Here is a 72,089-nt window from a genome sequence, read left to right on the forward strand (position 1 = left end):
CCCAAAGAGAAGTGGTTTAAATATCATCCCCCTTTAGAAGTCAATGTAGTTAAACCCACTCCAGTTGAAGAGAAAGTCATTGCCTATAGTGATCCTGTGGTTCCCAGTGCTTACATTGAAAAACCACCTTTCCCTGTTAGGATAAAGGATCATTCTAAAGCTTCAACTGTGATACGTAGAGGCTATATTAGAACACCTACACCCCATGAGCAAATTAGAGTTGAACCTAGCATTGATATTATCAAAGATCTTGTGTCTGAAGAAGTTGAGGGACATAATATTCACTTATGTGAAGATGCTGCTAGAATTGCTAAACCTCACGCTAGAGACAAACATAGGCCTGTTGTTAGCATGCCTGTGGTTTCTGTTAAGATAGGAGATCATTGTTACCATGGTTTATGTGACGTGGGTGCTAGTGTTAGTGCAATACCTCAATCCTTATATGATAAAATCAAAGATGAGATTGCACCTGTAGAGATAGAACCTATAGATGTCACTATCAGCTTGCCAATAGAGATACTATCTGCCCTCTGGGAATTGTTAGGGATGTTGAAGTATTGTGTGGTAAAACAAAGTATCCTGCTGATTTCCTCGTTCTTGCTACCACACAAGATAGCTTCTGTCCTATCATATTTGGTAGACCTTTTCTCAATACTGTCAATGCTCATATTGATTGTGAGAAGCAAACTGTCACTGTTGGCTTTGAAGGTGTGTCACATGAGTTCAATTTCTCTAAGTTTGGTAGACAACCTCATGAAAAGGAGTTGCCTAGTAGGGATGAAACTATTGCCTTAGCTTCTATTGCCGTGCCTCCTACTGATCCCTTAGAGCAATACTTGCTTGAGCATGAAAATGATATGCATATGGATGAAAGGGATGAGATAGATAGAGTTGTCTTAGAACAATATCCTATCCTTAAGAATAACTTGCCTGTTGAACTGCTTGGGGATCCACCCCCACCAAAGGGTGATCCTGTGTTCGAGCTTAAACAGTTGCCTGATACTCTTAAGTATGCTTATCTTGATGAAAAGGAGATATATCATGTTATTATTAGTGCTAGCCTCTCAGAGCATGAAGAAAAGAAGTTACTAAAAACTCTGAGGAAGCACCGTGTTTCTATTGGATATACTCTTGATGATCTTAAGGGCATTAGTCCTACCCTATGCCAGCACAAGATTAAAACCGATCCTGATTTCAAACGAGTTGCTGATCATCAAAGGAGATTAAATCCTAAGATGAAAGAAGTAGTAAGAAAAGAAATACTAAAGCTCCTGGACGCAGGTATCATCTATCCTGTTGCTCATATCGATTGGGTGAGTCTGGTGCATTGCGTCCCTAAGAAGGGAGGCATTACCGTTGTCCCTAATGATAAGGATGAATTGATCCCACAAAGGATTATTACTTGCTAGGATGGTGATCGATTTTAGGAAATTGAATAAAGCCACTAGGAAAGATCATTACCCTTTGCCGTTTATCGACCAAATGCTAGAAAGGCTGTCTAAACACACACACTTTTGCTTTCTAGACGGTTATTCTGGTTTCTCCCAAATACCAGTTGCACAATCTAATCAGGAGAAAACCACTTTCACCTCCCTTTCGGTACCTTTGCTTATGGACGTATGCCTTTTGGCTTATGCAATGCACCTTCCACCTTTCAAAGATGTATGATGCCTATATTCTCTGACTTTTATGAAAAGATTGTTGAGGTTTTCATGGATGACTTCTCTATTTACGGGTCTTCCTTTGATGATTGCCTCAGCAACCTTGATCGAGTCTTGCAGAGATGTAAAGACACCAATCTTGTCTTGAATTGGGAGAAGTGCCACTTTATGGTTAATGAAGGCATCGTCTTAGGACATAAAATTTCTGAAAGAGGTATTGAAGTCGATAAGGCTAAGGTTGATGAAATCGAGAAAATGCCATACCCCACAAATATCAAAGGTATAAGAAGTTTCCTTGGTCATGCTGGTTTCTATAGAAGGTTGATTAAAGACTTTTCTAAGATTTCTAGGCCTCTTACCAATCTCTTGCAAAAGGATATTCCTTTTGTTTTTGACGATGATTGTGAGGAAGCCTTCGAGATACTTAAGAGGGCTTTGATAACTGCACCTATTGTTCAACCACCTGATTGGAACTTGCCTTTTGAAATCATGTGTGATGCTAGTGATTATGTTGTTGGTGTTGTTCTAGGGCAAAGAGTCGATAAGAAGTTGAATGTTATTAACTACGCTAGTAAAACTCTAGACAGTGCCCAGAGAAACTATGCTACTACGGAGAAGGAGTTTTTAGCAGTCGTGTTTGCATGTGAAAAGTTCAGGTCTTACATAGTTGATTCCGAAGTCACTATTCACAGTGATCACGCTGCTATTAAGTACCTCATGGAGAAGAAGGATGCTAAACCTAGACTTATCAGATGGGTTCTCTTGCTACAAGAATTTGATTTGCACGTTGTCGACACGAAGGGTGCTGATAACCCCGTAGCAGATAACTTGTCTAGGTTGGAGAACGTTCTTAATGACCCACAACCTATTGATGATAGCTTTCTCGATGAGCAACTGAATGTCATCAATGCTTCACGTAGTGCACCGTGGTATGTTGATTATGCAGACTATATTGTTGCCAAATACATACCACCTAGTTTCACGTACCAGCAAAAGAAGAAATTCTTCTTTGACTTGAGACATTACTTTTGGGATGATCCTCACCTTTATAAGGAAGAAGTAGATGGTGTTATTAGACGTTGTGTACCTGAACATGAATAGGGACATATCCTATAGAAGTGTCACTCCGAGGCCTATGGGGGACACCATGCGGGAGATAGAACTGCACACAAGGTATTGCAATCAGGTTTCTATTGGCCCACTCTCTTCAAGGATGCCCGTAAGTTTGTCTTGTCTTGTGACGAATGTCAAAGAATAGGTAATATTAGCAAACGTCAGGAAATGCCTATGAACTATTCACTTGTCATTGAACCATTTGATGTCTGGGGCTTTGATTACATGGGACCTTTTCCAAAATCCAATGGGTATACTCACATCTTAGTTGCTCTTGATTATGTCACTGAGTGGGTAGAAGCTATCCCCGCTAGTAGTGCTGATCACAACACCTCTATCAAGATGCTGAAAGAAGTTATCTTCCCTAGATTTGGAGTCCCTAGATATTTAATGACCGATGGCGGTTCACACTTCATTCATGGTGCTTTCCGTAAAACGCTTGCTAAGTACGATGTCAACCATAGAATTGCGTCTCCCTACCACCCTTAGTCCAGTGGTCAAGTAGAGCTAAGTAATAGAGAGATTAAACTGATTCTGCAAAAGACTATCAACAGGTCTAGAAAGAATTGGTCTAAGAAGCTCGATGATGCACTGTGGGCTTATAGAACTGCCTATAAGAATCCCATAGGCATGTCTCCGTACAAAATGGTACACGGTAAAGCATGTCACTTACCTCTTGAGCTAGAGCATAAAGCTTATTGGGCAATCAAAGAGCTCAACTTTGATTTCAAACTTGCCGGTGAGAAGAGGTTATTTAATATTAGCTCACTTGATGAGTGGAGAACTCAGGCATACGAGAATGCCAAGCTGTTTAAAGAGAAGGTTAAGAGGTGGCATGATAAGAGGATACAAAAGCGTGAGTTCAATGTAGGTGATTATGTCTTGCTATATAACTCTCGTTTAAGATTCTTTGTAGGCAAGCTTCTCTCTGAATGGGAAGGTCCCTATGTTGTTGAGGAAGTATATCGTTCCGGTGCTATCAAGATCAACAACACAGAAGGTAATTGTCCGAGAGTGGTAAATGGGCAGAGAAGCATTATATCTCAGGTACTCCCATTAATGTTGAAAGCAATATCATCAATACCATAACTCCGGAAGAATACCTAAGGGATATTTATCAGCCTGCTTCAGACTCCGAAAACGAAGAGGTATGTGATTCGGTAAGAAAACACAGTCCAAAACTTTTCCAGTAGGAAATTTTCTCCGTTTTGGAATATTTGAAAAATAAAAAAAATGGAAGTAGTTCGGAAAGTGCGCGAGGAGGCGACAAGCCTGCACGGCGCGGGCCCACCCCCTAGCCGTGCCGTGAGGGCTTGTGGCCACCTCGTGCGCCTCCCGGACTTTGTTTTAGTGCGGGGTACTCCTTCTGGTCTGAGAAAAAATTCATTATATATACTTCCGTTTGGTCTGACCCCTGCATCACACAGATTTCCTCTGTTTTTCGTTTCGAGCCTGTTTCTGTTGCAGATCTAGATCACCATGACTTCCCCAAAAGCTCCGAAGGACAAGATCTTCGAGAAGGTCATCAATCCCTACCTCACAGGAGTGCTGCAACACCCTCAATCTATCGAGATGCGTGAGGGGATGTTGCACATCCGTGATGTTGAGGGACCTAAGAAGACCGGAAGCGTGGAGACGAGGCTCGAAGCAATGGAGCAACAAGTCTTCAAGTGCCAAGGGATGGTGGAGCGTGGACTCAACGCCAACCACATGATGATCACGGAGTTCACCAACAAGCACAGGATTGATGCCAATGACATTGGGAAGCATCTCTCCAAGCTCTATGACAGGATTGATCAACTCCAGGGCCAGATCTATGACCTGCAGAACCAAAACTGTGAGTATGAGTATAGATTTAAATCAATACGGTTGGCTGCAGATTTGAGGATTCCGGAGACTCGTTCATCTTTCCATGATGGAGCACCTATGCCTTGGAAGACGGAGGGTCAAACTCATGTTGCAACAACTCCACCATCACCGCCAAAGGAAGACAACTGAGCATTGGTATGGGCAATCCCCTTGGCTTGTGCCAAGCTTGGGGGAGTTGCCCCGGTATCGTATCACCATCACATCTTTTGCCTTTACCTTTGTTTTAGTTTTCCTTTTCAGTTTTCTCTTTCTCTAGTAGTCTTAAAAGTCTTAGTGTTTTAGTCTTGAGTTTTGCTTTGTGTCATCCCCGATGTATTCGAGCTCGTGAGCCATATAATAAAGAGTGTCTTAGTTGAAGGGCTTTGCCTCTTGCCATGATCAAAAGAGTGAGAATAGAACAAAAGCATGAAAGATCATGTAATGATCTTATGGGAAGTGAAGGCTTCACATATAAAAAGAATGAGGATTGAAACTTGTTGAGGGTAGGCAAACGTAGACCTTGGTCATTGTTGCAATTAATAGGAAGTGATAAAGAAGGAGAGGTTCACATATAAATATATCATCTGTGACACCATCTATGATTGTGAACACTCACTAAACTATTACATGCCTAGAAGTAGATGTTGGACAAGGAAGACAACATAATGAATTGTGTTTGCTTGGCTCTGAACAATGTTATATGATTAGAGATCCCTTAGCATGTGACGATTGCTTCCACCTCATATTAGCCAAAACTCCCGCACCAAGTAGAGATACTACTTGTGCATCCATAAACCATCAACCCAGTTTTGCCATGTGAGTCCATGATACCTACCTATGGATTGAATAAGATCCCTCAAGTAAGTTGTCATCGGAGCAAGCAATAAAAATTGCTCTCTAATATGTATGATCTATTAGTGTGTGGAAAATAAGCTTTATACGAACCTGTGATGAGGAAGACATAAAAGCGACATACTGCATAATAAAGTTCTTTATCATAGGAGGCAATATAAAGTGACGTTCCTCCGCACTAAGAGGACACACATCTAAACCTCAAAAGCGCATGACAACCTCTTCTTCCCTCTGCGAAGGGCCTATCTCGTACCTTTACTTTTTGCCCTTGAAAGAGTCATGGTGATCTTCACCAATTCCTTATTTTGCCTTTGTCTTGGCTACCGTCACGTGCTTGGGAAAGATCTATATTCATATGTCAACTTGGAGGTAAGTATTCGTGAATTATTATTGTTGACATTACCCTTGAGGTAAGCAGTTGGGAGGCAAAACTGTAAGCCCCTATCTTTCTCTGTGTCCAGCTGAAACTTTGATCTCATGAGTACCACGTGAGTTGTAGCAATTGTAGAGAACGAAAGAATGATTGAGTATGTGGATTTGCTTTACAAGCTCTTATTTGACTCTTTCTGATGTTGTGATAAATTGCAATTGCTTCAATGACTAAAGGCTATCGGTTGTTATTTCTCGGTAAGGTTCTTGATCCATGCCTTACTTTGTGAAGGAATTATCACTTTAGCATGAGAGATTATATGTTGGAATTGTTGTTCTGATCTTGATCATGATACATGCATGTTCGTATCTTGTTTTGTCGACACCTCTCTCCCTAAACATGTGGACATATTTATTGAGCTCAACTTTCGCTTGAGGACAAGCGAGGTCTAAGCTTGGGGGAGTTGATACGTCCATTTTGCATCATGTTTTCATGTTGATATTTATCGCTTCTTGGGCTATTATTTCACTTCACGGTACTATTATTACGCCTTTTCTCTCTTATTTTGCAAGGTTTACATGAAGAGGGAGAATGCCGACAACTGGAATTCTGGCCTGAAAGTGGAGCAAAGTTGAGATCCCTATTCTGCACAACTCCAAACGCCGTAAAAATCAACGAGGATTTTTTTCCTGATTTATCAAAAATACTAGGCCGAAGAAGTGCCAGAGGGGCGCCAGGGGGTGGCCACAAGCCCGCATGGCGCGACCACCCCCAGGTCGCGCCATGGGGGCTTGTGGGCACTCTGCTGGCCCACTTCCCCCTCTTTTGCTATATGAAGGGTTTCGTCCAGGAAAAAATCAAGGAGGAGCTTTTTCGTGGATTCGCCGCCGCCACGAGGCGGAATTTGAGCAGAACCAATCTAGAGCTCCGACAAGATGATCCTGTCGGGGAAACTTCCCTCCCGGAGGGAGAAATCGTCGCCATCGTCATCACCAACACTCCTCTCATCGGAGGGGACTCGTCACCATCAACATCTTCATCAGCACCATCTCATCTCCAAACCCTAGTTCATCACTTGTAACCAATCTCCGTCTCGCGACTCCGATTGGTACTTGTAAGGTTGCTAGTAGTGTTGATTACTCTTTGTAGTTGATGCTAGTTGGATTACTTGGTGGAAGAGTTTATGTTCAGATCCTTGATGCTACTCATTACCTCTCTGATCATGAATATGATTATGCTTTGTGAGTAGTTACTTTTGTTCCTGAGGACATGGGATAAGTCATGCTAATAGTAGTCATGTGAATTTGGTATTCGTTCGGTAATTAGATGTGTAGTATGTTGTTTTTCCTCTAGTGGTGTTATGTGAACGTCGACTACATAACACTTCACCATTATTTGGGACTAGAGGAAGGCATTGTGAAGTAGTAAGTAGATGATGGGTTGCTAGAGTGACAGAAGCTTAAACCCTAGTTTATGCGTTGCTTCGTAAGGGGCTGATTTGGATCTACTAGTTTAATGCTATGGTTAGACTTTGTCTTAATTCTTCTTTTGTAGTTGCGGATGCTTGCGAGGGGGGTTAATCATAAGTGGGATGCTTGTTCAAGTAAGGGCAGTACCCAAGCGTCGGTCCACCCACATATCAAACTATCAAAGTAACGAACGTGAATCATATGAACATGATGAAACTAGCATGACAGAAATTCCCGTGTGTCCTCGGGAGCGTTTTTCCTCCTATAAGACTTTGTCCAGGCTTGTCCCTTGCTATAAAAGGGATTGGGCTACTTTGCTGCACCGTTGCTACTTTTGTTACTTGTTGCTTGCTACGAACCATCTCACCACACAATCACTTGTTACCGACAATTTCAGTGCGTGCAGATTTTACCTTGCTGAAAACCACTTGTCAGATCCTTCTGCTCCTCGTTGGGTTCGACACTCTTACTTATAGAAAGGACTACGATTAATCCCGTATACTTGTGGGTCATCAAGACTCTTTTCTGGCGCCGTTGTCGGGGAGTGAAGCGCCTTTGGTAAGTGGAACTTGGTAAGAAAAAATTCATATAATGTGCTGAAATTTATTGTCACTTGTCATTATGGATACTAATCCTTTGAGGGCCTTGTTCGGGGTATCTTCACCTCGAATGGAAGCACAAATAGTTGCTCCTCAACCTGCTGCACCTACTGAAAAAATTTACTTTGAAAGGACTACGATTGATCCCTATACTTGTGGGTCATCAGCTGGCGGGACCGTCCGGCATCACCGTAGTGCACGTCGATCAATAAGCGACAAAATTTCATGTTTTCATCATTTTTTCAACTTTTTTTTGCGGGAAATCATTTTTTCAAAGTTGATCGATATCTGACCTTGATTTGTAATTTTTTTAAGATCTCAATTTTTTATTATCGGGGTTCATAACGGTAGAGTATACCAACCTATCATCAAGTTTTTTTACGGTAGGAAATTTATTCATGTCAGTGTGACGCACGTCTACTGTTAAATATACTAACGGTAGCTTGCACAACCCTAACGTCACGGTGCCCGACGGTAAATGCGAACACACACTATATTCGATAATTAGGAATTTTTTACTATAGGACGTGCATCCTTAACGTCAGGGTCCTCGACGATAGATTGTTATATCCTGTCATCATGAATCCCGACGGTAGTAAAAAAGTTAGATCCCGAAATTGCTATAAACTAGATTCAGATATGGATCAACTTTTATAAAAGATCATTAGCAAAAGAGCCCGTGCATTGCAACGGGAGCAAACCATACAACACGTCCTAACCTAATAATCATGACTTGAGACCTTTATTGAAACTCACATCTTCGTTGTCTCTTTTTTGTGAATACATCTATGCTCTCTCTTTGTAACTCTCTCTCTAACTCTCTCTCTCTAAGATGAGCATCAACTTTTCTGTTTTCATGTAATTTTTTGCTGAGGCATGCATGTACGATTATTGATAGTTTTTTTGTCTTCAATCTCATTTTGATGAGGTGTTCATTTGCAACACGAATCGGCCTCAGTACGAAAAAATGGATTGTGCGCTATTGATTAAAATGACATCATAAATAGAATTTTAAAATTGTTAAATAGGTAAAATAACATCATATTTAGATTGTACGCATCACTATAGATCCAAATTATATTATAAATAGATTTTTTTTATAAAATAAGTAAACTAACATTATATTTTGATTCAACACATTTTTTGAATCAAAGTTCATATATAATAATTTAAAATTAAAGTTAGAGTTTAAAAGATATAATTTTTAAAGTATTTGTCAATTATAATTAAACCACAGATTAATTAATAACACATATCGGCTTTGGTATGAAAAAATGATTGTGCACTATTGATTAAAATTACAACATAAATATACTTTTAAAATTATTAAATAGGTAAAATAACATCATATTTATATTGTGCGCATCACTATTGATTAAAATTATATTATAAATAGATAAACTAGCATTATATTCAGATTCTACATATGTTTCTAATAAAATTTCATATATAATAATTTAAAATTGAAGTTACCGTTTAAAAGATATGATTTTTTAAAGTATTTGTCACTTATAATTGAACTACAGATTAATTAATATAAAACTGCAGGGTGTTTCTTAAAACATAGGGTTCGTTTTTTACTTAAATATGTATTGCGGGTTTATTTTATGGAAACTGAAGGATGTTTCTATAAAAATAATAAAAAAACGATTTGTTCTTTCACTTAAATCCTAACTATGGGTTGATTTCGAAAACCGTAGGGGGTTTCCTGTAAAAATAGAAAAACGATTCGTTTTCTTACTTAAGTCCGGACTGCGGGTTGATTTTGAAAAACTCTAGAAGGTTTTCTGCGAAACGACCAAAAACAGTGGCCGCTTTATTATTAAAAAAAGAAAACACGAAATTTAACCTCAACATGAATCAGCGGTAGGGGAGTGGTAGGGGCGTACGTGGCCAGCCGGCCAGGCATGACTGCAGCTTTTCGTTGTTCCGCTGCTGGCTGCTGCAGGCCAGGCCAGAGGGTCTGTAAAAAGGGATGTTTAACGCATTCTTTTGGTGCTACCGGACCTGCCCTTTTCTTGTTTCAAGAGAGAAGCTCGAGTGGAAGAGCATTGGCATTTGGCAGGACGATCAATAACTAGGCAGGCGTGCATGATGATAGTAGTGCATTTTAAGTTCAGACAGGATGTTCACTTGCTCAGACGACCACGCCTGCTTTGTAAACCGGGCTCTGTATTTTTTGTTTCTTGAGATGAATCGGGCTCTGGATTTCACTCGGACGTCCACGCAGCACGGGCCCTAATCTGGCTCGGCTCCCGCGCAACTGGGCTCAGTAGCCCAGAGAGCTCACTCCGCTCCACTGGATTGGATCGAGATGGATGGACCGACCACGGGCCCGCGACGCGGCGGAATCATTCGTTTCGTTCACTCGGTAACTCGTCGTAACGGACGGACGGACGCCGTCGTCCTCCTCTCTACTTTCACTTCGAGTACACTCTACGCCTCCTCTCTCGGTTAACCCCTCTTTACTCCACCGTCCGTCCCCACGGCGTACGTCGTCAGTCGTCACAGCTCAGCCCACGGTACGATACGAGTTGGTGCATCTCCTCTCCCCTCCCACTCCGCCCGCCACCTCGCTCCCACCCACTCCGGCCCACCGCCGCGCACCCCCTTCCCCCGTCCTCGCCCGCCGGCGGCGCGGCGCCATGGCCATCCCCGTCGAGGAGGCCATCGCCGCCCTCTCCACCTTCTCCCTCGAGGTAAAGTAAAACCCCCCTTCCCCACTCCTCGTTCTCCCCTGTTCCCCGCTCGCGCCCGATCTGCTCCCTGGGCCCGGACTAGGGGAAGCGCTGCGCGGGGAAATGCGCTGCCCGCGCGCCTCCCTTGGACCCCTGGAGGGTCTCCGCCAGCCGCGCTGCCCGATTGGGGATGCGAATTTGGCGCCCGTAGCCGGAGAGTGCTCGCGTTCGAAGCTCAGTGCGAATGTAGGGTTGTCGGCGTAGCCCAGTTGGATTCCACAGGGCCAATGGCTCTCAGGTTTTGGTCGTTACGCTTGATTTCAATTGAACCCACTCGGAGGAGTGTGCAACTTTAGGGAGTCGGGCCGTGGAGGTGTCCAGTGGGTGGTCTGCTGTCGCGTGCCCTCTAATTTTGGCTAGGTGTTGTTGTTGAAATGCGGGACACGTGTGTTCTCCTTCCAGTGCCCTGTTAAGTTGAAATGTTGGAGGACGTGACTGCTATTCTTCGTATGAGCTGCTTTATATATGGGTCAACTATTGTTCTTATCGAGCTCATTGTCAGTCAGGTTCAGATAATCTAATGGCAGTTGTTTTCCTTGGTTTGGACGGTACAAAAATATGGATCTTCAAGTTTGCAGATGGCTTTAATTGTGATATGTAGAAGTTCAGTTTGATGGGTAATTGGGAGCTGTTGTGTACCGGGTATAACCATGTTGACTTAGGTTAGGCAGTCTCCTACATGTGGCTATTCACTTTACATAGGTAGGTGTGTGTTGTTGCACGGTGCGGACTTCAGATCCTTGCATGATCAATTACGATCTCTTGTGTAGTAATATTTGCCCTGTTCTGCTTGACCCCAAGTTTCTATTAATTATTTGCATTTTAAATTTCAGGATGAGCAGCCAGATGTGCAGGGATTAGCTGTGCTCCTGTCAAGTGAAAGATATGCAACTAATAGTCCTATTGGTATGTGAACGTGATAAATATCTTTCATCTCGTTGATGCTTTGAAGTACATTGTTATGCACAATTGTTGTGCTGATGCCTGATGGGCGGATGGCACTCACAGCCGCAACCACAATACATGAATCTACCCATCCCATCGCATTCATCGTGGTTAATTTTCCATATTTTTGCTGCTCTTAGAACAATCGTTGAACTATCCAAGAAAAAACTTCAGAATTTCAATTAATGTTGAGTGAACTATTGTAATAGAAAATTGCACTTTTCCTTTCAGAGTACAGCGATGTTGCTGCATATCGTCTATCATTAGGAGAAGATACAAAAGCAATCAACCAGCTGGTATGTAATTCGTAGTTTCTTTGCTGTTGCATCATGCATGATCTTTTCTTTCTGATCAATAGATATTTGGTCCCTTTTGGTTGTCAATATTTTTTTTTTTGACAATTGGCTGCCAATATTTTCTCTTCAAGTGACGTCCCATGCAAATAATTAATAACCATGCCACCTTTTGATCTATAGGTATTTAGTTCCATTTTTTTGGGGCAAATTATTGTCTGAGCAACAGTATATCACCACAAGTCCCCAATCACTATCTTATCTATTACCACTATTATGAACAATAACTGCACTTTCTTTTGTTCCTATTTATGACTGAAAATAATAATAATCAAGTAGCCAAGATTCCTGAGTTAAATTGGTCTCAGTTCTGTACTTAGTTCTACCAACGGTTTTGTAGTAATGGTTTAGTAGAAAGTATCCTTTGAGGTAATATAACTCACGAGAAAAAAACTATCAGTTTCAAGGAGCAAAATGGATCTGAAAAAGGATTGTATCTTTTGGTATATCGTAGTTTATTTTTTTCTAATCGCATTTTCCCTTTAGATCCTTTCTTCTATCTATCTTCTTATTGTAAATACGTTTCTTCATGTTGCCTTAACTGGAAAATGCTTACTTACTTTCTCTCTTCTGCTGTCTTGTGGATGAACATGAACCGCAGAATACTCTGATTCAAGAGGGAAAGGAAATGGCCTCTTTGCTGTACACATACCGCAGCTGTGTTAAGGCGCTACCTCAGGTTAACTTCTGCTTGCTCTGTCTATCCATTTATTTCCATCTAAACAATCACCACATTTTACCATAACACTGCTGGTATATCTGTAAAAGAAGTTTTGCATTACTCCTTTTCCCTTCTAATTCCACAGCACACGGATACTAAAACACTTCTAATTCTACAATCTTATTGACAATGAAAGTAACTAATCTTTCTCCTTTGAATCACTGGTAGTTCTGTCATGAACATGTAAATTTAATCTGCTAGCACACAGCTACTCCCTTTTCCCACTTTCCACGATGGCCAATCAAGATATGTGCAAACTTCTGTTAGTTATTATGTTGATGGAACCACATCTTCTCTGGCCCTGGCTCTGATTTGGGCTGATTAGTTTTCTGTAGTCCCATCTTGTGGATTCTGAACCCAAATATTCTCACTTTTTGATTAACTTATCTATTACTTGTGCATTGAGTCTTTTCTCTATTGATGATATCAGATCGTTCATAGTGCATAATTCTCCTTGTGCTGTATAAATTCTTCACCATGAAGTACATAATTCTCTACTGTAGTATTGACCGAGTATCATGGATTATTGAACATTGAATGCAGCTGCCAGATTCAATGAAGCATAGCCAGGCAGATTTGTACCTAGAAACATATCAAGTTCTTGACTTGGAAATGAGCCGTTTACGCGAAATTCAGAGGTGGCAAGCATCTGCTGCTTCAAAGGTAGGACCTCCATTGTATTCTGTAATTTAGTTCTTTCATCATACTTGTCTCTTATAGAGTACTTGCTTCTATATGGCACTGATGGCTACTTTTCACCAAAGATTCTTATATGTTACTGTTAAAGCAAAAGTGAGTAAAACCTGTCCGACAACTCCTGAAACTTTCTTGAAATTGAAGTATATATGATGATTTACATTAGGACAAGTGTCCTGTCATCTTTAGCTTCTAATCAACTAGGGTTTGGACCTGTGTCATTCTCATACCATAGTAATGTTTAGCAGTTGCCAGCAGTGCAAGACCTTAAGAAATATTTCAGCATCATTGCAGGTTTTAACATCATTTTGTTACCTGGTGCAGCTGGCAGCTGATATGCAGAGGTTCTCTAGGCCCGAGAGACTGGTCAATGGACCCACAATCACTCATTTTTGGTTTGTTCTTTTGCCCTGGTGTCTGTTCTTTAGCTTTCTCTTCGCTTAGAGAAATAATATGATGTCTGATTTCACAAATTAAATATCAACTGGGCATTTGTTTACTGTTTGAAATAGTAAAACTAGCTGCTTTGAATTGCCAGCCAATGAAACAATAAATCTAAACCAGAGGAAAAGCATTCTGGTAACACTTTCCAGAACTGTCTCTGGAATATCCACTTATAGGTTAGCAGACATGGGCATAGATATTTCGATGCTACAATTGCGCTGCTATAAATGAGATCTATTACATCATTCTGGTTCCAGAAGAATCGGTGTATGTTTCGACTTATGATTACTTCCTCAGCCCGTAGAGGGAAAATAGAGCTTCCAAACTTAACCTAATTTAATCTATTTCTTAGATTACCATTGTTAAGTCCATGTTTTTTTTGTTCTAATTAATCACGCAAGTTTTTATCCATTGAGAATCAGGCTTATGGTTTTATTTTGATTTTAATGCAGGTCTATGCTGAAATTGCTTGATGTCCTACTACAGCTTGATCATCTTAAGAATGCAAAAGCAAGTATACCTAATGATTTTTCATGGTACAAGAGGTATATGGTCATGCTTTGACTTTTAATTCCCAGACCACCTACCACAAAATGAAGAAATAAGTTGAGAAGTAAAATTGGTTGATTGCCAATTGATTTTCTCACTATTCAATAGCTGCGAACAAAGTTTGTTTCAATGCTGATATTTAAACAACAAAACTCTCTTTTTAGTTAGGGACATAGGCACGTAGCTGTAGTCCACATCACCTTCAGTTTAGTTATTCACTACATACTTCCAATAATTAATTATATGCTAACTTTTCCATGTTTTGCATTTATGCTTTAAGTCGAGGTATGTATTCGCTAGTTTAGAGATCAAATACTCACTCGATTCTAAGCGAGTTCTTCTAACCTACTGAAGAATAGTGAGCAGATTGCACTAATGGTTGGGACTGCTTTGCTTTAAATGGCGAATGTAACTGAGTAACTCGTGTCTCTTGCAACTTCGAACAAACTCAATGTTTCCTACCACCCAGGGGTAGTTACTGTACATATATATTAGCATATCACAAATTTATGATTCTACTCAACATAGTTTGGGGCATGCTGTAGTTGCTGAATAAAAATAAACCATTTATTAGTATCTGCATTAGTTACTTAGGATCAGCCTACCATGGTCAATTTACTATTTAATGATTAAACTACTTTGCCACCTACCTATTAGAGCATAAACATGTACTAATATTTCCACAAATTGAAATATTTTATGGCAAAAGTTTTTTTGGTATGATTTATGGCTTTGAAAGAGAATCCATGTTTGCATGTTAGTCTCGATCCACATAGATGCTCCGATAATTCATTAGTCCTTACGCTTTAATGCAGAACATTTACTCAAGTAAGCACCCAGTGGCAGGACACTGACACTATGAGAGAAGAGCTGGATGATCTTCAGGTTGCTGATTTGTCATATCATTGAAAATCTAAGTCACCATGATCATGGTTATTTCTGCATAATATCTTAACTTGTTAACTATTGTTTTGAGAATGTACACTCTTCCACTTTTAGTTACCTGAATGGACTCCGAGGCCAATACCTCCCATTGAGTCGTTTGACATAAAATCTATAATGGTAACCATGCATTTTAATTTGATTTTTGCTGCTAATCGCAGATTTTTCTGAGCACCAGATGGGCCATCTTGTTAAATTTGCATGCTGAGATGTTTCGGACAAACACGTATCCTACTATCCTGCGTTCTTTCTTAGACATGACTGTATGCTCAGCAGTAGGAAAAGAATACACGTTCAAAATATATTCAACCTTAGTTCAAAACTGCGAAACTTATTATGGATCGGAGGGAGTATTATCTTTGATATATGATATATCTACCAGACTGCACAAGAATTTTGCTGCCCATAGTACAAGATTTTTGAGCCATATGAAAAAGTACAAGGCTATAGCTACTATATAGGATCTGACTGATGGAAATATGTCACCTTTGTTAGGAGATTGTAGGGACACACTTCTGCACTTGAACAGATTTCTGTTGATGTCCATCACTTTTGAACAGTTGCAGTACACTGTTGATGATCATGTACGATTTTAGATGGCTTCTAAATCTGCTTATTATTATGTACCTACTACAACTACTGTTCTTGCATGCTGCTGTTATTTTCCTTGTCCATGCCAGTTATGATTCCCTTGACTCAAAGAATAGTGTTGAGGACATTCTACAAGTCCTTATAGTATTCTGCGTGGAGTCACTGGAATTAGATTTTGCTCTTCTTTTCCCTGAGCGCCACACTCTACTCCGTGTTCTCCCAGTTTTGGTTGTTCTAGCAACCTCATCGGAGAAAGAGAGCGAGTCGCTCTATAAGAGAGTGAAGATAAACCGTCTTCTCAATATTTTTAAGGTATGATTATCACCTTCTAGCTGTTCTGTGAACCTATTTTTTTTTAGAAAAAAAGTTTAATTTATCTATTTGTGTTATTTAGGTTTTATTTACCATTTATTTACTATTACTTGTACCTATTTTTCAGAACGATCCGGTTATTCCGGCATTTCCAGATCTGCATTTATCCCCTGCTGCAATGTTGAAGGAATTGTCATCATATTTTCAAAATTTCTCCAGTCAAATTCGCCTTCTTACTCTTCCAGCTCCCCATGAAATTCCTCCTCGTGAGCTACAAGAATATCCTTTCTGCAAAGTTAAATCATGTTTTTGTTAACAGGGTAGGTTGAGGATTCAACAAATGTTGGCTTCTGCCCAAACAGATGTGACTATTGTCTTAAGGAAATAGATATTTCAATTAAAGAATGAAATAAAACCGAACTGATTTTTCTTGGGGATGATAAACACCATGAAGTAATGAGCTATATATATTTACACGTGGCAAGTCATATCGTGCTTTAAATTCCTTAACTGAACCACTTATCAGAGGCATTACCTGATTCTGAACCACATGGGAACTATAAGAGCCGAGCATGACGACTTCTCTATACGTTTTGCCTCCGCAATGAACCAGGTGATGTTCTTATCATTTTGAGTTGCCAGTAAGGCATATATTCCAGTACACAAATGATACCTCATGAATTATCACTACCTGTCAATCACTGTCCTTGATGAAAATAGTAATCATTGTCACAAACGGTATCTCAATCGTTTCTGCTAACTGTACTCATTGAGCTTAAATTTATGCAGCACATGTGTTTGTTCTGGCGATTTAAATTAGCATATTTTTTTGGAAAAGAGATTTAGTTTCTCTCAGCTAATGAAGCTTATTTTTCTTTGGTGGGCTGTGAGCTGCATTGGTATTGACCTGCACTGTACTTTCAGATGATAACATTGAAGTCATCAGATGGTGCAGATAATGACTGGTCGAGAGATATTAAGGGGAACATGTATGATACTGTTGTGGAAGGCTTCCAGCTTCTTAGTCGATGGACTGGCAGGATCTGGGAACAGTGTGCGTGGAAATTTTCACGCCCTTGCAAAGAACCGCCTATTTCAGATTCTCAACAAGACTCAACGACATTTTTTGACTATGAAAAGGTCTACCTTTTTGCTTTGAAGGAGTACTTGTAGCATCCATTTTCTTGTTTGTTTATACAACACTTCATTGCATTATTATCATTTAAGTGAGGAACGTGGAAGTGGCCAACAACAATAACAACTAAATCTTTAGTCCCAAACAAGTTGGGGTAGGCTAGAGCTGAAACCCATAAGATCTCGAAACCAACTCATGGTTATGGCACGTGGATAGCTAACTTCCACCCACCCCTGTCCATGGCTAGTTCTTTGGTGATATTCCAGTCCTTCAGATCTCTCTTTGCAGACTCCTCCCATGAATGATGTAAAAGTTGACTCACCTTGTGAATTATGTACTTGACTGAGTGCTGTTCTATCTTGTGTCTCCACTTTGTTGGGCCCTTGTAACACCCTGAATGCATTTCAAACGGAATATCTTAAATATGTTCAGTGCTTAATTTCATTTAACTGGGCCTAGTAATTTAAAGATGCATGTTCGAGTGTAGACAACAGTTTTCATCTATTCACCGCCTTCATCCTGTAAATTCTGACAAATTGGCCTTGATGCAGCTATGTGCATGAGCCCCTAGCCCTGAACCCTTGACTGGCCTGTGCATGTTAATTGAGCTTGAGACATGTGGGCTCACAAACGTTTCCTCTCCTACTTCGTCATTCTGAAACTAACCGATTAAGTGTTTCTGAGCATGTGTTACGTTTTGTCTTCTCAGCCTTAGGGTAGCACCACTCTTATACCTATGCATCCCCAAGAACAGAAGAAGAGCGAGGACAGTGGCGGAAGGCATCGCCGGCAATGCCTGGGCCCGAGACATTAGAGGTGTGGTGGGCCTGCAGGAGATAGGCCAATACTTGAGGACATGGCAGCTCGTCGCACGCACCAATCTGTCCACTGAGCCGGACAAGCTCGTCTGGAAGTGGACGGCCAACGGCATCTACTCGGCGAGGTCTTGTTATCGGGCAACCTTCCATGGATCCTTGACATGCCACTCTTGGCAGCTCATCTGGAAAGGTTGGGCCCCTCCGAAAGTCAAGTTCTTCCACTGGCTTGCGAACCTGGACCGATGCTGGACTGCGGCAAGGTTCGCGCGCCGAGGGCTTCCTCACCACACCCGCTGCCTGCTATGTGACCAAGAGCCGGAGACCATCCAACACCTGCTGCTCTCCTGCCCCTTTGCGCGGCAGGCATGGCATGAGACGCTGTCTTGGCTGCACCTCCCGGTCCCGCTGCCGGTGCACGATGCTTCCATCCAGGATTGGTGGAGGAGGGCGAGAGACGTCACCCCACCATCACTCCGCAAGGCACTGCGATCTGTCGCGCTGCTGGTCCCCTGGATGATATGGAAGCATAGGAACGCGTGTGTGTTCGACCATATTCCTCCGTCGCTCGACGAGCTCTTGGATACGATCAAAGATGAAGTCAGGTGCTGGGCTAGAGCTGAGGACAAAGGGCTTAGGGTAGTCTTGCCCCCAACCTGGGATGTCCACTAGACCACCATGTAACTGTGCTGTAACCACCTCTTAGGAGGCTGTAACTCCCCCCCCCCCTTTCAATGCAAAGAAACCATGCGTACTCATAGCATTGTGCAGTGGCTGCTGTAAACCTAGTCCTGGAATTCAAAGTAGCAGTTCTCCTCCTCCTTGGCATGCAAAGAGGGTGGCTATTAACTGTCCTGGTGTCTCTCAAACAGATAATATTAGCGGAACTCTTATGCTATCCGTGTTTGTAAAATGGTCTCTGTATTTTATAAGCCATAAAAATGATTTAATTTTTTCGTGTTCATAACTCAAATTTAGTAACTGTTTTGCAACTTGCATGCAGGTAGTCCGCTGGAACTATACTGCAGAAGAAAGAAGGGCCCTGCTTGAATTAATCGGTTACATAAAGAGTATTGGATCGATGATGCAACATTGTGACACCTTGGTGTCTGAAGCTTTGTGGGAAACAATACATATGGAGGTCCAAGATTTTGTACAGGATAAACTAGATACAATGCTTCGTACAACATTTCGGAAGAAGAAGGACCTTTCTCGGTAATTTGTTCTACCTCAACCATCCTTCTATTTACTTTATATTGAGATTTATCCTCCATAGCTCCAATACTCTCAGATGGGTTGGGTATCACCCGCTATGTCGTTGGCAGCACACAACAATTTATTCAGTTTGAGATTGACACATTTTCTCAATGTGATGTTGTCTTTGCCATCTATATTTATTTTTGTGAAATTGTTCTTTCTGAAATGTGACAATACATTAAGGGGGACTTTATAATGCTTTGTTCATTTTTCTTCGCTATTCTTTCAGGATTCTCTCTGATATGCGAACCCTCTCCGCAGATTGGATGGCCAACACCAGCAAGGCAGATCCAGAGCAGCATTCGTTACACCAAGAAACTGAGGAAATGAGGCAAACCACATTTTATCCGAGACCAGTTGCACCAACAGCTGCACAGGTTTCATAAGCGTTTTAAATCTAAAAGCAATTATTCGTTAATTGTATGTACTGCTTAACCCCTGCACCATGTTGTTTACAGTAATAAAGGCTAATGGTTTAAATTCTCATTCAACGGGCCAACGGCCTAGCACTTAAGGTGCATTATCAATTTATCATATATAGCAACATATTTTAAGCGTCTATCATATCTGAAACAGTTTCAGGACGTGACTAAATACAGCCTATTCAATGTTGTGTGGTTTCTAACATGTGACTCCAGCAGCTCAAATTCAAACAATCCCGGATTTGAAGCTTGTAATTATAGGTGGCTAGGTGGCATTGATTTTATTGAACAAAATTATTCTATTCATTTTCATTAGTATAAAATGGCAAAACTATTGAAGACTATAATACCATAATAACACCAAATCTACTGACTGAGTCACCAGGGTGCTATTTTTTCTAACCAGTTCACTGGAACTTCGAGTATTCTGGTTGCACACATGCTAGTTTTTATTTATTTGGGTGCTATTGGAGCATACTTTTCTCATAAGGAGATAAAGGGCCAGCATCATAGTTGAAATGTATGTTCATGTATCACTTATCACCACCTCACAAATCTCAAATCATTTCTAGGCAACATGTGGAGTTGAACAAACATTGTTCTAATTTCTGGAGGTTCTTGTGAACATCTAGAGCTGACAGACAATTGCATATTTAATTTAAGAGCTTCTTAAGAACATCTAGAGTTGACTGAGTCTTTTTGAAAGGTGATTTGATTTTGTAAAGCTCTCTTCACTTCACTGTAAAACTATGCATATTTGATTTTGCACTAACATAAAAGTTATACATAAATGGTTGGTTCTGTTTATTTTGTACTTCTGTTTCTGATGATTCTGATGTGCGATTTTCAAGTATATGGGATGAGAATTGATTAGAACCCCATTATAAAATAAATATAAAATGTTATGTTTAGATCTTTATTTTTTATAATTTTACTTCTTGCTGTAAATCATTTTTTTGCTATGTGTTCTAGCTAAGAATATTTTGTTTACTCTGCATATGACTTCTAACTTCTAGTTCTGTTATCGAACTTCATACAGATTCATTGTTTGCAATTTCTCATCTGTGAGCTTGTATCTGGTGGTAATCTGAGAAAACCTGGAGGGCTATTTGGGAATAGTAGCTCCGGAATACCTGTGGAAGATCTTAAGCAGCTTGAAACGTTTTTCTACAAGCTCAGTTTTTTCTTGCATATTTTGGACTTTACAGGTACCTCCACGGTCTCAAAATCAGGAATAATAATTCTCATATGCATGCAGTTGCTGCTGTATATTTGGTGCATTTCTTGCGCTCAATACCTAATCTATTTTTGATTATATATGTTGTACTCATGGGGAGCATTCAGTTTATTCTAATTTGTTCTGTTATTCTAGAGTACCAATCTAAATTTGGGAAGTCTGCATTTAGTGTTTTCCAACTTTATTTTCCTTTGAATAATGTAATTAACTGTCAACTTTTGTGGACACATGCAGCAACGATTGGTACACTAACTGATCTTGGATTTCTTTGGTTCCGCGAGTTCTACCTGGAATCTTCCCGAGTTATCCAGGTGCAGCATTTCACATTGCTTAGTGACGTATAACGAAATTCAAGATGATAACAACTGTTAATCAATATTTGGATATACAAGTAGCTTTGAAGTGTCCTGGTGTTAGGATTGCCACATCAAATCTTTTTAAGTGGCAAGTTTATTCCTTTTTGTTTCTTTTTCATTGTTCACACCCAAATTAGTTTTGCAAGTTATGTTTGCTTCATGCTCAGAATCTAATTTACTTTGGACATATGTAACTTGGAGAAGCGTTGTGAATACTCAACATATGCAAAGAGTCGAGGGCACTTAATGTAGGATGTCGTACAATACGTTTGTAACTGTGTTATCTGAGATCACAATAAGATTCATTACAAATGAGGTAGCAATTCATTGATCTTTGTTCATAAATTCTACTAATTACAGGATTGAATAGTAATATAGCTGCATGTTGGCGATGGTGACGTACAACTTCCATTAGAGTTTTAGAGGGGGTTTGGATAGGCTTAACTTTGGCTTTTGGATTTTAGCTTATAAGCTAAAAGAACACCTATTTATGTGCTTTTGTCTTTGGCTTTTGACTCTTGACTGTGGAATGTTTTCCGTTTTCTAGTTTGCCTGCCGAGGATAATACTATCCGAATGCCCTGTCTGTCGAGAAATACTATGAAAACGTTTTGGTCCATATTAACTCAACATACTAAATCATGTTTAACTAAGTTGTTGCAGCTAGATGAGCTCCACTCCACATTTTTATCTGTACAGCGTATGGTCATGCACTGTTTATACTAACTTCGGTCTTGATGACAGTTTCCAATCGAATGTTCCCTCCCCTGGATGCTGGTGGACCATGTCATTGAATCTCAAGATGCTGGTCTTCTTGAAAGCATTTTGATACCACTTGACCTCTATAACGACTCTGCTCAACATGCGCTAACTTATCTCAAACAGAGATTTCTCTATGACGAAATTGAAGCTGAGGTAAGCAATTGCACTTGTGACATCTGCCCTATTTTAGTCTGCGTTCCTATATTTGGCCGAGTGTTAGTTGTTTTTCATCTCTTGACTGAATATCAGCGTCTTCAACTCCTGTCATTGCATTCATGCTTTTCCAATGAGGGTAGAAGAGTTGAAGAATCTGTGCTGATTTACACCTTTGTTTAATAACCATTTGAAGACAGTTTCAAATTTCTGTTATGGCATCTTGTCCCTTCTCATTGCTCTCTTCCTTCCCTTCTCACAACATACATCTATTAAAAAGTCTACTAAGGCAAACTCATGATTCTGATGTGGTGTTGTTATCTATACTGAATGACGTGCTAATGTTTTATATGGTGTTATGAACATGTTTGCTTAAATTGCCAGTCATTTGAGATATTCCCATTTACAACAAGGATCTCTTGTCTTTTACCAGTCTATTCACAAGTACATTGTCATTCTTACAAAGTTTGTGGAATGAGCTAAATTGGTAATTTTATGTTCTCGTTATCACTTGCTGGTGTAACTATCCTGACACACATTGTGTAATTATGTCATGTGCCATTCCTCAGAAACAACTATAGTGTTTCTACTGCATTTTAATTTCAGTAATTTTACTGCAAAAATATCAAGATGAATATGGTTCCACGCGCACCCACATGAATAATAAAATTGATTGTTTTACTAAAATAATAGGAAAATAAATAAATCTAAAATTTCGAGGTATCACATTTGGTCCAGTAGTCTACTCACATGTGCATTTTCCTGAAGAAATAGCACACATGGTATTCTCAGCGAAGAAAACGAAATCTGATCTTACTGTTACTTCAGTGTTTTTTTATAGCTACGATTTTTTCTTTTTTGACAAGAATACCACGGATGGCATTTCTTCGCGACAATTCACGAGAGTAGACCAATCGACCTTGATACCCCAAAATTTCAGTTTTTTTTTTCTGTTTGTTTTTCGATTTGGCGCAGTAGTAAAGCTGCTGCCTTGTGACCATGAGGTCACAGGTTCAAGTCCTGGAAACAGCCTCTTGCAGAAATGCAGGAAAAGGCTGTGTACAATAGACCCAAAGTGGTCGGACCCTTCCCCGGACCCTGCGCAAGCGGGAACTACATGCACCGGGCTGCCCTATTTGTTTTTTTGATTTTTTACTGTTCACAACGGGTGCGCGTGGAACCATGTTCCAAAAATTCCTGTCCATTACTGCTTGTAATATAAAATAACTGCATGCATGATTGTATGTTCACCATTTGTGTGATACCAGAGTGCCCGATTCGGTTCATTTCGAGCTGCTTGCTTATACAATTATGAACTCTGGGAAAGTAACATGGTTAGGCAAAAGGGTGTTGCTATGGGTTGGAAGTTCCCGAAACATTATAATTAATCTTCCTGTTTTGCATTTGTAAAGCATCTTACTGGCGTTTCTTTGGCACTGATTTGCAGGTCGATCTTTCCTTTGATCTTCTGGTTCAGAAGCTTAACGAGGTCATCTTTACATATTATAAGAGTTGTGCAGCAAGGTATCAATCTTCTCTTTTCAGTTTTACCTATCCATTGATTTACCTGGAATGCCTTTTTGTCTGTGCTGATCCATTTCCCTTCCTCATATGCAGTACTCTTCTTGATAGTTCATTTACCTATGCATGTGATGATGGTGAGAAGTACTTTGTCAAACCCTTGAGATTTGATGCAATTTTCAAGCTAAGAAGAGTCATGGTAAGGGTTTATTTGATATGGTTTATGTTGAGGGTTTTGGGTATCTAGGGTGTGTTTGGTTGCCTAGGTCAGCGGAGCCTGGCTCGGAGAAGGAAAACGAGCCAGGCTGAGTGCAAAGCCGGTTAAGCGAATACATGGTAAAAACGTCAATTGCGTGTTGTTTGGTTGCCTGTATGAGGGGTCTTGTCACTAGAAACCAAATTCTGTCTGATGTTTGGTTGCGTGGCTCGCATGTTGGTCAGGAGTTAACTACTATGCTTAAAGTAGAGCACCTTGGCTAGCATGACGGCGGAAGAAGGCCATACAACGGACGAGCCCGAATGCCGGCGCGAGCACCTCCAGGACCGGTGTGCCGTCGTGGACCTGGGCCGTAGGAGCGTACACGTAGGGTACGTGCCCCAACCAGCAGCACCGGCGGGCACGCCGGGGTAGTAGGAGGCCGTAGAGAAGGGCTGCCACGGGTACGCCGCGCCGTAGCCCCCGGCGCTGGTGCCGCCGTTCCACCTACTGCCGAGGCCGAGCAGTTGTCGGTGGCTTTGTGGAGGCTCTTGCGGAGCCACTCCCCCTCCCCCTCCCCCTTGCGCTCCTTGCTAGGCGGGAAGATGAGGTCGACCTTCTTGCCGGTGGCCTTGCGGAGGCCCTTGCGGAGCCGCTCGGGGTCGGCAGTGGCTGCACCTGCACCTCGCCGGTGGCCTCGACCGCTGACTGGTCCACCGCCTCGACCCCGGGCACCAGCGTGAGGTCCCCCGCCACCGCACACAGCCTGTTCGTGCACCCGTGGTAGCGGCAGTGCATGGCCACCTTCAGCGCGAACTTCGTCGGTCCGTGGACTTCGATTCTCCAGCTCCGGCACGCCGAGATCGGCCCCGAGGAGCTCTTGCACCGCAACACCGCCGCCTTGAGCATCGCCATGGCCTCTTCACCTTGAACTCGCGTGCGTGGAGGAATTTGAGGAGCACTGTGTCCGTGCGCTCGTCAGCGCACGGACATCGGCACACCCCAGATCAGCTTCTCCGCGACAGCCACCGTCGGTGCCGCAGCAGCCTTGGGCTCCTCCACGGCAACCGCCGCCGCTGTTGGTGCCTCCTCGGCCTTGGGCTCCTCCTTTGGCAAATCGGATCGAGACCACCGGGTTGGCCAGATGAATCCTATGGGGCTTGTCCGCTCCACCCAGCCGTCCCCGTGCTCGGCCGCTCCCGTCCACCCTCGCCCCACCCGCGCCGCCTCGCTACGTCTGCACACCGCGGCGCCTCGGCGGCTCCGCCTGCGCCGCCTCGCTCTGCCCCACGCGCCCGCGCGCCGCCTCCGGCCGCTGCCGTGCCCCGCCGCCGGCTCGCCGCTGCCTCGTCCCGCCCCGCGTCCCATCCTGGTCGTCAAGTGGTTCATGGGCTGGATTGGGCGGTGCGGCCATGAGAGGAAGGAGGAAGAGGACGAGGGCAGACGTGATTAAGTGTAATCACGTTCCCAGCGAGCCACCCACGTGCGCTACAAAGCATCCATCGGGTCTGGCTCGCTAGAAACTGCCGATTTGGACGTTTCCAGTGAGCCAGGCCTAGAGGTGCTTTAAGAAGCGTGCCGTACAGGCTCAATAGTACATGCAGGCAAGCAAACAACATGACATCGAAAAGATGCTGCATACACCGTGCCTGGTTGGGTCTAATGCAGACAACCAAATGCGCCCCTATTGATCAATAGCAGCTGTTCATGTAATCATGTGCAATTATGAACCACATACCTTTTTTTTCCTCGTCTAAATATTGGATCCTTGATTTCTAGTCAGTTAATTAGAACCATTTTTAATACTAACAAACTGTGTTGAAATATATACTTTTCTACGTTTTGAGAGCCAGGTCAATATCCCTCTGTTTCCAAATTTGTTTTTTACACTGGTAATATAAACCCATTAGAGAAACTTCACACTGTAAGGGTACTAGTGCCTAGGGTGCTGTGTTGGATGTCATACGGAGTTATTTTATTTTATCATATTTGGTACACCTGCCATACTATCTATATTGTGATTTCTTGAATTTGCATGCACAATCAAGATTTGGTGGGTTTACCTTTCAATTACCCTTTGCAGCTTTGCCTTCAGCTTCTAGACCAGTATTTGGTGTTTGATTTTTGGTCCGTTCTTTGATTTTGAGACATGAACGCAAAACCGTCTGGTTTCATGATCAGTTGATCTACCTACATTTCAACCTCTATTTATTTCAGGCTACTGTCTATACCAAATCTTTCTTTACATGCTGAAAATTCATTTCGCGTCTCAGATCTTAGGGAGGACAATTGACTTAAGAAGCCTAATTACTCAGAGAATGAACAAACTGTTCCGAGAAAATATCGATTTCCTACTGGAACGCTTCGAATATGGAGATCTATGCGGTGTTGTAGTAAGATCCTTTTATCTTTATGTTCATACAATCTCTCATGTATTCAATTATATTTTCTTAAGCAATTTATATGTTTATTCTGGCCAATCACCGTTTGGAACTTACCAATTAGGAACTACAACAACTTATGGATATTTTGGAGCTAACACATCAGTCAATATCAAGATTTCTTGAACTGGATTCTTACTCTCTTATGATTAGTGAAATGCAAGAGAACCTTTCACTGGTTTCTTATTCGAGTCGCATCTCTTCTCAGGTTTGGGCCTCTATTTACACGCTTATTTTGATGTGTAATATGACTATTAGTAATGAGATTGAATTTCAGTATGCCTGGTAGTCATGACCTGTATTTCTTTATCTTGTATTAGCTTGTTCTTTCTTTGGCTCTAGAATTCACTAGTTATTGTCCTTGTGTAATTTTTTGGGTGTGCAACTAGTGAACAATGTATTTTTGGTAGAAATTACACATGGAAGACACAACCTTCATGTTTTTGCTGGGAAGTCACAGTATCAGCAGTGATGCTACAATATGATATGCATCTCTATGTCTATTCCTGCAAAAAAACTGCTGTTACATCCATTTAAAGTTTTATCCTAATTTGACAAATTTTCTGATCGACCCAGATATGGAATGAAATGCAAACAGATTTCTTGCCCAATTTCATCCTGTGTAATACTACACAACGGTTTGTTAGATCATTAAAAGGAGCTCATCACTCTTCTCAGAGATCAGATACTTCTACTGGGAAACCTTACTTCTACTGTGGGTCTCATGTAAGCACCTGCTATGAAATCTGCCGCTTGTGATTTCCAGTACTTGTTACTGAACATGCCGCTTGTGATTTCCAGTACTTGTCATTTCCAATATTTTTTACTTATGAATATGCAAGTGTTATATATAGTGAAATATTGGAGTTTGAGAGTCATACTAGAGGATAGCGCAGGATTTGCCGCACAGTTCTTAGGTTTTGGAATTAATTGTATTTTTCTCCCAAAGGTTATTATGAAAATTCACATTTTGTGCGTACCGTCAAGGCGGTCGAGCAAACATGGGTCCCCGTGGGCGCTATTGGGTTGGCCACGTAGGCCAGTCCTTCCAGCTTCGGGATTTTTTCTTTTTCTTTTTTCTCTACCATTTTCCCCTTCTCATTTATATATTTTTTAACTCATGAATATAATTTAAATTATTAAACATTTTGAAACAAAAAATGTTTTCTTCAAAGTTGTGATTTCCATATTCGTGGTTTTTCAAAATTAACAAAAAAATTCAAATTTCGTGAACATGTTTTTAATATTCATAAATATTCTTAAATTGTACATTTTTTGGATTTGCGATATTTTTTTCAAATTGTGTACGATTATAGGACTCATGTTCTTTTTTAGAATTCATAAATATTTGTCATATTCGTGAATAATTTTAAAATTTACAAACATTGTTTAAATTCACAAATGTTTTTTAAATTTCGTGATAACTTTTGAAAATTCACAACAAATTTAAAATCTCTTAATGTTTTAGTTTTCATTCAAAAGTGGTTTAATGGTATGTTGGTTCCGATACTGTCATGTGGCACATGTGACCCAACCGAACCCTTACAAGGAGGTTCCACTTGAAGGACACAACTTTGAATCTCTCCGAAGTCTATATTACTAGGAGCTTATTTTTTGAAATTCAGGAACATTTTTTCAAATAAAAAAAGTCGTCTTCAAAATTGTGAACATTTAAAAAAAATCCATATTCATGATTTTTTTTTTAAAATTGTGAATATTTTTTCATATTTGTGAACAAGTTTTACAAATTATGTACCTTTTTCTAAATTTTTGAACATTTTTTAAATCCGTGACCATTTTTTTAAATTGTGAACAATTATAAAACTCGTGAACATTTATTAGAATTCATGAACATTTTCCAATTTTCATGAATAAAGTTAAAATTTACAAACATTGTTTAATTTCTAGAATAATTGAACTTGTAAACATTTTGGGTAAGTCACAAAAAATTAAAATTCCTGATTGTTCCAAATTTTTCTAAAAAAGAGTTTTAATGGATTATCGGTTCTCATGCTGGACCCGGACCCATGACCTGACTCGACCCTTACAAGCTAGATTCACTTCAAGGAAAGAATTTTGGAGCTCTCCTAGGCCTCTATTCCTAGGGAGCTTAGGGCATCTCCAATGGCGTACCCCAAACCGGACAACACTAAACGTCTGCGGAACTGGATACGGGAGTCGGTCATCCAATCCGGTGCCGGTGCAGCAGATGAAAGCGGACATGGCATTTACATTACATAGGGAAGTTGTTTTACATAGCAAAAGTTACCTTAGTCTAAATCTTCGCCGGACATGGGCCGACGCAAACGGCGTAGAGTTGCCGACGTTGGCAGCGTTCCTGCCCGTGATCTTCTGCGCTGCCTCTGCCGCAATCTCCTCGAACTGGCGGACGCGCTCCTCTACATGGATGCGGAGCATCCTATGCTCGCGGCGGATGGCGCGGGCGCTGCACATGGACTCGTACAATGCCTGCTGCTCATCCACAATGCCCGGATTCTCCACGACCACGGTTGTGATGGCCTCCTTGTTCGCCTGCTCGCCGGCGATCTAGCCTTTCACGAGCCGGTGCTGCTCATGGAGTTGCAGGTTGTACCATTGCTCGTCCTATAGCATCCGGAACGCGGTGATTGGTGGCGGCCCGTGCTGCTCCTTCGCCATGACGGTGTTGAAGTGCGCCCGTGCCCGTGCTATGGTGAAGCCTGTGAACGGCGTCGATTCGGGCTCGTTGTCGGACACATCCTCCATCGTCCGGTCTTTGTCCTCCGGGCTCTCCTCCGGCGAGCTTGAAGGCAGACCCACCTCTTTGTTCTGCTCATCGGGCCTGCCAGTTGTGGACAATGCTCGCGATCTCGTGCCGGTGCCGCGGTGAGAGGCGCTTCCACCACGTTGTGCCGCCCGCGGTCATTGCATCGGCGGTTGTGAGTGGAGGACGAATGGAAGCAGAGGTGCGCTGGTGGTCTTGAATGGTGGGGTAAGGGAAGAGGAGGTTGTGCGGTTCCTGTCGTGCATGTCGGTGCTTATATATTGGGCGTCGGCCAGGCCAAGCGCGACGCCCAAGCGCCGATTTGAATGCGGGCGCTTGGAGTGGGTTTCCTAGCCACCGCACATGTTAATACTGTGTAGGCAGATAGATGGGCAGCCGACTTCAATGCAGTAGGAATCCACTCCGTCGCCCTATTCGGTCGCGTCGCTCTGAGCCAACATTAACGCGGCGTGCCGAGGCAATCGTAGTTGTTTTGGTAGATATGCTCTTCAAGCATTTGAATCCGCTTGGATCACGGCGAGACAGATAGAAGTAGGATGAGAGCACGGAAACATTTGACCTTATGGTCAAGTCGTCCACCTATCTTTCTGATCTCATTCGTTTATTACACATAATCCAATTTTTCTATAGCGGGTTGAAGGAGTAGGTTTAACTAGGAGAGAAGCAGTAAATTGGGGCTAGTAATATGATCCTTTTTTGACGTCCCCCCCCCCCCCCCCCCCCCCCCCCCCCCCCCCCCCCCGCGTGTGGTGGCATGGAGATGCAAAAATAAAAGGGCTGAAATGTTTCTCGCTTTTGGCGTTTTTTCGAGTAATACAATCAATTCAATAATGCTGTCTGCTTTGATGAAGCAAATCAGATGACAAGCGATCTAAGCCTTGAAAAGGAGAAGACTCATAATTGGTAAATTTGCGGGTTCAATTCCTGCTGGATGCACACGAATGGGAACATTCCATAAGTCTTATTGGAACTGTCTCTCTCGCTCTGAGCCGGCATTAACGCGCGCTGAGAGCAAGCGGAGGCGATGCGGGTGGTGCTCTTGGCGGCCGTGCTAGTTGAATGCTGTGCCTTTCGGTCGGCATGCAGTGGTCGGCCAGTCTGCTCTGGACTGGCATAATGCGATGACCAGAGTGGAGGCATGGTTGGAGCAGATGCGTGGGAGAGGGTTTTGGGTCGGGCCGAACGAGCAGACGCGTAGGTGGCACGAGTCTGGACGCCTACAAACCTCTCCCCGGTTTGCGGGCTCGGACGCATTCACGGACGTTTGCGGCATGGCGTTGGATGGCAAACAACGCCTGGATACCGCGTTCTGTACATTTAGGGGCTATTTGCGGCACGGCATTGGAGATACCTTTAGTAATCGTAAGGATAACATGAAGTTCTGATGGAAAAATGATAGCATCATGGACTAATGAGCAACTCTGGAAGTAATGCAGATTTTAAGTTATTTGGATAGCTGGGATGTTAGTATATATGGTAGTACAGTTTGCAAGAAATTACATCGTTGCATCTCATACTTCATGATGTTTTCCTTTCCACTTGTCCAAAATGTGTTATGATGTTTACCTGGCAACATGATATCCACCAGAGACCTTAATCTCTACTGCTGCACTCTCATTGTTTTTGTAGGATTTGACGATGGCATACCAGGGTCTTGCTGGTCTGTACCGTGACTTCTTTGGGATCCCTCACATGTTCGCAGTTGTTAAACTTCTCGGTTCCAGATCATTACCTGGTATTATCCGTGCTTTACTGGATCATATATCAAGTAAGGTGAGTGTACAACTGTTAAGTAACTTGTAAGGTATCATGTCCTCAAGGCACACTATCCTAATAAGCCAAAGTAAAATTACTGTATAAAAATATTCTTGAGTGCTTGACAGCTGTATCTCAGATAGTCTGACAACTGAAATACTAGGAAGGCAGACCTAGAAGACAACATGAAGTTTACTAAGTACTGTTTGTTTGAACTTAATATTAATACTAAGTATTCCCTCCGTTCACAAATACAAGATGTTTTGGATATTTCAATATGGACTACATACGGACTGAAATGAGTGAACAAACACAGTAAAACGTGCATATATACATAGTGCATTAGCCAAAAAGTTAGAACTGTTAAGCTTCATGCACTGGCTGACGCAACCAAAAGTACAAACTCACATATACACTTCAACACCCCCTCTCACGCGTAACGCGGGAAGTCAACACATGAATAGACACAGGTATGGCTGAAGAGGCCTATATGTGGACACAGAGGGGGCAGCAACAATTTTTGGATAAACTGCGAAAGCCAGGACTTGAACTCAAGACCTTAGGCTTTGATACCATGTTAAGCTTCATGCACTAGTCAACGCAACCAATAGTCCGAACTGATGGAGTAACTAATAATTTGCTCTTCCTCTTCAGATAACAGCTATGGTGCCAAAAGTAACAGGATTGCAAGAAGCACTGCCAAAGTCTATTGGACTTCTTTCGTTTGATGGTGGTATAGCAGGTAACATGTTAGCTGCTGGCAGTCAGAGTTCCAAATCCCAACAGGAATGGGCTCCCATGCTGGCTTTCTGCAAATATCTGCATGAAACATAACATAGTGGGTGCTGCGTAATTTCCAAGGATCTCAAGTATAATGCAAATAAGAGATAGCATTGGTGATAACACTGCATAATAAACCCAATCCATCCTAGGTGTTAGTGCTACTTTTGGGTGCTTATCATTTATCGCCCCACATTTGTGTACAGTTGCCCAATCCTTTCTGCTTGAGCTTATCTTATGAGGGAAACTAAGTTTCTGTAGAAGTTTCATTTTAGATGATGTACTAGTTATGTTATCGTATCTCCTAAAGAACAGAGGACTACATAAGCAAACAGAGGACTGCTTAAACAACATAGTTTTCCGCGCTGCTAATTTGCTACATTGCCAGTGTGGTTCTAAAGAGGTAGAATAAAATTCAAACTTATAAGTCCATATTGTTTTCTTTAGCATCGGATGATTCTGGACGATACAAGTTTTTGGCAGGTTCCTTAATTAGTCAAACTCCTTATTTATGAATAGCATGTGCATGTATTGTAGGCTGCCAGAAGATAATTCATGAAATATTGACATGGGAAGCGAAATCAGATGTGAAAATTGAGGTTCTTCATGACCTTAAGGAAATTGGAAGTGCTTTGTATTGGATGAGCCTTCTGGACATTGTTTTGGTGAGCCTATTCTCAAAGGCATTATTTTTTTTTATTTTTTTATGATTGTTTCACATGTTAATGTTCTTTCTCCATTCCACTGTATGTTAAGTTGTTTGGTTTATAAACACATCATATGATGGTCTGTATTCTTTCTGATGTAAACAAATGTCATTCAGTTGTAGGTGTTTATTTTATCTGTCACTTTTTGTGCCCCTCCTGTTTTATAATGTTGGAAAATATTCCATTTATCTTACTGGTCCATGATTTGTTTCTCCAATAGAGACAAATCGACACTACACAGTTCATGCAATCAGCTCCATGGTTAGGATTGGTACCAGGAAATGATGGGCAAGTGAAGCATGCCTACTCTGATAATACTCCATTTACCACATTGCTCAGTGCTGCCACCAGTGCAGTTGCATCGAGTCCTGCATGCGCAAATCCATCTTCATATCTTGTCATGTCAAAGCAGGCTGAAGCTGCCAGTAAGTCCATATTAAATGATCTATTTTTTGCTTGTTATTTTTCAGAAAAAAGTGTTAAGGTTTGTGGACGCTTAACCTCCAGATTAGGCATCTTAATTTGTAGAGCTGGTGTTTCTTCTAATGAAATAAATAGTGTTAGTTAGGCCTTTCGCTTGGATGGGTAAAAAATAAACAGGTGGGGTCTCACTCTAATCCTTTCTGAAAACTAAAATTTGTTTTAAATCAAACCACTCCCGTCCTATCCAAATGGAGCCTTAAAAGCATGCAGATATGTGTTTTTCTTATCTGCTGCTTTTACCATGTTCTGAGTTTGGATTAAACTTCTCTTTCCAACAGGCCTGTTATACAAGTCAAATCTCAACTCAGGGAGCGTGCTGGAGTATGCTCTTGCTTTCACAAGTGCTGCCCTGGATAGACATTACAGCAAATGGAGTGCAACTCCAAAGACAGGTTTCATTGACATAACCACATCGAAGGACTTCTATCGTGTTTTTAGTGGTCTTCAGTATGTAAGTAAACTCTGTTGCGCACATCGTCTACAGCTTTTTAGCTGCAGCTTCTGAATGTTTATTCCACCTATTTAAAAAATAACTGCATGGATGACAAATCATATCTCTCCCTAGCCTCTACCTTATTCCGATTGCTCTTTTTTCTGGCTTTAGCCGTTCTACTTCCTCTGCCATGGCATAAAACTTCAGAGCTATTGATGAATTTCTTTTATGATTGCAGCATAGTTTTAGTGCCTCATCCTTTTGCAGTGACTGAATAAGTAGGTTTTTGCTTATCTTATCCAGAGCTACTTGGAAGATAGCATGACCAATCCTTCAAAGAAACGAGAAATGGTGGGCGACTCTGTAGCATGGGCTGGCTGTACAATCATGTACTTGCTGGGGCAGCAGCTACATTTCGAGCTATTCGATTTCTCCTACCAATTCCTCAACGTGGCAGAAATAGAAACCGCAACAGTCTCACTTTACCAACCTACAGATAGGAGCAAAAGCCCAAATATCTTCCAAGTGAGATCACTTCCTACTTTCCCTTGTCCGGAGTTAAAGATCCTCTTAATATTTTATCTGTCCTCGATTTTGGAGATTCACATTGCTTTTGCACATGGTGTTTGTGAGAAGGGCTACGAGGTCATCCTTGAAGCGATGAGGAAGGCTAGGAGGCTGAACAACCACGTGTTCTCCATGCTGAGGGCGCGCTGCCCCCTCGAGGACAAGGTTGCGTGCGCTATCAAGCCAAGCGGGGCGCCCCTTCACCGTATGAAGTTTAGCAACATAGTTTCTGCATTCGAGACATTGCCACAGAGGGCGAACTCGTAGTTACCAGGCGGATGTATGTTTTTCTTTTCTGGTCTTATCTCGTATGCATGTGAGCAGTGAGCTGATGTATTTGTGTGGTTATGGACCTAATGTATATAAGTACTATATTATATAACTGTAGTAATAAACGTTGAACTCAATATCCTAATATGTGATGTTCCAAAGGACATGCGACCAATATGTTGTTATATACTGGTATACCTGAAAATGTTGTGTTAACCAATAGCCGTAAGCGTATGTGCTAAAGCGGTACTCCCTCCAATCCATATTACTTTCTTAAATTTGACTAGATAAGGATGTATTTAAACACGTTTTAGTTCTTAAATTTGTCTAGATATGGATGTATCTAAACATGTTTTAGTGTTAAAAACTTGGTGCTAAAAATACGCCTAGATATATCTGACATCTAGACAAACCTAAGACAAATAATATGTACCGAAGGGAGTATTAAAATGTTGAAGCGGCTATGCTAAAGGAGATCAGTTACTATCTCCGACCTTTCTGCATAGTATTTTGAGTAAAACTTTGACCTTGATATGTCACAAAAAAGAATTTATTGGAGGATCTTTCAGTCAAATTATTTTTATTCCATGTAACTCATATTTTGTTAGTATTCAAATTTATTGTTAAAATTTGACCAATAGTACGAGTGAACTACCCGAATGGATCAGTGTATATTACTATTGCAGATAGGAGTTTTATATCTGTAATAATCTTTATCTACTAACTAGCAAAAGAACGCGTGCGTTGCAAAGAGAGAAGAACGCGTGTGTTGCAACGAGAGAGAAAATAACATACACTTTTAACGCAATAATCATGACTCAAGGCTATAATAGGTCCACGTCCTTTACTTCATATGACATCACATATGTGTTGGTGATGGTGACATCAGTGTTCACTCAACAAAAATACATTTGAATGTGGTCAGTCGTAAGGCACTCTCCCGCACACATACTCGCTTGAAATAAGATGGTAAATATGCTGTTTTCCGCCGCGAAGTTTTCCAGAGGTGCACATGCGTGGTTATCGATGTTTTTTCCCCTCTCAATCTAGTTTTAACGGGTGTTTATTTGAAATTCGTATCGCCGCCATGCACTATAGATTAAGTTTGCACCAAAAATAACATTTTAGAAATATTGAACAACAAAAGATAACATCATATTTAGATCTTACTCATTTTCTAATCAAATTCTATATATAACATGCTAAAATTGAAACTATGGTTTAAAAGATATGGATAATTTTGTTTTAGATAAACCTCAGATTGATTAACTGAAAAGTGAGGAGATTTTTTGGTAAAACAAAAAAAAGTTCGGGCTCACTTAAATATGAACGACAGGTTGATTACTGTTGGAAATATGCCCTCGAGGCAATAATGAATTGGTTATTATCATATTAGCCTGTTTATGATAAAATTTATTATCCATGCTAGAATTATATTGACCGGAAACTTAAATACATGTGTGGATATATAAATAACATCGTGTCCCAGTGAGCCTCTACTAGACTAGCTCATTGATTAAAGATGGTTAAGGTTTTCTAACCATAGATATGAGTTGTCATTTGATAACGGGATCACATCATTAGAAGAATGATGTGATGGACAAGACCCAACCGTGAGCTTAGCAAATGATCATATCACTTAGTTTATCGCTACAACTTTCTTCATGTCAAGTATTTGTTCCTAAGACCATGGAATTATGCAACTCCCTCACAACGGAGGGATACCTCGTGTGCTATCAAACACCACTTCATAATTTGGTGATCATAAAGGTGCTCTAGAGGTATCTCCGAGGATGTCTGTTGGGTTGGCGTCGATCGAGACTCGGATTTGTGACTCTGTATGAGGTATCTCTGGGCCTTCTCGGTAATAAAACATCACAATAAGCTTACAAGCAATGTGACTAACGAGTTGGTCACGGTATCTTGTATTACGAATGAATATAGAGACTTGCCGGTAACGAGATTGAACTAGGTATGGAGATACCAACGGTCGAATCTCGGGCAAGTAACATACCGATCGATGGACAAAGGGAACTGCATACGGGTTTGATTGAATCCTTGACATCATGGTTCAACCGATAAAGATCTTCAGGCAATATGTAGGAACCAATATGGGTATCGAGGTTCCGATATTGGTTACTGATGAGAGAGGAGTTTCGATCATGTCTACATGATTCTCGAACCCATAGGGTCCGCACGCTTAAGGTTCGATGACGGTAGAGTAGTATTGGGATATGTATGCTGGTGACTGAATGTTGTTCAAAGTCCCAGATGAGATCCCAAACGTCACGAGGAGCTCCAGAATGGTACGGAGGTAAATATTTATATATGGAAGGTCATATTTTATCTATTGAAAAAGTTTTCGGTTTTGCCGGTAACTGGGAAGCTTCCGGAAGCTTCCTGAGGGTTCCGAAGGAGTCCGGAAGGGTCCCTGCAGCCCCTAAGGCATGCATGGGCTGTAAGAGGGGTGCCCTGGCCTTAATGGGCCAGGCGCACCAGCCCCCTAAGGCCCATGCGCCTAGGGGAGGGGAAACGCTAAAGGGGAAGGGCCCTCCACTTGGCTTGGAGGGCACTCCTCCCCCCTTGGGATGCCGCCCCCTCCTTGGAGGAGGGGCAAAGGGGGACGCACCCCTGACCCTTGCTCCTATAAATAGAGAAGGGGTGGGGAGGGCAGGAACACACCAGTCCCATACCCCTCCCTTCGACATCCCCTCTCCTGTCTTCCCGAGTTCTTCCTCGTTCGTAGTTTCAGAGGTGCTTAGTGATACTTGTGATCTGTGTTGGGTTTTTCGTGAAGAGCAACGGGAGATGCATCACAAAATAGGTAAGTATTTCCCTTAGTAGAGAACCAAGGTTTACCGGACTAATATGAGTAACAGCTAGCCCCCGTCTTCAGCGACTGTACACAAGAAGCAAACACTTGCACCCAACGTGGGCAAGAGGGTTGTCAATCCCCTTGGACTCGTTATTTGCAAGCAAGTAAACCGTGTAGATGAAAGTTGATAATTACAAAGGAAATTAAAAGTAAATAAAGGCAGCGAGGAAATTGTAACGTTTGTAAACTTATAAGTGAATAGACCCCGGGGCGTAGTTTTCCCTAATGGCATCTCTCATGTAGTAGGCATATGGTGGGTAAACAAATCACTGTTGGGCAAATGATAGAAAAGCACATAGTTATGTGATGTTCACGGCAATGATCATATATATATGGCATCACGTTCATAAGCAAATAGACCGACTCCTACCCGCACCTATTACTATTACTCTACCCATCGACCGCCATGCACAATGCATTTAGAGTATTAAGTAAAATAGAGTAATGCTTGGAGAACAATGACATGATGTAGACAAAGATAACTCAATTAATACGAATTAACCCCATCGTTTTATCCTTAGTGGAAACAATACAAAAACGTATCTGGTCCCCGTCTGTCACTGGGATATAGAAATCCCTCAAATTGAACCCACTACAACGCACCCCTCTCACTGAAAAAATATCAATCTAGTTGGCCAAACTATTTCAATAGATCAGAGAGATTTATGAAGCTATCATAATCATGCAAATAAGAATCATAATTAGGATTCAGAAAATACTCAACTCTTTATCATGAATAATCTAAACATAAAGCCATAATTCATCGGATCCCAACAAACTCACCGCACACAAGAATTACATCGGATAGATCAAAGTGAAGATGGGATGATCATTTTATTGAAGATCAAAAGAGATAGATAGATAACCATCTAGGTACTAAATACGGACTCATAGGTTTGTGGTAAACTACTCACACATCACCATGGGAGCATCAAGGTTGATGTAGAGGTCCTCCGTGATCGATCCCCCTTTGGCAGGGCACAGAAAAAGGCCTCCAGATGGCCTCGCAACGGAATAGAGACTTGCGGCAGCAAAATAAGTGTTTCGGGTGGCTTTCTAGGATTTTTAGGGTAATTGAGGATTTATAGAACGAAGAGGGACGTCAGGAGGCGCTAGGGGGGCCAACACACATCATGGCGTGACCACCCCCTAGATGCGTCATGTTGTGTGGTGGCTCCCTTGTGTGGCCTCCGACCTCCTTCCAAAGCTTCGAGGTCTTCTTTTGGTCCAGAAAAAAATCATAAAAATGTTTCTGGGCAATTGGACTTCGTTTGGTACTGTAAACCCGAAAAGCCAAAAACATGTAGAAAACAACAACTTCCACTGGGCACTGGGTTAATAGGTTAGTGCTAAAAAACAATATTAATCAGTATATAAACACCCAAAAAGTATCCGAGGATGATAATATTATAGCATGGAACAATAAAAAAATATAGATACGTTCGAGACGTATCAACATCCCAAGCTTAATTCCTGCTCGTCCTCGAGTAGGTAAATGATAAAAATAGAATTTTTGATGTGACATGCTACCCAAAATATAATGGGATATTTAAATTAGTGCCCCTGGTTCCTTAGTTGTGCTCACTTTTCCCCACGCTCCAAACATTTGCTCACTTTCCCCTCTTCCTTAGCTGAAACTCTCACAAATGCTCATAGCGGCCGTTTGTCGTCTTGACCGTCCATTGACCGTTAATTGCTGACGAGTGGGGGCGAGTCTTCATCTGACTGTTGCTTGCTGACGGGTGGGACCGCAAGGAGACACGTATTGGGCAGCTTGTCTGAATCTGAAACATATCTAGACAGGCTGCACTGCACCGCGCCGCGCCGCCTCCTCTGCCGGCGTCGTGCCGCGTCCACCGCAGTTGTTTCCTCCACCCTATGCCCCTATTCCGTTCGTCGGCGACGTCGCGTCTCCGCCAGATATAGCCCAACTCCCCATCTAGGATTACATGGCGATGTTGAGTGAGGACGCCCGGAATGCAGTCGCCCGTGGAGAGGATTGGGTCGAATCCGCGGCAGATAATTCATGGATTAAACCTGGGTAAGCATTGTTTCCTCTCGACTTGACGTTCTAAGTCGTATTGTAGGCCATATTTGACTTCTGTTTGCTTGCATCGTTCGAATTTGTGCTCGATTTTACCCGGCTAACTGAAGCCTTTATTTCCTTCAACAAAGTAGGATTGATCCCGCGTTGGCTTTCCGGCTGGCGATTAGAATGGAAACTAGTGTGCTGCGTGGTACTAAACCGCATTTGATTTCATCATTTTTCTGTCCCAAAGTGGTAGAAACCAGCATATCTTTCAAAGATTTGCAAGCTGAGCTAAGAAACACCTATCCCTGGAGTGATGCCGATGCTGTTGAACTGAATTACTTCAGCAGTGACGAGCAAAGATTTCTCCCACTAACTTGCGACGATCATATGCCGTTGCTTTTTGCTGGGATTGCTGGGTGCCGATTCGGTAAATTCCAAATCGATGTGCTTCAGCCACGCGCAGAACGGGTGAAGGGGAAGGGAGTTCAGACATCATCTGTCTGTGCTAATAGCCAGCACCCCGGCACTCCTTGTAGGTCGACACCAAGTAAAGCAAGTGGTTCATGGAGCCACAACATGCCTGCTGCCAATTGTGGTTCCGATTCAGCTGCTGCTTCTCGTGTACCTTCTGCAGTTGGTGTAGAAGAGGATGCAGAACCTGACGAGGCAGTGCCTACAAATGATGATGAAGACGAGATGATGTTTCCTGAACTGGTCAATGTAACCAGTCAGCAAGCAGTGGATGACGAATATATGGAGGAGCCCATTAGCCAAGCTAGGTTTGATGACACTGACGATGAAGAGAAGGTGGAGAACATGGACAGCTTAATCGAGGATGAATACGATGGTGATGACATGCCAACAATTGAGTGGAACAGGGAAAAACCTGAGCTTAGTGTAGGTACCATTTTCCAATCAATGGTGGACTGTCGGAATGCAGTGACAACATGGTGCATTATATCTAAAAACACCTATAAGATTAAAAGGAGTGAGCCAACAAGGTTCACAGTTTTTTGTCCATATCCTAGGTGTAGGTGGAAGTTGCATGCATCTCGTATGAGAAAAGAGCAAATATATTCAAGTAATCCAAGTTCAGTTAGTAATTTAGTTTCAGATTGTTGAGTAAGGTTTCTTAACTGTTTTTTACCCTTTTATTTTGTTTCAGATAAAGAAAAACCCACACAAGCACACGTGTCCACCTGGAGGGGGAGGGGGAAGGCCAAAACCAAGCTAGCAAAAACTAGATGGGTGGCAGATGCTATATTGGATTGGCTGAGAGAAGAACCCGAACTTGGTCCAACAACACTCCATGGGAAGCTTTTTGAGAAGTACAAGATAGAAATTCCTTACATGAGAATTTTCAATGCTAGGGAAAAGGCTCTTGACAAAATTAATGGTCAATGGAATGACAGTTTTCAGCTGCTTTACACTTTCAAAGCTGAAGTGGAGATGGCAAGTCCAGGGAGTGTTGTAGAGATTGACAAGCATACAGTTCAATTCAAAATAAAAGGGAAGTCATTTCAGAAGGAGTGCTTCAGAAGGGCTTTTGTTTGTTTCAAGGCTTGCTGGCAGGGGTTTCTATATGGTTGGAGGCCCTATTTGGCTGTAGATGCTACACATTTGACTGGAAGATGGAGAGGACAGCTAGTAGCAGCTTCTGCAGTTGATGGACACAACTGGCTATTCCCAGTTGCATTTGGTGTGGTGGAGGCAGAGTGTGAGGAAAGTTGGGTCTGGTTTCTGCAGCAGTTGTGCAACATTATAGGCACAACCCCAGGTTTAGCTATACACACAGATGCTTGCAAGGGTTTAGAGAGTGGAGTGGAAATTGTATTCCCTGGAGTGGAGCATAGGGAATGTATGCGACACCTAGCACATAATTTCAAAAAGAAGTTCAAAGGTAAAGTTTATGATGAGAACTTATGGCCAGCATCATACACATGCAGCAAAAGGAAGCATGAACACCATTTGAGAGTGTTGTATGCTCAAAATCCTCTTGTGAAGGAGTACATGGATGCACATCATGGTAAGGTGTGGTCAATAAGAAAATTCAACGAAATCTGCAAAGTAGATTATGTGACCAGTAACCTTGCAGAGTGCTTCAATTCAAAGTTCAAGTCAGTGAAAGGGCTCTTGTTGTGGCAAGCATTTGACAAGATGAGGCAAATGATCATGATAAAGATGGCTCTTCGCAAAAGAATTGCAGAAACACAATATGTTGGTCATCAAATGCTCCCATCACTGATTAAGGCATTGCACTTGAAGGCAAGAGGCCTGAAGATGAAATGTATTCGATCTGGTACATATGAGGGAGAGGTTACCTATACTGACACTAAAAATAGGGTATGGAGGTATCCTGTGAACCTAAGTACTAGAGAATGTACTTGTAGGCAATGGCAGATCCATGGGAAGCCATGCATACATGCCCTACATCTGAAGACCGTTATCGGGGGTGCAGATGGTGAAGTTGATCAATATTGCTCTGAGTATTTCTCTGTTTCCAAATTTATGGCTGCTTATGCTGACAATGTGCGTGCACTATTGGGGAAAGATCAATGGAACATAGTAGATCCAGGGTTCAAACTCCACGCTCTTGTCATTACTAGACCACCAGGAAGACTAAGGAACCAGAGGATTAGAGCAGGTGAGGAGGGTCGTCTACCAAAGAAGCGTGCTTGCAAAAAATGTGGAGTTCTGGGGCATATTGCTAGGCTTTGTACCAATGCAGTGGATGCATCATTTGGAGAGGAGGAAAGATGGACATCAGCCAATGCTGAGGAGAATGCGACAGCAATGGAGATTGAAGATGCAGTGGAGAATGCAGCAGCAAATGAAGCAGAAGATTTTGAAACCATGGCCTTTGATGGTTTTGAAGCTATAAGAGAGGAAGAGGAGGGGGTAATTGTTCCAATTGTGCCTTTAAAGATTACTGAACCCATAGATGACCGTCAAATGGTCGTCAAGTGCTCGGCGAGTGGAACTACTCCATCAGCACCTCCACGGGGAAAACACCAAGTAAAGCCCAAGATCAAAAGGAACAAGAGTCTGAAAGAAAAGAGCATCTCAACTAGGGAAACCAGGAGCAAGACGGTGAAGCGAGCTGCAAACACAAGGAGCAAGTCAAAAATTTGAATTAAGTTGTTGGAAAATGTTTGTGTTGTCAATTTGAGGGCGAGTCGATCGCTTAAAACTTGGTAGATTTGTATTAAGATGTTGGCATCTTAAAACTTGGTAGCTTTGAGCTACTGTAATAATGTTGGCATCAGTTGTAATAATGTTGCTTCTACTTTGGTTCCTTATTTGAGTCAAAATTCAAATTTCCATCAAAATTTGAATTTAAATCAATATTTGAATTTGGACCAAAATTTGGATTCGAACCAAAGTTGAAGTTGAACATTGGAGGTTCATTGCTCTGTGCGGTGTATTTGATCGAGCATTTCAAGTCCAATATTCTTAGGTGAATAGTCCGAATGAGAAATGTGCTAGAAACGAGCTCGAAAGCTAGGGTAAACAACCCTATTTGAAATCAAGAGTTTTTTGACCTTCCCTAAATGAGACATATATATTTTTATTAACACTTGTTCCATATATATAGGGTAAAAACGAAGTCTCACTATTTATTGATTAATATTCATATTACTACATTTTTTTTGAAAAAATATGCTTTTAATTCAAAACCGTCAAATAACATGTTTTAGATATGAAAATGAAAAAGTAAGTTCAGATCCTTCTTATTCACTCCAAAATGAAGCTATGGAGATTTTTCTGATTTTTTTTGAATTTTTGTTCAAACCCTAAACCCTCTCTCCCTATTCTACGAACTTTGAAAATGTTCATAGGTGATAGCTCATTTTTGTGAAGGCTTTTTTCATGAAAATGATCTACACCAAGTTTATATTTTTTTCTCATAACCTTGTCACATATGACGGCTATGTGCGCAAGAATTACAACATTTTGATTTTTTTTGAATTTTTTAAAAACATTTGAACTTGATTTCGACAGGTCACTTCAAAAAATGACTTTTAAAAAAAAACGCCCCTATACCGAGTTTATAATTTTTTTATGGTAACTAGGTCTCATAAACAGACGAACTACGTTTGTTTTATATTTTTGCGATTTTTTCTAATTTAGTTATGGCCATTTGAAATCTGGTCAAACCCTAATAACCCCGTTGACTCGCTCATAACCCCGCAAAAATGCTCCAAACCCTAGCGTCGAACGTCCGCTGTCGAATCATACCCTAGCGCCAAACACCACCCGTCAGATGTGGGCAGGCATGCACGATCTGTGTGATGCATCCTGATTGGCTACTGCACTGTCCTTCTCGGGTTTTTACGATCTGCCCCACTTTACATATGAAATTGTATTTTTCACACATGACCACCACATGTCAGTGTTAAGAGTTGGTTCAAATATTCAAACTGCAAAATACAATGTGGCAAATCGTCAATATAGCTTCCCCTTCTCCTCTTCTCCATCTGATAGACAAAGGCATCGAGCAGATCGAGCAATTCCTCTGTTTCTTTCCCCATCTTCTCGTTCTTCTTCCACTCGACCAATTCCTCTGTTTTTTCCTCTCGGGCGATATGTCGACCTCCTCGTCAGCCCCCCGTTCCACGTGGCCGGTGTATGGTCCAGTGCTGATGACTCGATGCACTGACTGCCCACGGATTGCGCCACTGAAGTGGTTGACTTCGAAGGAGGAGAAGAATGGGAACTTTGGGCGCGAGTTCGTCAAATGCGAGAGCAAGCCGGAGGGGCAGGTTAGATCTGAGTTTTCCTATCTCTGTTAGATTTGGATTTAGGTTACATGATTTCGTTTTCAGATCGTGAAGAAATGCCACCATTTCGAGTGGATGGATGATTACATCCAGAGGCTTCAAGGGTTGGGCTTGCTAGATTCGAGGGGGGATGCAATCCGCGAGTTCAATCTGCCCCATGACAGTGCCGCTCCGGCAGCAGCAGCGCGTCCAGAATACCCGACGGTGGTAGATGTCGAACTAAAGACGGAATTGAAGAAGATGAACAAGAACTTCAAGCAGCTGATTGAGTTGAAGAAGCAATCCAATCTGATAGCTTTAGGAATACTTGCTCTAGGAATTTTTTACTTGATGGCCATCTCTCGTTAGAGATGTTTGTCTAATGTTGTTGCCACTGTTTAGCAATCCTCATCTGTTTATCTCAAATGCAACTCTGTTTAGTGCAACTGTCGATCTCTGAATGTATGCAGTTTACTGTTAAGTTTCAACACTTTCAGTTTCGACAGAAGACAACTACCAGTTCAGTGATAGGATTATTTTGTTAGCTAATAACCTCGAGTGTTGGATCATACCCTAGCTCGTCAGATGACAGTAAGCAGTACTTGAGCAGCACGAGGGATATACATCAAGTTCATCTCTTCTCTCTCGCACTTGCCAAACTTTTGTCCTCGAGTTCGTCAGTTCTGATTGCTCTTTTCATTAATTTGATTGCCCAATCTCTTCTATCTCATTGAGGATTTTTTTTGGCTTTCCTTTATGGGTCCCTTCATTTATCCTTTTGACTAAAGCCAAACATCTCAAAGTGTAGTTTTCTACATAGTGTAGTTTTCTACATAGTGTAATTTATACTTCATGATTGGAAAAAGAGGTCCAACCATACTTCAAACATAGTGTAGTTTTCTACATATTAAAGTAGGGATTAAAGTATATAAAACTACACTTTTGACTAAAGCCAAACATCTCAAAGTATTTGATACTTCAATATTTCTGAAAACCAAAGTATTCTTGGAATACCTAAAAAATACAAAGCTCAGCAAACCAAAGCCGTGTACAAATGTACAACATGTTCTTATTTTTAGAAGGCATCTATAAACACATCATTTTTAGTTAGTTTGGTTAATTTTTCCCACGCCAATTAGCCGTGTCTAAACTTGGGACAAACAAAATACAAACATAACAAAGCATTAATATAACACACATAACTTAACTTAGATAGGGTTGCTAGGGCAACATAAGTTCTTGGGACATATAACACGACCAATTTCTTACATAGATAATAATAATTAGGGTAGCTAGGTCGGGCAACACACACACCAAACTAATACTACATACTAGATAGGGTAGCTAGGGCAACACCGCCATGTCTTCACCGTCGTCTTCACCTTAACCGTCGGCTTCACCGTCTTCTTCGCCGCCGGCTTCAGTACTCCTCCTCCTCAAGGCCGTTGTCGCCGAGGTAGTACGGGAGGCTGTGCATGCGGTCGCGAGCGGGGAAGATGCTCTCGAAGTCGGTGAAGATGTTATAGGTGGTGAATGCGATGAACTCACACCCACACCAATACACCTTGCCGAGCAGGTGGTAGGCATCGAACCTGTTGGTGAAGTGGACGACGAGCCCTACCGGTGGAGCGTTGGCGTGGGGACGCTGCTCCACGAGGTTGAACATGGGCGGCGAGCCCGCCGGGAGGTGGTGGAAGCCCGCACGGAGGAACCCCCGTGCAAGCTCAGTGCTACCCCTCCAGCGTGAGAACACCCACATGCGGAGCGATTCCTCGACGACGACGTTGGTGGGGGTACCGCCGTTCCGGCACGGTGGGAGGCTCTTGGAACGTCGGGCCGTAGAACTGCATCTTGAACGCTTCACTGAGTGGAACCGCTCTGGCTTTTGGGGGAAGAAGAGAAGTGGGAGGCGCAGATGGATCTTTAGAAGAAGAGGCAATGAAGGGCAGTTTAAATAGCCGAGGGAGACGAAGTGGGTACACGCGCAAACGGCATAGATCGTGACTAAGTGTTGCTGTGTGAACCGATGCGATCATCAATGTGTGAACGTGAATCGAAGCGAGCGTGCTCTGCGTTGGTGGCTCTGCGTGCTCTGCTTTGGCGGCTGCCTCCCCCTGCTGCGTTGGCGGCTGCCTGCATCCCCCTTCTGCGTGCTCTGCGTTGGCGGCTGCCCCTTTTGCCACCAGCACAACTGAATCGAGCGGAAGCCGTGCGGCGTGAACTAATGCCTCGACATATGGACGCGAGCGTGCGTGCAGCCTGCCCCTTCTGCCACCGGCACGTATGCCTGCGACGCGTGAAACGACGTTGCGGAGCGACTGAATCCACTGGCAACCGTGCGGCACGGATTGATGCGTGCGTGTCGGTGTGCATGCATGCGTTTAGGTCTAGGTCACTAGATGCGTGCGTGGCGGTGTTCGCATGCATAGCAGGCTACATCGATGCCAAAGACGGGCATGCATAGCAGGCTGCATCCATCAATAGTAGGCTTTTTTAATTTATTACCAACAAACTAACGGGCCTGTCCTATGAACACAAACACGGCCCAACCAGCGAAACCACAACCACAGTCAACAGAGTCCAACATGGCCCCACAAGTCAGTTAACGGCCAAGACGGCAAACGCCTGTTATCAACATTTGTGAGAGTTTCAGCTAAGGGAGAGGGGAAAAGTGAGCAAAAGTTTGAAGCGTGGGAAAAACTGAGCACAACTAAGGAATTGGGGGAACAGATGGAATAATCCCAAATATAATCTATTTCATGTTTGATCATTGAGAAACAATGAATTAATAAACATTAATATATTAATATTCATTAACATACACAACATATTCATCAAGTTTGACAATATATACTATCTATCCTTAAAGAATGTTCATCCTCTATTCATTTTATATCATATCAGTATAGCATGGCTCCGTCTTTATCACATAAATACAAATGTTAAGCACCACAATGTTAAGTCACGCAATTGGATTGTACTCTTTAACACGCTTCGACATTTTATTACTCACTTAATATATGAGTGTGAACCATGGATATAGCATAAAGGTAGAATAGAATATGATGGTACATTTTAAAGGGATGAAAGTGAAGAAGAAAGTTTCACATCAACTAGGCGTATCAACGGGCTATGGAGATGCCCATCAATAAATATCAATGCGAGGAGTAGGGATTGCCATGCAATAGATGCATTAGAGCTATAAGTGTATGGAATCTCAACTGAAGCTAACTGGATGTGCATATAACTTGCTTGCTCATGAAGACCCCGGGGATTTGAGGAAGCGGAGAGAGAGAGAGAGAGAGATGTTGGGTAACGTAGCATAAATTCAAAAAATTTCCTACGCCATATTCAGATCTTCCTATGGAGAGACCAGCAATGAGAGAGGGGTGAGTGCATCTTCATACCTTTGAAGATCGCTAAGCGGAAGCGTTGCTAGAATGAGGTTGATGGAGTCGTACTCGCGGCGATTCAGATCGCAGTGTGATTCCGATCTAGTGTTGAACCACGGCACTTCCGCGTTCAACACACGTGCATCCCGGTGAAGTCTCCTGCGCCTTGATCCAGCAACGAGGAGGGAGAGGTTGGGGAAGATCTCCGGTAGCACGACGGCGTGGTGTCGATGGAGAGACGAGGTCTCCCGGCAGGGCTTCGTCAAGCACCGTGGGAGGAGGAGGAAGGAGAAGAGCAGGGCTGCGCCGAGGGAGAGAAGAAACGGCGTGCGAAACAGCCCCAAACCCCTAGGTATATATAGGAGGAGGGGAGGGGGGTGCCACCTCTAGGGTTCCCACCCTAGGTGGTGCGGCATCCCCCCAGATGGGAGGTGCGGAGGCCAGGGCAGGGGGAGGGGGTGGCCCACGCCTAGGTGGGCCTTAGGCCCACCATCGCCTAGGGTTTTCCCCCCTCTCCACCTCCTGCGCCTTGGGCCCCTTTGCGGGAGGCGCACCAGCCCACTTTGGGCTGGTTGCCCTCCACCTTTTGGCCCATGCTACCTCTTGGGGCTGGTGGCCCCTCCCGGTGGACCCCCGGGACCATTTCCGGTGGTCCCGGTGGTCCCCGTACGCTACCGGTGACGCCCGAAACATTTTCGGTGTCCAAAACCATCCATCCTATATATCAATCTTTACCTCCGGACCATTCCGGAGCTCCTCATGACGTCCGGGATCCCATCCGGGACTCCGAACAACTTTTGGTAACCTCGTATCACATTTCCCTATAACCCTAGCATCATCGAACCTTAAGTGTGTAGACCCTACGGGTTCGGGAAACATGCAGACATGACCGAGACACCTCTCCAGCCAATAACCATCAGCGGGGTCTGGATACCCATGGTAGCTCCCACAAGCTCGACCATGATCTCATCGGATGAACCACGATGTCAAGGATTCAATTAATCCCGTATACAATTCCCTTTGTCTATCGGTATAAAACTTGCCCGAGAATCGATCGTCGGTATACCTATACCTTGTTCAATCTCGTTACCGGTAAGTCTCTTTACTCGTTCTGTAGCACGTCATCCTGTGACTAACTCCTTAGTCACATTGAGCTCATGATGATGTTCTAACGAGTGGGCCCAGAGATACCTCTCCATCATACGGAGTGACAAATCCCGATCTCGATTCGTACCAACCCAACAGACACTTTCAGAGGTACACGTAGTGCACCTTTATACTCACCCAGTTACGTTGTGACGTTTGATACACCCAAAGCACTCCTACGGTGTCCGGGAGTTGCACAATCTCACGGTCAAAGGAAAAGACACTTGACATTAGAAAAGCTTTAGCATACGAACAATACGATCTAGTGCTATGCTTAGGATTGGGTCTTGTCCATCACATCATTCTCCCAATGATGTGATCCCGTTATCAGTGACATCTAATGCCCATGATCGGGAAACCATGATCATCTATTGATTAGCGAGCTAGCCAACTAGAGGCTTGCTAGGGACACATTGTAATCTATTTATTCACACATGTATTACTGTTTCCTGTTAATACAATTATAGCATGACAATAGACGATTATCATGAACAAGGAAATATGATAATAACCATTTTATTATTGCCTCTAGGGCATATTTCCAATAGTCTCACACTTGCACTAGAGTCAATAATCTAGTTACATTGTGATGTATGAACACCCATAGCATTATGGTGTTGATTATGTTTTGCTCGAGGAAGAGGTTTAGTCAACGGGTCTGCAACATTCAGATCCGTGTGTACTTTACAAATATCTATGACTCCACTCTGGACATGGTCCTGGATGGAGTTGTAGTGGCGTTTGATGTGCTTGGTCTTCCGGTGAAACTTGGGCTCCTTGGCTATGGCAATGGCCCCAGTGTTATCACAGAAGAGTGTCATTGGACCCGACGCGCTTGGAACCACTCCAAGGTCGGTGATGAGCTCCTTCATCCAAATTCCTTCATGAGCCTCTTCTGAAGCAGCTATGTACTCCGCTTCACATGTAGATGCTGCCACGACTTCTTGCTTGCTGCTGCACCAGCTCACTGCCCCACCATTCAAAACATACACGTATCCGGTCTATGACTTAGAGTCATTCAGATCTGTGTAGAAGCTAGCATCGACATAACCCTTTACGACGAGCTCTTCGTCACCTCCATAAATGAGAAACATATCCTTAGTCCTCTTCAGGTACTTAAGGATATTCTTGACCGCTGTCCTGTGTTCCATACCGGGATCACTTTGGTACCTCCCTACCAAACTTATGGCAACGTTTATATCATGTCTGGTACACAGCATGGCATACATTAGAGAGCCTACGGCTGAAGCGTAGGGGACAAAACTCATCTTCTCTCTATCTGCTGCCGTGGTCGGTGACTGAGTCTTACTCAATCTCATACCTTGCAAAACTGGCAAGAACCCCTTCTTTGAGTTTTCCATATTGAACTTCTTCAATATCTTGTCAAGGTATGTACTCTGCGAAAGACCTATGAGGCGTCTCGATCTATCTCTATAGATCTCGATGCCTAATATGTATGCAGCTGCTCCAAGGTCCTTCATTGAAAAACTCTTGTTCAAATAGGCCTTTATGCTCTCCAACATCTCTATATTATTCCCCATCAATAATATGTCATCCACATATAGTATGAGGAAAGCTACAGAGGTCCCACTCACTTTGTTGTACAGACAGGCTTCTCCATAAACATGTATGAACCCAAACGCTTTAATCACCTCATTAAAGCGAATGTTCCAACTCCGAGATGCTTGCACCAGCCCATAGATGGAGCGTTGGAGCTTGCACGCTTTGTTAGCACCCTTAGGATCGAAAAAACCTTCTGGTTGCATCATATACAACTCTTCCTTAAGATTCCCGTTAAGGAACACAGTTTTGACGTCCATTTGCCAAATTTCATAATCATAAAAGGAAGCAATTGCTAACATGATTCGGAATGACTTTAGCTTCGCTACGGGAGAGAAAGTATCTCTTCGTAGTCAACTCCTTGAATTTGTCGAAAACCCTTTGCGACAAGTCGAGCCTTATAAACGGTCACACTTCCGTTTGCATCAGTCTTCTTCTTGAAGATCCATTTATTTTTTATGGCTCGCCGACCATCGGGAAGTCCACCAAAGTCCATACTTTGTTCTCATACATGGATCCTATCTCGGATTTCATAGCCTCAAGCCATTTGTTGGAACCCGGGCCTGCCATTGCTTCTTCATAGCTCGAAGGTTCACCGTTGTCTAACAACATGATTTCCATCACAGGGTTGCCGTACCACTCTGGTGCGGAGCGTACCCTTGTGGACCTTCACGGTTCAGTAGCAACTTGATCCGAAGCTTCATGATCATCATCATTAACTTGCTCTTCAGTTGGCATAGGCGCCACAGGAACAATTTCCCGCGCCGCGCTACTTTCCAGTTCGAGAGGGGGTGTAACTACCTCATCAAGTTCTACTTTCCTCCCACTTACTTCTTTAGAGAGAAACTCTTTCTCTAGAAAGGATCCGTTCTTGGCAACAAAGGTTTTACCTTTGGATGTAAGATAGAAGGTATACCCAATAGTTTCCTTAGGGTATCCTATGAATACGCATTTCTCCGCTTTGGGTTCGAACTTCTCTGGTTGAAGTTTCTTCACATAAGCATCGCAGCCCCAAACTTTAAGAAAGGACAACTTAGGTTTCTTGCCAAACCATAGTTCATACGGTGTCGTCTCAACGGATTTAGACGGTGCCCTATTTAAAGTGAATGCTGCAGTTTCTAATGCGTATCCCCAAAATGATAGCGGTAAGTCGGTAAGAGACATCATAGATCGTACCATATCTAATAAAGTGCGATTACGACGTCCAGACACTCCATTGCGTTGCGGTGTGCCAGGCGGTGTCAGTTGTGGAACGATTCCACACTTCCTTAGGTGTGTGCCAAACTCGTGACTCAAATATTCTCCTCCACGATCAGATCGTAGACACTTAATTTTTCTGTCACGTTGATTCTCAACCTCACTCTAAAATTCCTTGAACTTTTCAAACGTCTCAGATTTGTGCTTCATCAAGTAGGTATACCCATACCTAATCAAATGATCGGTGAGAGTGAGAACATAACGGTAGCCACCGCGTGCTTCAATGTTCATTGGACCACACACATCAGTATGTATTATTTCCAATAAGTCGGTCGCTCTCTCCATTATTCCTGAGAATGGAGTCTTAGTCATCTTGCCCATGAGGCACGGTTCGCATGTGTCAAATGATTCAAAGTCAAGAGACTCTAATAGTCCATCAGTATGGAGGTTCTTCATGCACTTAACACCGATATGACCAAGGCGGCAGTGCCACAAGTATGTGGGACTATCATTATCAACTTTACATCTTTTGGTACTAACACTATGAATATGTGTAACATCACGATCGGGATTCATCAAGAATAAACCATTCACCAGCGGAGCATGACCATAAAACATATCACTCATATAAATAGAACAACCATTATTCTCTGACTTAAATGAGTAGCCGTCTCGCATTAAGCAAGACCCTGATACAATATTCAGGCTCAAAGCTGGTACTAAATAACAATTATTAAGATTTAAAATTAATCTCGATGGTAGATGTAGAGGTAGCGTGCCGACGGCGATCACGTCGACCTTGGAGCCATTCCCGACACGCATCGTCACCTTGTCCTTGGCCAGTCTCCGCTTATTCCGCAGTTCCTGCTTTGAGTTGCAAATGTGAGCAAAAACACCGGTATCAAATACCCAGGAGCTACTACGAGCGCTGGTAAGGTACACATCAATAACATGTATATCATATATACCTTTAACGTTGCCGGCCTTCTTGTCCGCTAAGTACTTGGGGCAGTTCCGCTTCCAGTGACCTTTTCCCTTGCAATAGAAGCACTCAGTCTCAGGCTTGGGTCCATTCTTTTTCTTCTTCCCGGCATCTGGCTTACCGGGCGCGGCAACGGCTTTGCCTTCTTTCTTGAAGTTCTTCTTACCCTTGCCCTTCTTGAAACTGGTGGTCTTGTTGACCATCAACACTTGATGCTCTTTCTTGATTTCTATTTGTGCAGACTTGAGCATCGAGTACAACTCCGGAATGGTCTTCTCCATCCCTTGCATGTTGTAGTTCAGCACAAAACCTTTGTAGCTTGGTGGGAGAGACTGGAGGATTCTGTTAGTTATAACATCATTCGGAAGTTCGACTCCAAGTGAAGTCAGACGACCGTGTAACACAGACATTTTGAGTATGTGCTCACTGACAGAACTGTTCTCCTCCATCTTACAGCTAAAGAACTTGTCGGAGACTTCATATCTCTCGACATGGGCATGAGCTTGAAAAACTAGTTTCAGCTCTTGGAACATCTCATATGCACTGTGTTGCTCAAAACGCCTTTGGAGCCCCGTTTCCAAACTGTATAACATGCCACACCTAACGAGAGAGTAGTCATCACTCCGTGTTTGCCAGACATTCAGAATGTCCTGGGCTGCTGCGGGAGCAGGAGGGTCACCTAGCGGCACATCAAGGACATAAGACTTTTTAGTTGCTTCAAGGATGAGCTTCAAGTTGCGAACCCAGTCCGCATAGTTGCTACCATCATCTTTCAGCTTGTTTTTCTCTAGGAATGCGTTGAAATTGAGGTTGACGTTGGCCATCTACAATATTTATAAAGACAACTTTTAGACTAAGTTCATGACAACTAAGTTCATTTAATCAAATTAAGTATGAACTCCCACTTAAATCGACATCCCTCTAGTCATGTAAGTGATACATGATCCATGTTGACTAACCCGTGTCCAATCATCACGTGAGACGGACTAGTCGTCATGGTGAGCAACTTCATGCTGGTCGTATTTAACCATACGACTCATGTTCGACCTTTCGGTCTCTTGTATTCGAGGTCATGTCTGTACATGCTAAGCTCGTCGAGTCAACCTAAGTGTTTCGCATGTGTAAATCTGGCTTACACCCGTTGTATGCGAACGTTAGAATCTATCACACCCGATCATCACGTGGTGCTTCGAGACAATGATCCTTCGCAGTGGTGCACATTTAAGGGAATATGTTCTCGAAATTTTTAAGAGGGATCATCTTATTATGCTACCGCCGTTCTAAGCAATAAGATGAAAAACATGATAAACATCACATGCAATCATATAGTGACATGATATGGCCATTATCATCTTTGCTCTTTCGATCTCCATCTTCAGGCATCACATGATCATCATTGTCACTGGTGTGACACCATGATCTCCATCATCATGATCTCCATCATCATGATCTCCATCATCGTGTCTCCTTGAAGTCATCACGCCAACTACTACTATCACTACTACTATAGCTAACCGTTAGCAATGAAGTAAAAGTAGTAAACACATGGCGTTGCATCTCATACAATAAATTAAGACAACTCCTATGGCTCCTGCCGGTTTTCATACTCATCAACGTGCAAGTCGTGAACATATCACATCACATGTCAAATCCTATTACAATAACATGATCATCTCATACATCACACATGCAACATCACAACTTTGGCCATATCACATCACATGTCAAACCCTGCAAAAACAAGTTAGATGTCCTCTAATTGTTGTTGCAAGTTTTACGTGGCTGATTTGGGTTTCTAGCAAGAACGCCTTCTTACCTACGTGACAGCCACAATGATGATATGCCAAAGCTATTTACCCTTCATAAGGACCCTTTACATCAAATCCAATCCGACTAGAGTGGGAGAGACAGACACCCGCTCGCCACCTTTATGCACGAGGTGTGCATGTCTGTCGGTGGAACCAGTCTCACGTAAGCGTACATGTAAGGTCGGTCTGGGCCGCTTCATCCCACAATACCACCGGAAAAGAACAATACTAGTAGCGGCAATCAATTGACAAATCATCGCCCACAACCTTTTGTGTTCTAGTCGTGCATAGAATCTACGCATAGAAAACCTGGCTCGGAAACCAGTCATACCACTGTTGGGTAACGTAGCATAAATTCAAAAAATTTCCTATGCCATATTGAGATCTTCCTATGGAGATACCAACAATGAGGGAGGGGTGAGTGCATCTTCATACCTTTGAAGATCGCTAAGCGGAAGCGTTGCTAGAACGCGATTGATGGATTCGTAATCGCGGCGATTCAGATCACGGTGTGATTCCGATCTAGTGCCGAACCACGGCAGCTCCGCGTTCAACACACGTGCAGCCCGGTGACGTCTCCCACGCCTTGATCCAGCAAGGAGGAGGGAGAGTTTGGGGAAGATCTCCGGCAGCACGACGGCGTGGTGTCGATGGAGAGACGAGGTCTCCCGGTAGGGCTTCGCCAAGCATCGTGGGAGGAGGAGGAAGGAGAGGAGCAGGGCTGCGCCGAGGGAGAGAAGAATCGGTGTGCAAAACAGCCCCAAACCCCTAGGTATATATAGGAGGAGGGGAGGGGGTGCCACCCCTAGGGTTCCCACCCTAGGTGGTGTGGCAGCCCCCCCCGATGGGAGTTGCGGTGGCCAGGGCAGGGGGAGGGGGTGGCGCACCCCTAGGTGGGCCTTAGGCCCACCAGCGCCTAGTGTTTCCCCCCCTCTCCACCTCCTGCGCCTTGGCCCCCTTTGTGGGAGGCGCACTAGCCCACTTTGGGCTGGTTGCCCTCCACCTTTTGGCCCATGCTACCTCTTGGGGCTGGTGGCCCTCCCGGTGGACCCCCGGGACCATTTCCGGTGGTCCCGGTGGTCCCGGTACGCTACCGGTGACGCCCGAAACATTTTTGGTGTCCAAAAGCATCCATCCTATATATCAATCCTTACCTCCGGACCATTCCGGAGCTCCTCATGACGTTTGGGATCTCATCCGGGACTCCGAACAACTTTCATTAACCTCGTATAACATTTCCCTATAACCCTAGCGTCATCGAACCTTAAGTGTGTAGACCCTACGGGTTCGGGAAACATGCATACATGACCGAGACACCTCTCCGGCCAATAACCATCTGCGGGGTCTGGATACCCATGGTAGCTCCCACATGCTCCATGATGATCTCATCGGATGAACCACGATATCAAGGATTCAATCAATCCCGTATACAATTCCCTTTGTCTATCGATATAAAACTTGCTCGAGATTCGATCGTCGGTATACCTATACCTTGTTCAATCTCGTTACCGGTAAGTCTCTTTACTCGTTCCGTAGCACGTCATCCTGTGACTAACTCCTTAGTCACATTGAGCTCATGATGATGTTCTACCGAGTGGGCCTAGAGATACCTCTCCGTCATACGGAGTGACAAATCCCGATCTTGATCGGTACCAACCCAACAGACACTTTCAGAGGTACCCGTAGTGCACCTTTATAGTCACCCAGTTACGTTGTGACGTTTGATACACCCAAAGCACTCCTCCGGTGTCCGGGAGTTGCACAATCTCACGGTCGAAGGAAAAGACACTTGACATTAGAAAAGCTTTAGCATACGAACAATACGATCTAGTGCTATGCTTAGGATTGGGTCTTGTCCATCACATCATTCTCCCAATGATGTGATACCGTTATCAGTGACATCTAATGCCCATGATCAGGAAACCATGATCATCTATTGATTAACGAGCTAGCCAACTAGAGGCTTGCTAGGGACACATTGTGATCTATTTATTCACACATGTATTACTGTTTCCTGTTAATACAATTATAGCATGAACAATAGACGATTATCATGAACAAGGAAATATGATAATAACCATTTTATTATTGCCTCTAGGGCATATTTCCAACAAGAGAGAGAGAGAGAGAATACTCAACTCTTTATCATGAATAATCTAAACATAAAGCCATAATTCATCGGATCCCAACAAACGCACCGCACACAATAATTACATCGGATAGATCAAAGTGAAGATGCGATGATCATTTTATTGAAGATCAAGAGAGAGAGATAGATAACTATCTAGGTACTAAATACGGACTCATAGGTTTGTGGTAAACTATTCACACATCACCATGGGAGTAGCAAGGTTGATGTTGAGGTCCTCCGTGATCGATCCCCCTTTGGAAGGGCACCGAAAAGGGCCTCCAAATGGCCTCGCGACGGAAGAGAGACTTGCGGCAGCAAAAAAGTGTTTCAGGTGGCTTTCTAGGATTTTTAGGGTAATTGAGGATTTATAGAACGAAGAGGGACGTCTGGAGGCACCAGGGGGGCCACCACACATCATGGCGTGACCACCCCCTAGCCGCGTCATGTTGTGTGGTGGCTCCCTTGTGTGGCCTCCGGCCTCCTTCCAAAGCTTCCATGTCTTCTTTTGGTCCAGAAAAAATCATAAAAATGTTTCCGGGCAATTGGACTTCGTTTGGTAATGTAAACCCAAAAAGCCAAAAACATGTAGAAAACAACAACTTGCACCGTGCACTGGGTTAATAGGTTAGTGCTAAAAAACAATATTAATCGGTATATAAACACCCAAAAAGTATCCTAGGATGATAATATTATAGTATGGAACAATAAAAAAATTATAGGTACGTTCGAGACGTATCAACATCCCCAAGATTAATTCCTGCTCGTCCTCGAGTAGGTAAACGATAAAAATAGAATTTTTGATGTGACATGCTACCCAACATATAATCTATTGCAGGTTTGATCATTGAGAAACAATGAATTAATAAACATTAATATAGTAATATTCATTAACATAAACAACATATTCATCAAGTTTGAAAATATATACGATCCTTAAAGAATGTTCATCCTCTATTCATTTTATATCATATAAGTATAGAATGGCTCAGTCTTTATCACATAAATACAAAGTTAAGCACCACATTGTCAAGTCAGGCAATTGGATCGTACTCTTTAACACTCTTCGACTTTTTATTACTCACTTAATATATGAGTGTGAACCATGGATATATCATAAAGGTAGAATAGAATATGATGGTACATTTTAAAGGGATGAAAGTGAAGAAGAAAGTTTCACATCAACTAGGCATATCAACGGGCTATGGAGATGCCCATCAATAAATATCAATGCGAGGAGTAGGGATTGCCATGCAATAGATGCATTAGAGCTATAAGTGTATGGAATTTCAACTGAAGCTAACTGAATGTGCATCTAACTTGCTTGCTCATGAAGACCTCGGGCATTTCAGGAAGCGGGGGGGGGGGGGGGGGGGGGGGGGGAGGGGGAGAGAGAGAGAGAATTAGGGAGTATATATAAGGCTGGTCGTAATGGGAGTATCATAAGTAGTATCATGCATGCTAACTAGGCATATTTGATGAGGTGGCTTGAAATTAAATGAAGAAAGAAAGGGTTCAGTATCATATTATGATACCGTATCATATTAAATGTTGTGCTATTATAGGGGTGTTTCTTTACAGGGACCTTTTGCTATAGGGACTAAAAAAAGTCTCTTTTAGTCCCATGTGAAAGAAACATGAGGAATTTTTAGGGACTAAAAGGGGATATTTGGGACTAAAGGAAGAAGTCTCTATGAGAGGGCCTTTTTGAAACTTTTTTGACACTTTTTCCAATAGTGCCCTACTTTTAGCATGTCATGTAATAACTTCTAGTACATTATTAGGGGTAACATGGTCTTTTTGCATGTCATTTAATGACCTCTAGTCCCTGTTTAGTCCCTGGAAAGAAACGGGTAGGGACTATGGACTTTTTAGTTGGGACTAAAAAAAGTCCTAGGACTTTTTAAAGAAACAGGGCCTATGTGTCATGCATGGCAATAAATGAACTGTTCTATGATACTAACACAAGATATCATGCAAATGATACTGCTATATGATACTTCCCATTACAACCAGCCTAAGCGAGCAGGCAGAATGGTTTAGTGTACGCTCCATCCGGTCCTAATTAGGCGGGCGAGTCGCGTGGAGGACTGCTCTCCACCGCTAACTTGTTGAGGGTAATGATGTGTGTAGGAAAAAGTAACACATTTAATTTAGTTACCATGCATGGTCCACTACATCTCAGTCTCATGTCACTATTCGTCGATAGTAACTAGGGATACTCCCTCCGTCACGGTTTATAAGGCAGAGTTAAACTTGCGTGCGTTTTCAAAATAGACAAGGTTTAAGGCGTGAAATTAATTACTCCTACTAATTAGTACTAGTAATACTCATGCATGCGCCCTCCCAATTTGCTGCTCATGCATTAGTACTAGTATTTTCTCAGTTGATTAGGTGCATTAGCATCTACACCTGCTACATCTCACAACCAATCGGTGACTACCTTGGTCCGAGAGATTTTTCAAGCGTGCCTTCTAAACCGTGACGGAGGGAGTAGTATACATGATAATGGACGAAAATTATTTACCAGGCAGTGAGTTATCGAGGGCTTAACCCCTAAACGTAGTAAAACATTGCTACCTTGTAGTAACGAATTATTACATGCTCACTAATTGTTAGCAGTAAAAAAGATGGAGTGGATGATAATGAAGGACATTTTTTACCAACGAGAAAAATGAGAGATGATTATATCCCGATGCATGGTAAACCTAGTAAAACCAGACTGGTATCACTAGTAGAAAATGAGTCTTTCGGCCGAAGCAGAAAAGTCCATTAACCCCGGTTCAAACTAAAACTGGGATCAATGCCAGGCATTGGTCCCGGTTCAGTTTGCCAGGGCATTGGTCCCGGTTCGGTTCATCTCATTAGTCCCGGTTCGGGGCAAAAATCGGGACTAAAGATCCAGCGACTGCCACGTGGCGTGTTGCGGAGCATTAGTCCCGGTTTTTGGCCAGAACCGGGACTAAATGGTAGGCTATTAGTCCCGGTTTTAGACAAAAACCAGGACTAAAGTGCTGCCTATATATACCCTCGCCCCTGCCACCCTCTCCTCTGTTTTTTGGCTGTTGAGGTGTGCATGCCATGCTCTTGCCATCCTTCTAGTTCATGCACATGAGGTGTTCGATGAAATGCCCAAGCCAGACTACTTAAGCTTTCTCCTCTCCAAGCTCCATTTTCCTCAATATTTGTCTAGGTTTGGCCGTGCACCAACTACACAAGTGTTTTAAAAAGTTAGCTACTTCATCCTTTCATCTCTCACTGCTAGTTTAGCTCATTTCAAATGCTCTAGAAGTAGAGTGGTTTGTGGGTTTTAGTGTAGGAGTGTATGTGGGAGTTATTTTGTTTTAGATGCAAAATTTGAGCTCAAATTAAGTTCTTAGAGTCTGCACATGTGTAGGGTGTCGTCCCATGCCCGTCCTCACCGTTGTCGATCGCCTGCGCCGATCTCGCCGCGACCACCACCGTGGTGGGCCTCTTTTCTTGTCTTCTTTTTAAAAGAATTTTTTTCTTACTTGTATGATTTAGATAGATACTTGTATAAATTACTTACTTTCATTATTTTTTGTTATTATATAGTGCGATGGTTTTGGTATCCGCCTCCATCGGTCCTCGTCCTGTCTATGATTCGGATGTTGTATATGTTATCTTTTATAACTATTTATTTTTTTATTTAGTGTTTATGACAATTATTACGACCAACGTGACATATATTTTTAATCTAGGAGGTATGTGAACCGGAAGTTCCAACCCACATAGAAATTCTAGTCGAGAAGTTAAATTTGGTTGAAAAAGAAAACAATTACTTGAATAAAAAATTAAAAATAATTGAGGAGAAGAATATGGAACTGGAGTTGCATGTTGGTGATGTCGTAGATGATCGCAATATGAAGATGGATCCGATGCGGTTGAAGATGGATGCAATGCGCTTGAAGATGGATGAAATGCGCTTGAAAATTAGGAATATTAGAAAATATGCCATTGATAAACACGCTTGATATCATTATGTTGTTGGGTCAATTGCTACCTTAGTTGCGATTTTGATCGCTTTTGTTGTTGCATTTAAATGTTTTACATAGTTATATGTTGTTTTATGAGAGAACTTTATGTATTTATTTTTGCAATAATAACATTTGATCACTATTGTGCTTTTATTTTAATGTGATGATGAACTTGTATTAATTTGGTCATTTCTCTATTCATGATGTTCTGGAATGGTTTTTTGATATACAAAATTTCATAATACAGATAAACCGACAATGGATGTAAGGTGACTAGTGTCCGAGTCACACTTAAATTCACACAAAATGGTATCCTCGACCGAGGTTAGCAACCTTATCCTTTTCATCTGTAATTGATACAAAAATATTGCATGTGTTAATGTACGGTGGTCATTTCACTATTCATGTATGATGCCAGATCGATGCACGAAAGCGATGGATGTACGACGAACGACGTGGTTCCGGATTTATTGCAGGCCCGCATAAATTTATCGATGTGGCTGAGGCAAACAAAGTGGATAATTTTATGCCTTGTCCATGTGTTGGCTGTCGAAACGTGAAGGAGTACTCTAGCTAGAAAACTATTCATCTTCACTTACTTGAGAGAGGTTTCATGCCCACATATTATTGTTGGACCATGCATGAAGAAAGAGGGGTTAGGATGGAAGACAATGAAGAAGAAGATGATGATGACAACTATACTATGTTCACTGAAGAATACGGTGATACTACAATTGAAGAGAATGAAGAAGAAGGAGGTGAGGAACAACCGACATCAGATGAGCCCGTTGATAGTCTTGGTCGGTGATACGTCTCCAACGTATCTATAATTTTTGATGGTTCCATGCTATTATCTTGTCAAACTTTGGATGTTTTGTATGCCTTTTATATCTTTTTTGGGACTAACTTATTAACTCAGTGCCAAGTGCCAGTTCCTATTTTTTCCGTGTTTTTCACCCTTTTTATAGGAGAATATTAAACGGAGTCCAAACGGAATAAAACCTCCGAAAAGATTTTTTCCGGAACAGAAGATACACACGCAGCGTGAGAACCAAGGCAGAGGCCACCAGGGGAGGCCACAAGCTCCCTAGGCGCGGCCGGGGGGGGGGGGGGGGGCGCCTAGCAGGCTTGTGGCCCCCCTGTGGCTCGTCTGCCCTACCTCTTCCACCTATAAATCCCCAAAAAAATCCAAATCCACGGGTGTCGGGGGGATAACCCTGGGGTAGGCTCATCAAGCCTGCTCCTTCATTTCCTGCCCAAAGGATATGAACAAATACAGTTTCCCAAGGCCCAAGTCTTCTGGCCGGCCAGGCCGCGCCTGCCGGCTGGAGGACGAGGCGGCCAACTCTCTGCCCGGCCAGGCAACCCCTGCCGGCTATATGCGAGACAACAACCTCTTCCTGACCGTCTTGGCCAAGCCAGCCGGCTAGCCAAGCAGGCTAGCCAGTCGGGGATCTCAAGTCACATCAGATCATAGGTCAGGATGAGACCATACAATTAAAGGTGGCTACGCGTTAGCAAAGGTACTGGATCGGAGTGTCCGGCAGGTACGAGCGTCAGCGGCCACGCCGCTGACCTACCCCGGCTCTGATCCATCACCTAGCATAGTGTCGGACCGTCACACTCCCACTCCATTACTGCACTCAGCGTGGGGAACAGTGGAGGCGGTCGTACTATCCGCCCATGACGAATCTCGCTGGACGACGCTCGACGTACAACGCGTGCTCGACGTCAACCTTACGCGAGAGCTTCATTGGCCAACCGGCGGGTCCCACTGGCATATGAGACCATGCAGCCAGAGGGCCCCTCAAGCGACAAGACAAGACCCTCGTGGGCCCCTGGTCAGCCGGCGAGGCTGCCAGCCAGGTCCCGCTCTTGTACCTTTTATCCATATTGTAGTCCGGCGGGTTCGTCTATAAAACCCCCCGGTCACCCTCCATGCAGGGGGTCGATCGAACAACACTTCACATCCACAAACCACATAGAGAGAGGCAGAGACGAGCCATCAGTTCCCCTGTTCCTCCTCCCAACACAGCTCCAGGAGCAACCTTGTAATCCATCCATACACATCAAACACTCCGGCAGGACTTGGGGTCTTATCTCTACGGAGAGCTCTGAACCTGGGTACATCGTGCGTTCCATGCGTGTACCAACCTCGTTCCCAGCACCCTCCTTTGTCCCTTCGGTTCTCACCGACTTTAGCCTACCCATGGCATATGTTGTGAGTATTCATCGACATTTGGCGCCCACCATGAGGCAGATCATGACATTGTTGGAAATATGCCCTAGAGGCAATAATAAAATGGTTATTATCATAATTCCTTGTTCATGATAATCGTCTATTGTTCATGCTATAATTGTATTAACAGGAAACAGTAATACATGTGTGAATAAATAGATCACAATGTGTCCCTAGCAAGCCTCTATTTGGCTAGCTCGTTAGTCAATAGATGATCATGGTTTCCTGATCATGGGCATTAGATGTCATTGATGACAGGATCACATCATTGGGAGAATGATGTGATGGACAAGACCCAATCCTAAGCATAGCACTAGATCGTATTGTTCGTATGCTAAAGCTTTTCTAATGTCAAGTGTCTTTTCCTTCGACCGTGAGATTGTGCAACTCCCGGATACCGTAGGAGTGCTTTGGGTGTATCAAACGTCACAACGTAACTGGGTGACTATAAAGGTGCACTACGGGTATCTCTGAAAGTGTCTGTTGGGTTGGTACGAATCGAGATCGGGATTTGTCACTCCGTGTGACGGAGAGGAATCTCTGGGCCCACTCGGTAGAACATCATCATGAGCTCAATGTGACTAAGGAGTTAGTCACACGATGACGTGCTACGGAACGAGTAAAGAGACTTACCGGTAACGAGATTGAACAAGGTATTGGTATACCGACGATCGAATCTCGGGCAAGTTCTATACCGACAGACAAAGGGAATCGTATACGGGATTGATTGAATCCTTGACATCGTGGTTCATCCGATGAGATCATCGTGGAGCAAGTGGGAGCCAACATGGGTATCCAGACCCCGCTGATGGTTATTGGCCAGAGAGGTGTCTCGGTCATGTCTGCCTGTCTCCCGAACCCGTAGGGTCTACACACTTAAGGTTCGATGATGCTAGGGTTATAGGGAATTGTTATACGAGGTAACCAAAAGTTTTTCGGAGTCCCGGATGAGATCCTAGACATCACGAGGAGCTCCGGAATGGTTCAGAGGTAAAGATTGATATATAGGATGGATGGGTTCGGACGCCGGAAGTGTTTCGGGCGTCACCGGTAACGTACCGGGACCATCGGGACCACCGGATGTGGCCCCGGGGGTCCACCGAAGGGGGCCAACGACCCCAAGAGGATAGATGGGCCAAGTGCGGGAGGGAACCAGCCCCTAGGTGGGCTGGTGCGCCTCCCACACCCAGCCCAATGCACAAGTGGTGGGGAGAGGGGACAACCCTAGGTGCAGGTGGGCCTTAGGCCCAGCAGATGGTGCGCCACCCCCTCCCACCCCAGCCGCCCCCCTTTTTCCCATCTGGTGGCCGCCGGCCCCTAGGGAGGGAACCCTAGGGGTGGCACAGCCCCTCCCCTCCTCGTATAAATAGAGAGGGGTTTTGGCCCTTGGGAGATAGACTTCTCCCTCTCCCTTGGCGCAGCCCTGCCCTTCTTCCTCCTCCTCTCTGCCGGTTCTTGGCGAAGCCATGCCGGGAGACCTCGTCTCTCCATCAACACCACGCCGTCGTGCTGCTGGAGTTATTCCCCAACCTCTCCCTCCTCCTTGCTGGATCAAGGTGCGGGAGACATCACCGGGCTGCACGTGTGTTGAACGCGGAGGTGCCGTAGTTCGGCACTAGATCAGAATCACACCGCGATCTGAATCGCCGCGAGTACGACTCCATCAACCGCATTCTAGTAACGCTTCCGCTTAGCGATCTTCAAAGGTATGAAGATGCTCTTACCCCTCTCTCGTTGCTGGTCTCTCCATAGGAAGATCTGAATATGCGTAGGAAATTTTTGAATTTATGCTACGTTACCCAACAGTGGCATCCGAGCCAGGTTTTCTATGCGTAGATTCTATGCACGAGTAGAACACAAAAGTTGTGGGCGATGATTTGTCAATTTGCTTGCCGCTACTAGTCTTATTCTTTTCCGGCGGTATTGTGGGATGAAGCGGCCCGGACCGACTTTACACGTACGCTTACGTGAGACTGGTTCCACCGACAGACATGCATACCGTGTAAAGGTGGCTAGCGGGTGTCTGTCTCTCCTACTCTAGTCGGATTGGATTTGATGAAAAGGGTCCTTATGAAGGGTAAATAGCTTTGGCATATAATCGTTGTGGCTGTCATGTAGGTTAGAAGGTGTTCTTGCTAGAAACCCAAATCAGCCACGTAAAACTTGCAACAACAATTAGAGGACGTCTAACTTGTTTTTGCAGGGTTTGACATGTGAGGTGATATGGCCAAAGTTGTGATGTTGCATGTCTGATGTATGAGATGATCATGTTATTGTAATAGGTTTCACGACTTGCATGTCGATGAGTATGACAACCGGCAGGAGCCATAGGAGTTGTCTTAATTTATTGTATGAGATGCAACGCCATGTGCTTACTACTTTTATTTCATTGCTAGCGGTTAGCTATAGTAGTAGTGATAGTAGTAGTTGGCGTGACGACTTCACGGAGACACGATGATGGAGATCATGATGATGGAGATCATGGTGTCACGTCGGTGACGATGATGATCATGCTATGCCTGAAGATGGAGATCCAAAGGGCAAAGATGATAATGGCCATATCATGTCACTATATGATTGCATTGTGATGTTTATCATGTTTTTCATATTATTGCTTAGAACGACGGTAGCATAATAAGATGACCCCTCTTAAAATTTCGAGAACGTATTCCCCTAAGTGTGCACCGTTGCGAAGGATCGTTGTCTCGAAGCCACGTGATGATCGGGTGTGATAGATTCTAACGTCCGCATACAACAGGTGTAAGCCAGATTTACACACGCGAAACACCTAGGTTGACTCGACGAGCTTAGCATGTACAGACATGACCTTGAATACAAGAGACCGAAAGGTCGAACATGAGTCATATGGTTGAATACGATCAGCATGAAGTTGCTCACCATGGTGACTAGTCCGTCTCATGTGATGATCGGACACGGGTTAGTCAACATGGATCATGGATCACTTAGATGACTAGAGGGATGTCGATTTAAGTGGGAGTTCATACTTAATATAATTAAATGAACTTAGTTGTCATGAACTTAGTCTAAAAGTTGTCTTTATAAATATTGTAGATGGCCAACGTCAACCTCAATTTCAACGCATTCCTAGAGAAAAACAAGTTGAAAGATGATGGTAGCAACTATGCGGACTGGGTTCGCAACTTGAAGCTCATCCTTGAAGCAACTAAAAAGGCGTATGTCCTTGATGCGCAGCTAGGTGACCCTCCCGCTCCCACAGCAGCCCAGGACATTCTGAACGTCTGGCAAACACGGAGTGATGACTACTCTCTGGTTAGGTGTGGCATGCTATACAGTTTAGAAATGGGGCTCCATAGGCGTTTTGAGCAACACGGAGCATATGAGATGTTCCAAGAGCTGAAGCTAGTTTTTCAAGCTCATGCCCATGTCGAGAGATATGAAGTCTCCGACAAGTTCTTTAGCTGTAAGATGGAGGAGAACAGTTCTGTCAGTGAGCACATACTCAAAATGTCTGGGTTACACGGTCGTCTGACTTCACTTGGAGTCGAACTTCCGGATGATGCTATAATTGACAGAATCCTCCAGTCTCTCCCACCAAGCTACAAAGGCTTTGTGCTTAAATACAACATGCAAGGGATGGAGAAGACCATTCCCAAGTTGTACTCGATGCTCAAGTCTGCAGAAGTAGAAATCAAGAAAGAGCATCAAGTGTTGATGGTCAACAAGACCACTAGTTTCAAGAAAGGCAAGGGTAAGAAGAACTTCAAGGAAGACGGCAAAGCTGCTGCCATGCCGAGTAAGCCAGATGCCGGGAAGAAGAAAAAGAATGGACCCAAGCCTGAGACTGAGTGCTTCTATTGCAAGGGAAAAGGTCACTGGAAGCAGAACTGCCCCAAATACTGAGCGGACAAGAAGGCCGGCAACGTTAAAGGTATATGTGATATACATGTTATTGATGTGTACCTTACCAGCGCTCGTAGTAGCTCCTGGGTATTTGATACCGGTGCTGTTGCTCACATTTGCAACTCAAAGCAGGAACTGCGGAATAAGCGGAGACTGGCCAAGGACGAGGTGATGATGCGCGTCGGGAATGGTTCCAAGGTCGATGTAATCGCCGTCGGCACGCTACCTCTACATCTACCGTCGGGATTAGTTTTAAACGTTAATAAATGTTATTTAGTACCAGCTTTAAGCATGAACATTGTATCAGGGTCTTGCTTAATGCGAGACGACTACTCATTTAAGTCAGAGAATAATGGTTGTTCTATTTATATGAGTGATATGTTTTATGGTCATGCTCCGCTGGTGAATGGTTTATTCTTGATGAATCTCGATCGTGATGTTACGCATATTCATAGTGTGAGTACCAAAAGATGTAAAGTTGACAATGATAGTCCCACATACTTGTGGCACAACCGCCTTGGTCATATCGGCGTTAAGCGCATGAAGAAGCTCCATACTGTGGACTATTAGAGTCCCTTGATTTTGAATCATTTGACACATGCGAACCGTGCCTCATGGGCAAGATGACTAAGACTCCATCCTCAGGACTAATGGAGAGAGCAACCGACTTATTGGAAATAATACATACTGATGTGTGTGGTCCGATGAACGTTGAAGCTCGCGGTGGCTATCGTTATGTTCTCACTCTCACCGATGATTTGAGTAGGTATGGGTATATCTACTTGATGAAGCAAAAATCTGAGACGTTTGAAAAGTTCAAGGAATTTCAGAGTGAGGTTGAGAATCAACGTGACAGAAAAATTAAATGTCTACGATCTGATCGTGGAGGAGAATATTTGAGTCACGAGTTTGGCACACACCTAAGGAAGTGTGGAATCGTTTCACAACTAACGTCGCGTGGCACACCGCAACGCAACGGAGTGTCTGAGCGTTGTAATCGCACTTTATTAGATATGGTACGATCTATGATGTCTCTTACCGACTTACCGCTATCATTTTGGGGATACGCATTAGAAACTCCAGCATTCACTTTAAATAGGGCACCGTCTAAATCCGTTGAGACGACACCGTATGAACTATGGTTTGGCAAGAAACCTACGTTGTCATTTCTTAAAGTTTGGGGCTGTGATGCTTATGTGAAGAAACTTCAACCAGAAAAGTTCGAACCCAAAGCGGAGAAATGCGTATTCATAGGATACCCTAAGGAAACTATTGGGTATACCTTCTATCTTAGATCCGAAGGTAAAACTTTTGTTACCAAGAACGGATCCTTTCTAGAGAAAGAGTTTCTCTCGAAAGAAGTAAGTGGGAGGAAGGTAGAACTTGATGAGGTAATTACACCCCCTCTCGAATAGGATAGTAGCGCAGCGCGGGAAGTTGTTCCTGTGGCGCCTACACCAACTGAAGAGGAACTTAATGATGATGATCATGAAGCTTCAGATCAAGTTACTACTGAACCGCGAAGGTCCACAAGGGCACGCTCCGCACCAGAGTGGTACGACAACCCTGTGATGGAAATCATGTTGTTAGACAACGGTGAACCTTCGAACTATGAAGAATCGATGGCGGGCCCGGATTCCAACAAATGGCTTGAAGCTATGAAATCCGAGATAGGATCCATGTATGAGAACAAAGTATGGACTTTGGTGGACTTGCCTGATGACCGGCGAGCCATAGAAAATAAATGGATCTTCAAGAAGAAGACTGATGCAAACGGTAATGTAACCATTTATAAAGATCGACTTGTCGCAAAGGGTTTTCGACAAATTCAAGGAGTTGACTACGAAGAGACTTTCTCTCCTATAGCGAGGCTGAAATCAGTCCGAATCATGTTAGCAATTGCCGCCTTTTATGATTATGAAATTTGGCAAATGGACGTCAAAACAGCGTTCCTTAACGGAAACCTTAAGGAAGAGTTGTATATGATGCAACCAGAAGGTTTTTCGACCCTAAGGGTGCTAACAAAGTGTGCAAGCTCCAGCGCTCCATCTATGGGCCGGTGCAAGCATCTCGGAGTTGGGACATTTGCTTTAATGAGGTGATTAAAGCGTTTGGGTTCATACAGGTTTACAGAGAAGCCTGTCTGTACAAGAAAGTGAGTGGGAGCTCTGTAGCTTTCCTCATACTGTATGTGGATGACATATTATTGATGGGGAATAATATAGAGATGTTGGAGAGCATAAAGGCCTATTTGAACAAGAGTTTTTTGATGAAGGACCTTGGAGAAGCTGCATACATATTAGGCATCAAGATCTATAGAGATAGATCGAGACGCCTCATAGGTCTTTCGCAAAGCACATACCTTGACAAAATATTGAAGAAGTTCAATATGGAAAACTCAAAGAAAGGGTTCTTGCTAGTTTTGCAAGGTATGAGATTGAGTAAGACTCAGTCGCCGACCACGGCAGCAGATAGAGAGAAGATGAGTTCTGTCCCCTACGTATCAGCCGTGGGCTCTCTAATGTATGCCATGCTGTGTACCAGACTTGATATAAACCTTGCCATAAGCTTGGTAGGGAGGTACCAAAGTGATCCCGGTATGGAACACTGGACAGCGGTCAAGAATATCCTTAAGTACCTGAAAAGGACTAAGGAAGTGTTTCTCGTTTATGGAGGTGACGAAGAGCTCGTTGTAAAGGGTTATGTCGACGCTAGCTTCGACAAAGATCCGGATGACTCTAAGTCACAGACCGGATACGTATATGTGTTGAATGGTGGGGCAGTGAGCTGGTGCAGCAGCAAGCAAGAAGTCGTGGCAGCATCTACATGTGAAGCGGAGTACATAGCTGCTTCAGAAGTGGCTCATGAAGGAATTTGGATGAAGGAGCTCATCACCGACCTTGGAGTGGTTCCAAGCGCGCCGGGTCCAATGACACTCTTCTGTGATAACACTGGGGCCATTGCCATAGCCAAGGAGCCCAGGTTTCACAGGAAGACGAAGCACATCAAACGCCGCTACAACTCCATCCAGGACCATGTCCAGTGTGGAGTGATAGATATTTGTAAAGTACACACAGATCTGAATATTGCAGACCCGTTGACTAAACCTCTTCCACGAGCAAAACATGATCAACACCATAATGCTATGGGTGTTCGGTACATCACAATGTAACTAGATTATTGACTCTAGTGCAAGTGGGAGACTGTTGGAAATATGCCCTAGAGGCAATAATAAAATGGTTATTATCATATTTCCTTGTTCATGATAATCGTCTATTGTTCATGCTATAATTGTATTAACAGGAAACAGTAATACATGTGTGAATAAATAGATCACAATGTGTCCCTAGCAAGCCTCAAGTTGGCTAGCTCGTTAGTCAATAGATGATCATGGTTTCCTGATCATGGGCATTAGATGTCATTGATGACGGGATCACATCATTGGGAGAATGATGTGATGGACAAGACCCAATCCTAAGCATATCACTAGGTCGTATTGTTCGTATGATAAAGCTTTTCTAAGGTTCAATGACGCTAGGGTTATAGGGAATTGTTATACGAGGTTACAGAAAGTTGTTCGGAGTCCCGGATGATATCTCGGACATCACGAGGAGCTCCGGAATGGTCCGGAGGTGAAGATTGATATATAGGATGGATGGGTTCGGACGCCGGAAGTGTTTCGGGCATCACCGGTAATGTACCGGGACCACCGGGCGTGGCCCCGGGGGTCCACCGAAGGGGGAAGCAACCCCAAGAGGCTAGATGGGCCAAGTGCGGGAGGGAACCAGCCCCTAGGTGGGCTGGTGAGCCTCCCACACCCAGCCAAATGCGCAAGTGGTGGGGAGAGGGGGCAACCCTAGGTGCAGGTGGGCCTTAGGCCCACCAGGTGGTGCGCCACCCCCTCCCACCCTAGCCGCCACCCCCCTTTTTCCCATGTGGTGGCCGCCGGCCCCTAGGGAGGGAACCCTAGGGGTGGCGCAACCCCTCCCCCTCCTCCTATAAATAGAGAGGGGTTTTGGCCCTTGGGAGATAGACTTCTCCCTCTCCCTCGGCGCAGCCCTGCCCTTCTTCCTCCTCCTCTGTGCCGGTGCTTGGCGAAGCCCTGTCGGGAGACATCGTCTCTCCATCGACACCACGCCGTCGTGCTGCTGGAGTTCTTCCCCAACCTCTCCCTCCTCCTTGCTGGATCAAGGTGCGGGAGACGTCACCGGGCTGCACGTGTGTTGAACGCGGAGGTGCCGTAGTTCGGCACTAGATCGGAATCACACTGTGATATGAATCGCCGCGAGTACGACTCCATCAACCGCGTTCTAGTAATGCTTCCGCTTAGCGATCTTCAAAGGTATGAAGATGCTCTTACCCCTCTCTCGTTGCTGGTCTCTCCATAGGAAGATCTGAATATGCGTAGGAAAATTTTGAATTTATGCTACGTTACCCAACAGACATCGGCTGGCTTTACGCGTTGGGCGGGCCCCCGCACTTACGCCACCGGATGCATCGTGTCCGGATCGGTCTGCACGCCCGTGGAGCCCGCTTTCGATGAGGCAACACCAATGATGATCGACGTCCCCCTCCGCCATGCGGATTCGGACGAAGACTCCGATGACGAGGTGCTTCCCATCATCGTCGTCGCTGCTATGGAGAACCTCAACGTTCTCTTTAGCAACCTACGTCTCCACGACGGTCCTCGCTACTTCAGCGAGGACTTCGACGTGGAGGCACTATGTGCCAGCTTCAGCAGGCTCTCTATCGTTGAGACGCCTGCACACGACGTGTACCCCAGCAACGTACTGCTACTTCTCAAACAACAGCGCCAGAAATTGACACGTTGATGGAGACTTGCTTGCGTTGGTTTTTCCCTTGAAGAGGAAAGGGTGATGTAACACAGGAGCAGTAAGTATTTCCCTCAGTTTGAGAACCAAGGTATCAATCCAGTAGGAGAATCTCGTCAAGTCCAGAGTACCTGTGCAAACACAAAAGAGATTGCACCCAACACTATAAAGGGGTTGTCAATCCCTTCAATATTGTTTGCAAAGTGAGATCTGAAGGTGGAAAGTGCAACGAAGTAAAAAGTGTAAGGTTGAAAATATGGTGTGGAGTAGACCCTGGGGGCCATAGTGTTCACTAGAGGCTTCTCTCAAAATAGCAAGTATTACGATGGGTGAACAAATTACTGTCGAGCAATTGATAGAAACTCGCAAAGTCATGACGATATCTAAGGCAATGATCATACATATAGGCATCACGTCCGAGACAAGTAGACCGATACTTTCTGCATCTACTACTATTACTCCACACATCGACCGCTATCCAGCATGCATCTAGTGTATTGAGTTCATGACGAACAGAGTAACGCCTTAAGCAATAGGACATGATGTAGAGGGATAATCTCAAACCAATGATGAAAACCCCATCTTTTTACCCTTGATGGAAACAACACGATACATGCCTTGCTACCCCTTCTGTCACTGGGTGAGGTCACCGCACGGTATGAACCTAAAACCAAGCACTTATCCCATTGCAAGAATCATAGATCTAGTTGGCCAGACAAAACCCACAACTCGAAGAGAATTACAAGGATATGAAATCATGCATAAGAGAGATCAGAAGAAACTCAAAAACGATTCATAGATAATCCGATCATAAATCCACAATTCACCGAATCTCGACAAACCCACCGCAAAAGAAGATTACATCGGATAGATCTCCATGAAGATCATGGAGAACTTTGTATTGAAGATCCAAGAGAGAGAAGAAGCCATCTAGTTACTAGCTATGGACCCGTAGGTCTATGGTGAACTACTCACACATCATCGGAGAGGTCATGGTGTTGA

The 72,089-nt window shown here is 43.4% G+C and overlaps 1 protein-coding gene across 2 annotated transcripts; it reads left to right on the forward strand.

Moving 5' to 3' along the window:
- The first annotated feature begins 10,409 nt into the window (after window positions 1-10,409).
- On the forward strand, window positions 10,410-34,417 carry LOC123449684 (protein PIR). Of its 2 annotated transcripts, XM_045126985.1 has the most exons (30): window positions 10,410-10,611; window positions 11,484-11,556; window positions 11,827-11,891; window positions 12,550-12,627; window positions 13,213-13,332; window positions 13,690-13,760; window positions 14,262-14,354; window positions 15,174-15,243; window positions 15,462-15,526; window positions 16,008-16,203; window positions 16,331-16,482; window positions 16,723-16,816; window positions 17,128-17,343; window positions 19,157-19,368; window positions 19,640-19,787; window positions 20,872-21,040; window positions 21,304-21,380; window positions 22,169-22,339; window positions 23,787-23,863; window positions 23,957-24,059; window positions 26,330-26,449; window positions 26,562-26,705; window positions 27,074-27,223; window positions 30,891-31,034; window positions 31,671-31,758; window positions 32,334-32,461; window positions 32,724-32,928; window positions 33,265-33,437; window positions 33,723-33,944; window positions 34,056-34,417. In XM_045126985.1, the coding sequence occupies exons 1-30, from the start codon at window positions 10,558-10,560 to the stop codon at window positions 34,251-34,253; spliced, it is 3,876 nt and encodes a 1,291-aa protein (XP_044982920.1). In that variant the 5' UTR covers window positions 10,410-10,557; the 3' UTR covers window positions 34,254-34,417. The 2 variants fall into 2 exon arrangements, with proteins under 2 accessions (XP_044982920.1, XP_044982919.1); XM_045126984.1 differs by having other exon boundaries at window positions 33,723-34,417.
- The last annotated feature ends 37,672 nt before the right edge of the window (window positions 34,418-72,089 follow it).

This window comes from Hordeum vulgare, chromosome 4H, assembly GCF_904849725.1.
Source record: "Hordeum vulgare subsp. vulgare chromosome 4H, MorexV3_pseudomolecules_assembly, whole genome shotgun sequence".
Classification (NCBI taxonomy): Eukaryota; Viridiplantae; Streptophyta; class Magnoliopsida; order Poales; family Poaceae; genus Hordeum; species Hordeum vulgare.

Bases quoted from the DNA above. Each gene is read 5' to 3' on its own strand.
- LOC123449684 (XM_045126984.1), top strand. From the start codon at position 10,558: ATGGCCATCCCCGTCGAGGAGGCCATCGCCGCCCTCTCCACCTTCTCC. The intron at 11,557-11,826 runs GTATGTGAACGT...TTTTCCTTTCAG, and splicing joins TGCAACTAATAGTCCTATTG to AGTACAGCGATGTTGCTGCA. The intron at 21,381-22,168 runs GTGCAGCATTTC...TCTTGATGACAG, and splicing joins AATCTTCCCGAGTTATCCAG to TTTCCAATCGAATGTTCCCT.